General features: G+C 39.4%; 2 non-coding genes across 2 annotated transcripts; one reads left to right on the top strand and one right to left on the bottom strand.

Moving 5' to 3' along the window:
- Positions 1 to 5,674: 5,674 nt before the first annotated feature.
- LOC130937530 (small nucleolar RNA R71) lies at positions 5,675 to 5,782 on the bottom strand. The gene has a single exon (XR_009068745.1). It is a non-coding gene; the product is annotated as a small nucleolar RNA R71 (small nucleolar RNA).
- A 22,104-nt stretch (positions 5,783 to 27,886) lies between these two features.
- Positions 27,887 to 27,994, top strand: LOC130938377 (small nucleolar RNA R71). Its single transcript, XR_009069545.1, has one exon. It is a non-coding gene; the product is annotated as a small nucleolar RNA R71 (small nucleolar RNA).
- Positions 27,995 to 72,089: the final 44,095 nt, after the last annotated feature.

The following is a 72,089-nucleotide window of genomic DNA, read 5'->3' as shown; positions in this document are numbered from 1 at the left end:
TCTTCTCTCTTTTTTCTTTCTCTCTTCGCCTTCTCTCACTCTCCTCTCTCTTTTCTCCTCTTCTCACCAAAGAGAGAGAGAGAAGAGAGAGAGGATGAGATAGAGAAAGAGAGAGAGAAAAAAGAGAGAGATGAAGAGAGAGAGGATGGGCAAAAGAGAGAGAGGAATAGAGAGAAGGAACGGGAAGAAAAAGGCAAAGAGAGAGGAAGGGGAGAAAGAGGGATAGAAGGAGAGAGAGATAGAGAGGGAGAGAAGGGAGAGAGAGAGAAGAGGGGAGAGAGAAGGAGAGAAAGGGAGAGGAGACAGAGCATGAAGAGAGAGCAGGAGAGAAAGATAGAGAGAGAAGGGAGAGAGAATGAAAAGGGAGGGGGAGAAAGAATGGAAGGAGAGAGAGAGAAAGAAAGCCAAAGAGAGCGGAGGGGAAAAAGAGAGGAAAGAGAGAGAGAGAGAGAGAGAGAGAGAGAGAGAGGGAGGGGGAGAGAGAGAGGAATAGGGGAACGAAAGAAAAGGAGAGAGAGAAAAGGGAGAGAAAGAGAGAGGGGGAGATAGAAGAGAGAGGGAGAGAATGAGAGAGAGGGGGAGAGAGAATGTAAAAACTATTTTTTTTATATGTTAAAACTAGTTTTAGCATTTAAACCAGTTTAAACTAGTTTTTTTAATTAAAACTGATTTTATTTTTATGAACTAGTTTAAACTAGTGCATTGTATTGTAAACTGGTTTAAAATTAGTTTCTTATATGACAAAGCAGTTTGGTTCAGTTTCTAAACAATTGAAAATGGTTTAGTGAAGTTTCAATTTAGTTTATGAAAAAACTGAACCATGCACACCCCTACCTGTAATTCATTAGTTCAGAAATTCTGCTTTAGGTATATGCATTTGGCACTATCTGTGGAGATCCTAAGTTGTTGGCACCATGGATGATTGAATACATTCAATTGTTCACTTGGTAACACCTTACAAGGAAAAACAAGACGGTGACGATGGACACGAGACTGACTTTACTCCCAATCCCAATGAAAGAGAATGTCAAGATCAAACCCCTTGGGTTTGGTCATCGAGAAGGTCAAAACACCGGAGGTCAGTACTTTGTTGGCTTAGGGGAGGATTATGTCCATGCTATATAAGAAATGTGCCATCGTGAGCAAGAGTTAGAACACCATCTTGTAGAACGATAGTAATCAAGACAATCTTGATCTTGAAGTCGTATGACAAGAGACTGGCATGATAGTTGCGACAAAAAGACCCCAAACCAAGGACATAGGCGACATCAGGAGGATGATCGTCATCAGTCTCACTCTCCTTAGAGAAATATAAGGGATTCTCCCCAACGTGAGGGAGGACATTGTGTTCCAGGAAGAAGGTCATGAACAAAATCTCGACCAGCCAGTCTAAAAGGAGAAGAACTCCGCAAAGGAGTAAAAGTCTTAAAAGGCATAGCGATACTCTAGAACATGTTATCATGGGACAGACTTCATTTTCTTCTCACGTCCTATAAGTCTGATTGCCAAAAAGCTTTGACAAACCAACAAATTTGAAGTATGAAAGAATATCAGATCCTTAAGAGTACATAGATACATTTTAAGCAAGAATGATCGAATCTAGAAGGAGTATGAGATGTTATCTGATGTAAAGCTTTTTCGGTAACATTGTCGGGACCAATAATGACTTGGTTTAATTTCATACCGTTTGAATTCATTTTTCTTTTACCGATATCAAGTTAAAAATTCCTGCACATTTCACCACTAGAAGAACTCAAGACAAGCATCCAATTTTGTTGCTTCATGTAGAACAAAAAGTTGGTGAGAGTATCCAAGATTACTTGGATTGTTTTAACAAAGCATTGTACACACAAACACCGAAAGTCGTGTTCTTGTGTCTTATTGTAGGATTGTTGGAAGGTGATTGTTGATGAGCGGATAATTTATACGCTTTTTGGCATTATTTTTTTGGTAGTTTTTAGTAGGATCTAGCTACTTTTAGGGATGTTTTTATTAGTTTTTATGCAAAATTCACATTTTTAGACTTTACTATGAATTTGTGTGTTTTTTTGTGATTTCAGGTATTTTCGGGCTGAAATTGAGGGACCTAAGCAAAAAATCTGATAGGAGGCTGAAAAAGGACTACAGATGTTGTTGGATTCTGACCTCCTTGCACTCGAAATGGATTTTCTATAGCTATAAAACTCCAAATGGCGCGCTCTTAATTGCGTTGGAAAGTAGAAATCCAGGGATTTCCAGTAATATATAATAGTTTATACTTTATTCGAGTTTATATGATGCAAACTGGCGTTCAACGCCAGTTCCATGCTGCATTCTGGAGTAAAACGCCAGAAACACATCACAATCCAAAGTTAAACGCCAAAAATATGTTACAACTTGGCGTTTAACTCCAAGAGAAGCCTCTGCACGTGTAAAGCTCAAGCTCAACCCAAGCACACACAAAGTGGGCCCCGAAAGTGGATTTCTACATCAATTATTTATCTCTGTAACCCTAGTAGCTAGTTTAGTATAAATAGAACTTTTTACTATTGTACTAGGGATCTTTGATAAGTTTTATGGTATCTTAGACTTTTGTGGAGGCTGACCATTCGGCCATGCCTGAACCATTATCACTTATGTATTTTCAACGGTGGAGTTTCTACACACCATAGATTAAGGTGTGGAGCTCTGCTGTTCCTCGAGTATTAATGCAAAGTACTATTGTTCTTCTATTCAATTCACGCTTATTCTTATTCTAAGATATCCATTCGCACCCAAGAACCTGATGAATGTGATGATTATGTGACGCTCATCACCATTCTCACTTATGAACGTGTACCTGACAACCACTTTCGTTCTACATGCAAATAAGCTCGAATGAATATCTCTTGAATTCCTTAATGAGAATCTTCGTGGTATAAGCTAGAATCAATTGGCAGCATTCTTGAGAATCCGGAAAGTCTAAACCTTGTCTGTGGTATTTCGAGTAGGATTCAGGGATTGAATGACTGTGACGAGCTTCAAACTCGCGACTGTAGGGCATGGTGACAACACAAAAGGATAGTAAATCCTATTCTTACATGATCGAGAACCGACAGATGATTAGCCGTGCGGTGACAGCGCACCTGGACCATTTTCACTGAGAGGATGGACGGTAGCCTTTGACAACAGTGATCCCCCAACATATAGCTTACCATGAAAAGGAGTAAGAATGATTGGATGAAAGCAGTAGGAAAGCAGAGATTCAGAAGGAACACAGTATCTTCATGCGCTTATCTGAAATTCCCACCAATGAATTACATAAGTATCTCTATCTTTATTTTATGCTTTATTTATCTTTATATTCAAAAACCATTATAACCATTAGAATCCACCTGACTGAGATTTACAAGATGACCATAGCTTGCTTCATACCAACAATCTCCGTGGGATCGACCCTTACTCACGTAAGGTTTATTACTTGGACGACCTAGTGCACTTCCTGGTTAGTTGTGCGAAGTTGTGAAGAATGTGTGTGAACCATAGTATTGTGTACCAAGTTTTTGGAGCCATTGCTTGGAATTGTTCGAGTTGTGAAAAGTATGAGTCACAATTTTGCCTATCGAGTTTTTGGCGGCATTGCTGGGCATTGTTTGAGTTTGGACAACTGACGGTTCATCTTGTTGCTCAGATTAGGTAATTTTCTTTTCAAAAAGTTTTCAAAAATCTTTCAAAAATTTTTTATTTGTTTTCGTTTTTCCAAAATAAAATTTTCAAAAAATCCAAAAAAATTAATAAAATCAAAAAAATAAAAAAAAATTGTGTTTCTTGTTTGAGTCTTGAGTCAATTTTTAAGTTTGGTGTCAATTGCATGTTTTTAAAATTTATGCTTTTTTTTTTGAAAAATTCATGCATTGCATTCTTCATGATCTTCAAGTTGTTCTTCGTAAGTCTCCTTGTTTGATCTTCATATTTTCTTGTTTTGTGTCTTTTGTTGTTTTTCATATGCATTTTTTAATTCATAGTGTCTAAACATGAAAATTTTCTAAGTTTGGTGTCTTGCATGTTTTTCTTTTCTTGAAAATTTTTCCAAAATAAGTTCTTGATGTTCATTATGATCTTCATAATGTTCTTGGTGTTCATCTTGACATTCATAGTGTTCTTGCATGCATCATTGGTTTTGATCCAAAATTTTCATGTTTTAGGTCATATTTGTGTTTTTCTCTCTCCTCATTAAAAATTCAAAAATAAAAAAATATATTTCCCTTATTTCTCTCATAAATTTCGAAATCTTTGGGTTGACTTAGTCAAAAAATTTTAAAATAAGTTATTTCTTGTTAGTCAAGTCAAGATTTCAATTTTAAAAATCCTATCTTTTCAAAATCTTTTTTTTTCAAAAATCAAATCTTTTTTATTTTTCTTCTTATTTTTCAAAAATTTTAAAATTGATTTTCAAAATCTTTTTCTTAATTTTATTTCATAATTTTCGAAAACTTTACTAACAATTAATGTGATTGATTCAAAAATTTGAAGTTTGTTACTTTCTTGTTAAGAAAGGTTCAATCTTTAAATCCTAGAATCATATCTTTTAGTTTCTTGTTAGTCAAGTAATCAATTTTAATTTTAAAAATAAAATCTTTTTCAACCATATCTTTTCAATCATATCTTTTCAAATCATATCTTTTTCAAAATCAATTTCAAAATCTTTTCTAACTCCTTATCTTTTCAAAATTGATTTTCAAATCTTTTTCAACTAACTAATTGACTTTTTGTTTGTTTTACTATTTCCTATCTTTTTCAAAACCACCTAACTACTTTCCTCTCTTTAATTTTCGAAAATCACCTCCCTCTTTTCCAAAAATCTTTTTATTTAACTAATTGTTTTAAATTTTAATTTTATTCCTTTTTATAAATTTGAATTTTAACTTTAATTTAAAATAAAAACAAAAATATCTTTCTTTTATTTTAGTTAATTTTTGAAAACTCCTCTCTCATCTTCTTCTATTTATTTATTTATCTACTAACACTACTTTTCTACTCAAAATTCGAACCATCTTCTCCCCTTTACCTGTGTTTAGATTTTCTTCTTATTTTCTTCTACTCACATAAAGAAATCTCTCTACTGTGGTAAAGAGGATCCCTATTATTATTTTCTGTTCCCTTCTTTTTCATATGAGCAGGAGCATGGACAAGAACATTCTTGTTGAAGCAGATCCTGAACCTGAAAGGACTCTGAAGAAGAAACTAAGAGAAGCTAAAATACAACAATCCAAAGAAAATCTTACAGAAATTTTCGAAAAAGAAGAGGAGATGGCAGCCGAAAATAATAACAACAACAATAATGCAAGGAGGATGCTTGGTGATTATACTACACCTACTTCCAATTTTTATCGAAAAAGCATCTTAATCCCTGCCATTGGAGCAAACAATTTTGAGTTGAAGCCTCAACTAGTTGCTCTAATGCAACAGAACTGCAAGTTTCATGGACTTCCATCAGAAGATCCCTATCATTTTTTAACTGAGTTCTTGCAGATCTGTGATACTGTTAAGACTAATGGAGTAGATCCTGAAGTCTACAGGCTCATGCTTTTCTCTTTTTACTGTAAGAGACAGAGCTAGAACATGGTTGGACTCACAACCTAAAGATAGCCTGGACTCTTGGGATAAGCTGGTCACGGTCTTCTTGGCCAAGTTCTTTCCTCCTCAAAAGCTAAGCAAGCTTAGAGTGGATGTTCAGACTTTCAGGCAAAAAGATGATGAATCCCTCTATGAAGCTTGGGAAAGATACAAGCAGTTGACCAAAAAGTGTCCTTCTGACATGCTTTCAGAGTGGACCATTTTGGATATATTCTATGATGGTCTATCTGAGTTCTCTAAGATGTCACTGGACCATTCTGTAGGTGGATCCATTCAGCTAAAGAAAATGCCTGCAGAAGCTCAAGAACTCATTGACATGGTTGCAAATAACCAATTCATGTACACTTCTGAGAGGAATCCTGTGAGTAATGGGACGCCTCAGAGGAAGGGAGTTCTTGAAATTGATGCTCTGAATGCCATACCGGCCTAGAACAAAATATTGACCCAACAAGTCAATATGATATCTCAGAGTCTGAATGGATTGCAAAATGCATCCAACAGTACTAAAGAAGCATCTTCTGAAGAAGAAGCTTATGATCCTGAGAACCCTGCAATGGCAGAGGTGAATTACATAGGTGAAGCCTATGGAAACACCTATAATCCCTCATGGAGAAATCATCCAAATTTCTCATGGAAGGATCAACAAAAGCCTCAACAATGCTTTAATAATGGTGGAAGAAACAGGTTTAGCAATAGCAAGCCTTTTCCATCATCTTCTCAGCAACAGACAGAGAATTCTGAGCAGAGCCCCTCTAGCTTAGCAAACATAGTCTCTGATCTATCTAAGGCCACTTTAAGTTTCGTGAATGAAACAAGGTCCTCCATTAGAAATTTGGAGGCACAAGTGGGTCAGTTGAGTAAAAAAATCACTGAAACTCCTCCTAGTACTCTCCCAAGCAATACAGAAGAGAATCTAAAAAGAGAGTGCAAGGCCATTAATATAATCAAAATGGCCGAATCTAAATAGGAAGGGGAGGACATGAATCCCAATGAGGAAGACCTCATGGGACGTCCTCCAGACAGAAAGGAGATCCCTATTGAGGACCTAAAGGAATCTGAGGCTCATATAGAGACCATAGAGATTCCATTAAACTTCCTTCTGCCATTCATGAGCTCTGAGAACTATTCTTCCTCTGAAGAGGATAAAAATGTAACTGAAGAGCAAGTTGCTCAATATCTAGGAGCCATGATGAAGCTGAATGCCAAGTTGTTTGGTAATGAGACTTGGGAAGATAAACCTCCCTTGCTCATTAGTGAACTAAATACATTGGTTCAGAAAACTTTACCTCAAAAGAAACAAGATCCTGGTAAATTCTTAATACCCTGTACCATAGGCACCATGACCTTTGAGAAGGCTCTGTGTGACCTGGGGTCAGGTATAAATCTTATGCCACTCTCTGTAATAGAAAAAGTGGGGATCTTTGAGGTACAAGCTGCAAGAATCTCATTAGAGATGGCATACAAGTCAATAAAACAAGCTTATGAATTGGTAGAGGACGTGTTAGTGAAGGTTAAAGGCCGTTACATCCCTACTGATTTCATAATCCTAGACACTGGGAAGGATGAGGATGAATGCATCATCCTTGGAAGACCCTTCCTAGCCACAGCAGGAGCTGTGATTGATGTTGACAGAGGAGAGCTAATCCTTCAATGGAATGGGGACTATGATAAACCACTATTTTATAGTTTATATTGTGTTTAATTGTGTGGTTTTGTCATGATTCATACCCATTTATTCATCAATTTAGCATGCATTTAGATTTCCTTCCTGAATTTATCACATGTTTGAAAATTGTTTCCTAGAGGCTTTAATTATTTAATTTTAATTCTCCTTTATTCCATTCGATGCCGTAATTTGTGTGTCAAGTGTCTCAGGCTTTATAGGGCATGAATGAGACGGAGATTGGAGAGGAAGCTAGCAAAAATGGAAGGAACACAAGAATTGAAGGAGATAACCAGCGAAAAGTGACGCAGTCGCATGGCTCACGCGACCGCGCGAAGGAGCATAAATTGCAGTGACGCGGCCGCATGGCTTGCGCGGCCGCGCGGACTGGAAAGCATAAGCGACGCGGTAGCGTGGATGACGCGAACGCGTGAAGAGGAAAAGCGCCAGCGACGCGTCCGCGTGGACGACGCGATCGCGTGACATGCGCGATCTGCATAGAATCTAAAACCAGCGACTTTGGACCCTATTTCGGCCCAGTTTTCGGCCCGGAACAGCAGACTAGAGTCAGAGAATATGCAGAAACAGCGGAGACACATTCATTGGGTAGTTTTTAGATCTAGTTTTTCACTCTCTTAGGTTTTTCTCTCTAGTTTTTAGAATTTTAATTTTCAATTGGTCTTAGCATTGGAACATTGAGAAGAGTCATTTCCTCATCAAGACTTCATCATTCTAGTTTGTTCTCTTAACTTGGTTTTATTCTTTCATGTTCTTTGTTATGTTCAATTTTGTCATTCAGATATTTTTATGATTAATTAATGCAAGGATTATTTCTTTTTAATTTAATTTCCATTCCAATAATCATGTCTTCTTTTAATTCCCTTTCATATGCCATGGATTTTTTATTTACAATGAGTGAGTAGTTTCATTACTTGATGGGGAGTTGATTAAAAGGAACTCTTGAGTTGGAAGGATTGGAGGAAAAATTTGTAATTGGGTTGAATGTTGGATTGCTATCCTGTCACCGACGCCAATCCCTTTGAACTAAGTGGGTTGCAACTTGTGAACAGATCTGGCATTTCCACTTGTTTGACTTTCTCTTACCTAGTAAGGGATAACCAAACGGAACAACTATTAATTATAAATTAATCTTACAATCACACCATCAATGATAGAGATTCTAACCAATCAATTCCCAATCAAGGCCTTTTATTTTTATTATTTAAAATTCCTCAATTTAATTCCCAATTTACTTAGCTCAACTCTTTTTGGAATATCTGATTAATAAAACAGCACACTTTTCTGCAACTCGTTGGGAGACGACCTGGGACTTAAAACTCCCAGTAATTTTAATTTAAACTTTTAGTGACATATTTCTAAATTGATAGGCAGATTTTCGGTGAGTTAAGTACTATACTTGTAACGCAACCATTTTAATAAATTTTTAATTCACCAGCTTCTGCACTCCATCAATTTTTGGCGTCGTTGCCGGGGAGTTGCAATAGAGTGCTTATTTTATTAATTAGAATTTATTTATTTGCATTTTATTTAATTTTGCTACTATGAGCTGCGTGTTTCTTCCGTCAAATGACACGTTCACTTCCTGATCCACGCTTGCTAATATTCGATCCTGAAATTGAAAGAACAATTTCACGAATAAGGCGAGAACAGCGTAGGTTAGTCCGCTCTGAGGGCGGATCTGAAAGTGAATCTGAGGAAGAAACCAGCCCCCGTTCTACTGATTCGGTTGTTTTACGTGCAGAAAACATGGCAGCTAGAAGAATTACCATTCAGGAGGAAGGAGCTCCTGATTTTACACTGCAACCGTTTCAAGCGCATCATCCAGCGGTAGCTACGGATTTTGAAATAAAGACCGCACTACTAAATTTGATGCCGAAGTTTCATGGCCTACCTGCTCAAGAGCCTATCAAGCACTTGAGAGATTTCCAGGCAGCCTGTTCTACTGTCAGGCATGATGGCGCTGATGAAACTTCAATTCTGCTAAAAGCTTTTTCGTTCTCTCTTGAGGGAAAAGCAAGAGAGTTGTACTACACTCAACCTCTAGCAAACGTATCCAACTGGGATACACTCAGAAAGGAGTTCCTGGAGAAATTCTTCCCATCTGAAGTTACTGATAAACTGAGGAAGGATATCTCTACAATTGTTCAGGATGACAGTAAGACTCTCTTTGAATACTGGGAGCGCTTCAATAATCTTCTAGAAGCATGCCCCCACCACATGATTGACAAGATCGTGCTACTCAGCTATGTCACACAAGGTATGAGGCCCCAAGATAAGACCACATTGGAAAGTGCCAGCAATGGGTTTATGAAGAAATACAAGATCACTGATGAAGCTTGGCAATTGATCAGTGATTTAGCTGAATCTACTCGGAACCACAGACAGAAGCAAGGCCGTTTAAGGGCCGTTGCAGAAGTATCTTCTGGCATATAGACTGCTGCTCTAAATTGAAGCATCTGTGAAATGACCAACCTGTTGAAGCAAATGCAGTTAAATCAACAAGCTCAGCAAACTCAACCACAGCAAAACCAACAATTAGTGCCACAAAGAATTTGCGGAATTTGTGCTGATTACAGCCATTACATTGATGAATGCCCGCAGCTCCAACAAGAAGACAACATGGTGGCATCCACTCACAACTTCTATGACCGCCCCAACCAAGGGTACAATCAAAATGGAAATAATAACCATGGATGGTAGGACAATTCAAACCAGAATTGGAGGGACAACAATAATAGGGGAGGCAGAGATAATCAGAGAAATCAGAGGTGGAATAATTACAACAACAGGCAGCAAAATCAACCTTACCGAGCACCTCACCTGAGGCAAAACCAAGGACCACCGAACAATCAGCAGCAACCCTCTCAAATTACTCATTCTTCTGTATCTTCTAATGAAGAATTGTTACAAGCTTTTGAGAAAAGACAACTGGCCATGGAAAATACCATCGTGAACAGTATTAACGCCAGTCTGAATGGTTTCACCTCTACTCTGCAAGCTTTTATGACACAACTTGGTTCAGCATAAAATTCCAGTAACCAACCTTCAAGCACCACTGGAATCCCCTCTCAACTATTACCCAATCCAAAGGGAGGCATTAATGCCATCACCCTGAGGTCCGGAACCACACTGCAGGAGAGGAATCAAGAGGAACCAAGCTCACCAGAATACGCCTCAGCTGAAGAGGTGGTAGAAATCGAAGATGTTGAAGAGGAAGAGGATATACAGGACACAATTGAAGAAGAAATAGCTCAACCATAGGAAGAAGCACAAAAAGGTGCAGGCACCACAGAAAACACTACTCCCATTCCATTCCCACAACTTGCAAGGAAGCCTAGGAAGCAACTGGAACCTGATCCTAAAATGGTAGAAATATTCAAAAAGGTTGAGGTAACTGTTTCCCTTTTTGATGTTATTCAGCAAGTACCTAAATATGCAAAGTTTCTAAAAGACTTATGTATCCATAAAGACAAAATTAATGAATTAGAAACTATTCCTTTAGGTAGTTCTATATCTGCTTTAATGGGAGGATTACCTGAAAAATGTAGTGACCCAGGTCCTTGCATAGTTAGTTGTACTATTGGTGGTGTAGTAATTTATGATTGCATGTGTGATTTAGGAGCATGTGTCAGTATAATGCCTTTGTCTATATATGATGTTTTAAGGCTCCCTCCATTAAAAAGGTCGGCAGCTCGTTTTGTGTTAGCAGATAAAAGCATTATTACAATGGCTGGAGTTGCTGAAGATGTTTTGGTGAATATTAAAGGGCTCACAATTCCCATTGATTTTTATATCTTGGAGATGCCCCATAATGATTCAGATAAGCCATCATCAATCCTACTTGGAAGACCATTCATGAAGACATCAAAATTCAAATTGGATGCTTTTTCAGGAACATACTCCTTTGAAATAGATGGCCGCATAGTAATCTTCAATCTGAATGGAATCATTGACAACCCCCCAGAAGATCATTCCATCTTCCAGTGTGATGTCATAGACGAAAGTGTGGCTGAAGTTCAAAAGGAAGAGTTTGAAGAGAGGCATACGGGACAAGGTCCAAGTGTGGGAACCCTCTTAACTGACAATGAGGACACTTCGCCATCTTCACAAGCCCCAGATAACCCAGAGCCTGCCCATGATCAAAAGTTAGAATTGAAACCTCTCCCTCCATATCTCAAATATGCTTACCTTGAGGATGAGGAGAAGTTTTCGGTTATTATTGCAAGAGAACTGACTTCTCAACAAGAAGAACAGCTACTTGATGTGTTGAGGAAGCATAAGAAGGCAATTGGGTGGAGTTTGGCAGACATAATGGGAATCAACCCTCAAGTATGCGAGCATAGAATATTTTTAGAAGAGGGAGCAAGACCTGTCCGTCAACCACAAAGAAGATTGAATCCTACCATCTTGGAAGTTGTAAAAAAGGAAGTGACCAGACTATTGGAGGCCGGTATCATATATCCCATTTCAGACAGTGAATGGGTAAGCCCAGTACAAGTGGTGCCCAAGAAGTCCGGAGTCACTACCGTGAAAAATGAGCATGGAGAGCTCATAGCAACTAGAGTTCAGAATGCAGCTCATCATGTTCATATCGATCTATTATGTGCCTTTGCATCTAGCATTGGGTAGACCTCATATAATAACTGTCATACCTCTACCCTATGAGAGTCTGCATTGATTACAGGCGTCTCAACCAAGCTACTCGTAAGGATCACTATTAACTTCCATTTATTGATCAAATGCTGGATCGCCTGTCAGGTAAATCGCATTATTGCTTTTTAGATGGTTACACAGGTTATTTCCAGATTCATATAGCTCCTAAGGATCAGGAAAAGACTACTTTTACATGTCCTTTTGGGACCTATGCTTATAAAAGAATGCCCTTTGGCTTGTGCAATGCACCAGCTACTTTCTAAAGGTGCATGATGAGTCTTTTCTCTAATCTTATTGAGGACTGTATGGAAGTTTTTATGGATGATTTTAGCATTTATGGCGATTCTTTCAACCTTTGCTTAGATGGATTATCTAGAGTATTAGATAGATGTATTAATACAAACCTTGTATTGAATTTCGAAAAATGCCACTTTATGGTAAAGCAAGGGATTGTATTGGGACATGTGGTATCTAATAATGGCATTTCTGTAGACCCAATAAGGATGAATGTTATTTCTAGTTTACCTTACCCCTCTTCTGTGAGGGAAGTCCGTTCGTTCCTTGGCCATGCAGGTTTCTACAGGAGATTTATTAAGGACTTTAGTAAGGTGGCACTTCCCTTATCCAGATTACTACAAAAGGATATTGAGTTCGAGTTCAGTGAGGACTGCAAACAAGCATTTGATAAGCTAAAGACTGCTCTAACTCAAGCTCCAATTGTGAGAGGACCCGATTGGAGCCAGCCATTTGAAATCATGTGCGATGCTTCCAACCATGCAGTAGGAGCAACGCTGGCTCAGCGTGAAGGTAAGGATCCTTTTGTTATTGCCTATGCGTCTAAGACTTTAGACACTGCCCAGTCCAATTATACTACTACTGAGAAAGAGCTACTTGCTATTGTTTTTGCTCTGGATAAATTTCGGGCTTATTTACTTGGTACTAGAGTAGTAGTGTATTCGGACCATGCAGCTCTAAAGTATCTATTGGTTAAAAAGGAATCCAAACCAAGACTTATACGTTGGATACTGCTGTTACAAGAATTTGATTTAGAAATCAAGGATAGGAGTGGTAATCAAAATTTAGTAGCAGACTACTTGAGTTGCCTTGAACATATTAAGGATGATTCTACTCCTATAGATGATAATTTTCCTTTTGACAACTTACAAGCAGTATCTGAGGTAGTCCCTTGGTATGCACCTGTTGCTAATTATTTAGTTAGCCGCACATTTCCTCCACATTTTTCTAAACATCAAAGAGACAAGCTGAAAAGCGAGTCTAAATATTATATATGGGATGACCCATATTTATGGAGATGTGGCGCTGACCAGATAATTAGACGTTGTGTACCTCAATCAGAATTCCAGTCTATTTTAGAGGCCTGCCACTCATCTGAGAGTGGAGGACATTTTGGCCCCCAACGAACAGCTAGAAAGATCTTAGACTGTGGATTCTGGTGGCATACTCTTTTTAGAGATGCTGCTGAGTTTTGTAAATCTTGTCACCCATGCCAGAAATTTGGTAACATATCCAAGAGGGATGAGATGCCTCAACAATATATGCTTTTTTGTGAAATTTTTGATGTTTGGGGCATTGACTTCATGGGTCCATTTCCAAATTCTAGTGGATATTTTTATATATTGTTAGCTGTAGATTATGTTTCCAAATGGGTGGAAGCAATTCCTACCCGCACTGATGATGCTAACACTGTTGTTTCCTTTGTGAGAAACCATATTATATGCCGCTTTGGATCACCACGAGCAATCGTGAGCGATCAAGGCACCCATTTTTGTAACAGGAGACTAACAGGATTGATGAAGAAGCATGGGATAATCCATAAAGTTGCAACAGCTTACCATCCCCAAACTAATGGGCAAGCCGAGGTGTCAAACAGAGAAATTAAACGTATCTTGCAAAAGATAGTAAAGCCTCACAGAAAAGACTGGAGCACCAGACTACAAGATGCACTGTAGGCATATAGAACAGCATACAAAACACCCATTGGGATGAGCCCCTTCCGCTTAGTTTATGGAAAAGCTTATCATCTCCCAGTTGAAATCGAACACAGAGCCTTCTAGGCAGTTAAAGAGTGCAACATGGGGATTGAGACTGCTGGAGCTGAAAGAAAGTTGCAACTGCAGGAACTGGAGAACCTTCGCTTAGAAGCTTATGAGAACTCTAGAATCTACAAGGAAAAGATGAAAGCTGTGCATGATCAAAACATCAAGAAGAGAGAGTTCCAACCTGGAGATTTTGTTCTCCTTTACAAATCTCGACTGAGGCTCAAGCCCGGTAAGTTGAGATCCAAATGGGAAGGTCCATACAGAATAGAGAAGGCTGAACCGTACGGAGTTTATCACCTAAGCCATCCTTCAAGTTCTGAACTTATTAAAGTTAATGGACACCGCCTGAAGCTATACTATGGTGAAAAGGTGCAGAAAAGCAAGGAGCTTGAGATCTTCCGCCTGGAAGATCCCCACATAGCAACAGACTGAGCTAGTGGAGCGTCCAACTTACGGACGTTAAAGTAAAGTGCTTGGTGGGAGACAACCCACCGCGGTATGATCGTTCTGTTCTTCACTTTTATTTTTTTCTTCTTCAAATAACTCTTCTCTTTATTAGTGCTTTCGTGCTCTTTCAATTACATGTCTTTATCTTTCTTAAAAAAAAAAAATTTTCGCCGCGCGACGCGATCGCACAAGCGACGCGTCCGCGTGGCAGGAGGAGTACAGAATAATAAAACTGAACAGAAAGTTACGCAGGAGCAGCGCTGGAGTCGTGCCCAAGGCACAATTTACTCCACTCGACCGCGTCTCCAACGCGACCGCGTCTCCAACGCGACCGCGTCGCGTGGAAATCATGGCCTCCCACGCGACCGCGTGCTCCACGCGGCCGCGTGCCCTGCATTTTCGACGTAAAAGGGTGCACAATGCTATATTGTGCGAGAGTGGTGCTGGATTGGTGCTGGAAGCACAGTCCTTGTCGCGCGACCGCGTCGCCGACGTGGCCGCGTCAATTAATTTCTGATGCACACTCACGCGATCGCATGACCCACGCGATCGCGTCCCCTTAATTTGGCAATTGACTTATATTGAACTGAGAGTTGTGCTGGAGCGAGGCTGCACTCGCGCCAGCAGCGCCACACAGGTCACGCGACCGCGTGACTGACGCGATCGCCTCGTTTTACCTGACGCGCACCCACGCGAACGCGTGCCTTCCGCAGCCGCGTCGCATGCGCTGCACAGCTCAACCCAATAAGCCAAATTATCTTATCTTTCTCTCCTCCAAACCCTACTTTTTCTTTTCCCCCCTTCTTTCTTCTCTTTCCCTTCCCCTTCTACCTCACCTTTCACTTTCTCTCTCTCACCACCATTAACAAAGTTTTACCTTCTTCTTCCTTCTTCTCTTTTCAATCATTCTTATTATATTATGTATATATATTATTATTTTCTTTTTCTTTTCTTTTTCTTTTCAAATCTTTATTTTTTTTCCTTCTTCTTCTTTTACATGGTGTTAGAAACCTTTTGAGTCATCATTCCTCATTATATGCTTGTGGATTATTGCAAATTGTTTGACAATTATTTTTCTCCTATTTAAGGGATTGCTTGCATGTTCAATTTCATACTTTTTATATCTTGTTTACCATGCATGCCATGTGTTTGTGAAAAAGCCCATATAGCATTATGCACTTTTCTACATTACTTTACTCTACTCTGCAATGCTTGCTTTTCACAAATTCCCTTTCAAATTTTATTAATTAAATTTCATTGTCAATACAAACGTGATAGTTAGTTTGTTACGAATGGTAACCTAACTTGGACATTGAATGTTTGATACATGCTACTCATGCCTTTGTCTGCATGCCAATAAACCTCTTGCATTCCATTGTCCTACATGCACTTGCTATATTTCCATTGATGAGCTTTCCACATGTAATCCGGACCATGTGTTAATTCTATTTATCTTTATTGTGCATTGACTATCACTTACACTACCCTCTTCCTTGCTCTCTCTCTTTGAATTTAATTTTCTTTCTCTTCCCTTCTTTCAGGATGGCCACCAAGAAAGGAAAAGAGGAAGCTACTTCCAAACCACCAGCAAGAAGAGGAACTAAAAGAGCATTAGTGGCAGAGCCTTCTTCAACCGCAGTCAAGCCCTCAACAAAGAGAGTTAAGAGGATAATAAAGGTTGACGACAAAGAGAAAGCCCTTCCAGCAAAGGACACTGCGCGATTTCCCAATCGCTATTGTGAGCAGATGTTCCCTATCCTAGCAGAAAGGAGCTATAACAATGAATACCTTCTCATCCTCCCGCCCAATATTGCCACCTTTGTTGAGCCACAAATTGAGCGCAGACAATGGGATTTCCTACGGAGACAGCCATGGCAGGTCAATCTTTCTTGGGTAGTTGAGTTCTACTCCAACTTCTACATACCGACCCTGCAGTCTGTTTATGTCCGGCAGAAGCATGTCCCCATTACAGAAGAGGCCATTCAGCAAGTTCTGAGTCTTCCCCCTATTCCAGCAGGAATGGACGCTTTTCAAGAAGCCACCCTTTAGCGCCAGCGATACCAATTTGACTGGGACTCTGTTCTCAGAGTCATTGCTTTACCTGGCAGTCGTTGGATCTACGGATACCACCGCAACCGCCCTAAGGGAATCTTGGCTTTAGCACTTACATTGGAGGCTCGCGTATGGGCACAAATCATGTCCCATTACGTCTTTCCGAGCACTCATGAGTCCTCCTTTACTGCGGACATGGCTGTTCTACTATGGTGCATCCTTACAGACCAACCTCTGAATCTCTCAAGACACATCCGGCATGCTATGGAGCATGAACAAATCGCGGGCAACTTACCTTTCCCCGCCTTGGTCTCAAATCTTATCTCAGCAGCCGGAGTCTCCTGCAGAGCTGGGGATACCAAAGCCATGCTTCCACGGGATGATCAATATGTCCCTAACGAGAAATACCTCAGACTTTCAGCAGCCACTACAAGCCAGCCTCCTGAGCCGGTTGAAGATATTCCTTCTTCAACACCACAAGCATCTACCACTGAGAAATTGCTCCAGCAGATACTTGAAAAGTTGGATCGGCATGAACAGAAAGCAAAGATGAGACAGCGCCGTAACGAGCGCCGATTCAAACGCCTCAAGGAGCTACTCAAGGGACGCTTCAGCGACTCAGACACCCTGGACTCCACTTCTTTTACCAGCACCGGGAGCCATGATGATCCCGATTGTGGAGATACTTCCACCAGCCCACCCCTGTTCCTGACATATGGCACCGAGGACGGTGCAAAGCCTTAATTGTGGGGAGGTCGGTCAGTACCTGACTTCCGGAGGTAAATTCTCTTCTCTGACCCCAATAATTAGAATATTTTAGTTAGATTTTTCTTTCTTTTATAGAATAGAATAAATTGCATAGGTTAGGATAGTTGCATGCATGTTCTACTTGATTGAAAAGACAATAAGTTTCTTTCAAAAATCTATCTTTCGAATAAAATTTCACTAATTTTTCAAAATTTTTATGATAAATCTGCTTGAATTGTATTTGGAACATGATGTTTGAGCTAAAGAACACACAACCTGTGAAAGATTTGAGCCTTTATGCATGGTTACATTATTTAACCATAATTATGTTATTCTTGTGTGTTTACTTCTCTATGATTGTAATCTATATTTTGTTTTATCTTATATGTCCAATATTTATTATATCTACATGCTTGCACATGATTGAGGCCATTATTTGTTTAAAATCACTTATCTAAATCAAGCCTACCCTTTTCAATTACCCTTGTTAACCACTTTGAGCCTTTAAAACCCCATTTGTTCTATATTTTACCACATTACTAACCTTAAGCTGAAAAATAATTGCATATCCCAAATTGAATCTTTGGTTAGCTTAAGATAGAATTGTGTGTGCTAGTTAAGTATGGGAAATTGTGGGAACAAAAGTTATTAAGGGAATGTGTCATGAAAATTTAAAGGAAATTTGGATACCCACTCATGTGAAAATATAAGAATGAAAAATCTATGTGCATTGATAAGCTTTATTTATTCAAAAAAAAAATCAATCAATAAATAAGGGGACAAAATTACCCCAATGTTAAATTCAGGATCCAAAGATCAATGCACATATGATAGAATTAAAATACAAGGTTGAAACATGAGTATGGGTTGAAAAAGGGAATTATGGGTAGCTAGGCATGAATTTAAAAGTATATAGAATATATATATATTAGGTGAGAGCTTAGGTTAATTAAAGATTCAAGTTATAAAGCTCACTTAGCCATATGTATATCCTTACCTGCACCTTGGCCCCATTACAACCCTGGAAAGACCTCATGATGTTTGCATTGGTATATTAACTGTTGTTGATTGGTTAGGAGAAAAACAAAAGTTAGAAAGCATGATTAGAGAAGAATAGAGTGATCACCCTATACACTAGAGATTAGAGCATACATACTTTATCAGTGAGGGTTCAATGCTTGAATTTTCATGTTTCCGGCCTTCATAAGCTATCTTCTTGCACTTTTATCGGTTTTATTATATGATGATAGAATTAGTGGAATTTGATTTGTAATTGTTTTGAAGAGCTTATTTACTTTTGATCAAGTGAACAATAATCATATAGTTGCATTTATTTATATATGTAGGAATGCATTGCATTTCATGAGTTTCTGCATGTTCATACATATTTCCTTGTCTCCTTCAATTTAGCATGAGGACATGCTAATGTTTAAGTGTGGGGAGGTTGATAAACCACTATTTTATAGTTTATATTGTGTTTAATTGTGTGGTTTTGTCATGATTCTTACCCACTTATTCATCAATTTAGCATGCATTTAGATTTCCTTCCTGAATTTATCACATGTTTGAAAATTGCTTCCTAGAGATTTAATAATTTAATTTTAATTCTCCTTTATTCCATTCGATGCCGTAATCTGTGTGTCAAGTGTCTCAGGCTTTATAGGGCATGAATGAGACGGAGATTGGAGAGGAAGCTAGCAAAAATGGAAGGAACACAAGAATTGAAGGAGATAACCAGCGGAAAGTGACGCGGTCGCATGGCTCACGCGACTGCGCGAAGGAGCATAAATCGCATTGACGCGGCCGCACGGCTTGCGCGGCTGCGCGGACTGGAAAGCATAAGCGACGCGGTAGCGTGGACGACGCGAACGCGTGAAGAGGAAAAGCGCCAACGACGCGTCCGCGTGGACGATGCGATCGCGTGACATGCGCGATCTGCATAGAATCTGAAACCAGTGACTTTGGACCCTATTTCGGCCCAGTTTTCGGCCCGGAACAGCAGACTAGAGTCCGAGAATATGCAGAAACAACGGAGACACATTCATTGGGTAGTTTTTAGATCTAGTTTTTCACTCTCTTAGGTTTTTCTCTCTAGTTTTTAGAATTTTAATTTTCAATTGGTCTTAGCATTGGAACATTGAGAAGAGTCATTTCCTCATCAAGACTTCATCATTCTAGTTTGTTCTCTTAACTTGGTTTTATTCTTCCATGTTCTTTGTTATGTTCAATTTTGTCATTCAGATATTTTTATGATTAATTAATGCAAGGATTATTTCTTTTTAATTTAATTTCCATTCCAATAATCATGTCTTCTTTTAATTCCCTTTCATATGCCATGGATTTTTTATTTACAATGAGTGAGTAGTTTCATTACTTGATGGGGAGTTGATTAAAAAGAACTCTTGAGTTGGAAGGATTGGAGGAAAAATTTGTAATTGGGTTGAATGTTGGATTGCTATCCTGTCACCGACGCCAATCCCTTTGAACTAAGTGGGTTGCAACTTGTGAACAGATCTGGTATTTCCACTTGTTTGACTTTCTCTTACCTAGTAAGGGATAACCAAACGGAACAACTATTAATTATAAATTAATCTTACAATCACACCATCAATGATATAGATTCTAACCAATCAATTCCCAATCAAGGCCTTTTATTTTTATTATTTAAAATTCCTCAATTTAATTCCCAATTTACTTAGCTCAACTCTTTTTGGAATATCTGATTAATAAAATAGCACACTTTTCTGCAACTCGTTGGGAGACGACCTGGGACTTAAAACTCCCAGTAATTTTAATTTAAACTTTGAGTGACATATTTCTAAATTGATAGGCAGATTTTCGGTGAGTTAAGAACTATACTTGCAACACAACCATTTTAATAAATTTTTAATTCACCAGCTTCTGCACTCCATCAGACTACCTTGTGTTTAAAGCTTAAGGATCTTCCTCTGCAACCATGGAGAGGAAGCATGAAAAGCTTCTCTCAATACAGAGTCAAACAAAGCCCCCACAATCAAACTCTAAGTTTGGTATTAGGAGGCCACAACCAAACTCTAAGTTTGGTGTTGAGAAGCCCCCACATTCAAACTCTAAGTTTGGTGTTGGGAGGCCCTCATCATGCTCTGAACATCTGTGAAGCTCCATGAGAGCTCACTGTCAAGCTATTGACATTAAAGAAGCGCTTATTGGGAGGCAACCCAATTTTTATTTATCTATATTTTTATTGTTCTTTTATGTTTTATTAGGTTTATGATCATGTGCAGTCACAAAACAATTGCAAAAATTTAAAAATAGAATCAAAAACAGCAGAAGAAAAAGCACACCCTGGAGGAAGAGTGATGAGCGGATAATTTATACACTTTTTGGGGGTAATTTCATATAGTTTTTAGTATATTTTAGTTAGTTTTTAGTATATTTTTATTATTTTTTAGGCAAAATTCATATTTCTGGACTTTACTATGAGTTTGTTTGTTTTTCTGTGATTTCAGGTATCTTCTGACTGAAATTGAGGGAGCTGAGAAAAAATCTGATTCAGGCTGAAAAAGGACTACTGATGCTGTTAGATTCTGACCTCCTTGCACTCAGAATGGATTTTTTGGAGCTAAAGAAGTCCAATTGGCGCGATCTCAATTGGGTTAGAAAGTAGACATCCAGGGCTTTCCAGCAATATATAATAGTCTAAACTTTGCGTGAAGATAAATGACGTAAACTGGCATTTAACGCCAGTTCTATGTTGTATTATGGCGTTCAGCGCCAGAAACAGGTTGCAAGTTGGAGTTAAACGCCAGAAACAGGTTACAACCTGGCGTTTAACTCTAGAAACAGCCCAGGCACGTGAGAAGCTCAAGTCTCAGCCTCAGCACACACCAAGTAGGCCCCAGAAGTGAATTTATGCACCATCTATCTTAGTTTACTCATTTTCTATAAACCTAGGTTACCAATTTAGTATTTAAACAACTTTTAGAGACTTATTTTAGAGCTCATGACATTTTAGATCTAAACTCTGTCCTTTTTGACGGCATGAGTCTCTAAACTCCATTGTTGGGGGTGAGGAGCTCTGCAGCGTCTCAATGAATTAATGCAATTATTTCTGTTTTCTATTCAAACACGCTTGTTCCTATCTAAGATGTTCATTCGCACTTCAATATGAAGAAGGTGATGATCCGTGACACTCATCACCATTCTCAACCCATGAACGTGTGCCTGACAACCACCTCTGTTCTACATTAGATTGAATGAGTATCTCTTAGATTCCTTAATCAGAATTTTCGTGGTATAAGCTAGAATCCGTTGGCAGCATCCTTAAGAATCTGGAAAGTTTAAACTTTGTCTGTGGTATTCTGGTAGCGCGAAATTGTGAACAATACTTTTCACAACTCTCATAATCCCTGGTCATGAACTCCAAAAACTTGGTGGTTCAATTCCATGGCATTACACAACTTCGCACAACTAACCAGCAAGTGCACTGGGTCGTCCAAGTAATACCTTACGTGAGTAAGGGTCGATCCCACGGAGATTGTTAGCATTGAAGCAAGCTATGGTCATCTTGTAAATCTTAGTCAGGCAAACTCAAATATATATGATGATGAACGAAAATAATATAAAAGATAAAGATAGTGATACTTATGCATATCATCGGTGTAAGAGCTTCAGACAAGTGTATGAAGATGCCTTCCCTTCCGTCTCTCTGCTTTCCTACTGCCTTCATCCAATCCTTCTTACTCCTTTCCATGGCAAGCTCGTGTAGGGTTTCACTGTTGTCAGCAGCTACCTCCCATCCTCGCAGTGAAAGCTAATGCACGCACTCTGTCACAGTACTGCCAATCACCGGTTTGGTTCCCTCCCCTACCGGAATAGAATCCCTCTTTTGCGTCTGTCACTAACGTCCAATAGGTTACAGGTTTGAAGCACGTCACAGTCATTCAATCATTGAATCCTACTCAGAATACCACAGACAAGGTTAGACCTTCCGGATTCTCTTGAATACTGCCATCAAGTCCTGCCTATACCACGAAGACTCTGATCTCACGGAATGGTTGGCTCGTTTGTCAGGCGAGCACTCGGTTGTCAGGCGATCAACCATGCATCGTGCAATCGGGAATCCAAGAGATATTCACTAAGCCTTGGATGCTTGTAGAACAAGAATGGTTGTCAGTCACCTTGTTCATGAGTGAGAATGGTGATGGGCGTCAATCATCACCTTCATCATGTTGAAGAACAAGTGATATCTTGGGTAAAGAACAAGCGGAATTGAATGGAAGAACAATAGTAATTGCATTAATACTCGAGGTACAGCAGAGCTCCACACCTTAATCTATGGTGTGTAGAAACTCCACCGTTGAAAATACATAAGAACAAGGTCTAGGCATGGCCGAATGGCCAGCCTCCCCAAAGAGGGTTCAATCATCAAAACATGATCGAAAAGTCTTTAATACAATAGTAAAAGGTCCTATATATAGAGAACTAGTAGCCTAGGGTGTACAGAGATGAGTAAATGACATAAAAATCCACTTCCGGGCCCACTTGGTGTGTGCTTGGGCTGAGCAAATGAAGCATTTTCGTGTAGAGACTCTCCTTGGAGTTAAACGCCAGCTTTAGTGCCAGTTTGGGCGTTTAACTCCCAATTAGGTGCCAGTTCCGGCGTTTAACGCTGGAATTTCTTGAGGTGACTTTGAACGCCGGTTTGGGCCATCAAATCTTGGGCAAAGTATGGACTATTATATATTGCTGGAAAGCCCAGGATGTCTACTTTCCAACGCCGTTGAGAGCGCGCCAATTGGGTTTCTTTAGCTCCAGAAAATCCACTTCGAGTGCAGGGAGGTCAGAATCCAACAGCATCTGCAGTCCTTTTGAGTCTCTGGATCAGATTTTTGCTCAGATCCCTCAATTTCAGCCAGAAAATACCTGAAATCATAGAAAAACACACAAACTCATAGTAAAGTCCAGAAAAGTGAATTTTAATTAAAAACTAATAAAAATATACTAAAAACTAACTAAAAGATACTAAAAACATACTAAAAACAATGCCAAAAAGCATACAAATTATCCGCTCATCACAACACCAAACTTAAATTGTTGCTTGTCCCCAAGCAACTGAAGATTAAATAAGATAAAAAGAAGAGAATATGCAATGAACTCCAAAAACATCTATGAAGATCAGTATTAATTAGATGAGCGGGGCTTTCAGCTCTTTGTCTCTGAATAGTTTTGGCATCTCACTCTATCCCTTGTAATTCAGAATGATTGGCTTCCTTAGGAACTTAGAATCCAGATAGTGTTAATGATTCTCCTAGTAAAGTATGATGATTCTTGAACATAGCTATTTATTGAGTCTTGGCTGTGGCCCAAAGCACTCTGTCTTCCAGTATTACCACCGGATACATACATGCCACAGACACATAATTGGGTGAACCTTTTCAGATTGTGACTCAGCTTTGCTAAAGTCCCCAATTAGAGGTGTCCAGGGTTCTTAAGCACACTCTTATTTGCCTTGGATCACAACTCTTATTCTTTCTTTTTCTTTCTCTTTTTTTTTTCGAAATTTTTTTTTTTCGAAAATTTTTTTTTTCCTTTTTTTTTTTTTTTTGCTTCAAGAATCATTCTTATGATTTTTCAGATCCTCCTTAACATGTCTCCTTTTTCATCATTCTTTCAAGAGCCAACATTCATGAATCACAAATTCAAAAGACATATGCACTGTTCAAGCATACATTCAGAGAACAAAAGTGTTGCCACCACATCAAATTAATTAAACTATTATAAAATTCAGAATTCATGCAATTCTTTCCTTTTCAATTAAGCACGTTTTTATTAAAGAAAGGTGATGGATTCATAGGACATTCATAACTTTAAGGCATAGACACTAAGACACTAATGATCACAAGACACAAACATGGATAACATAAGCATAAAAATTGAAAAACAGAAGAATAAAGAACAAGGAAATCAAGGAACGGGTCCACCTTAGTGATGGCGGCTCTTTCTTGCTCTTGAAGATCCTATGGAGTGCTTGAGCTCCTCAATGTCTCTTCCTTGTCTTTGTTGCTCCTCCCTCATGATTCTTTGGTCTTCTCTAATTTCATGGAGGAGAATGGAGTGTTCTTGATGCTCCACCCTTAGTTGTCCCATGTTGGAACTCAACTCTCCTAGGGAGGTGTTTAGTTGCTCCCAATAATTTTGTGGAGGAAAGTGCATCCCTTGAGGAATCTCAGGGATCTCTTGATGAGAGGGGTCTCTTGTGTACTCCATCCTTTTCTTGGTGATGGGCTTGTCCTCATCAATGGGGGTATCTCCTTCTATGTCAACTCCAACTGAATAACAGAGGTGACAGATGAGATGAGGAAAGGCTAACCTTGCCAAAGTGGAGGTCTTGTCCGCCACCTTATAGAGTTCTTGGGCTATAACCTCTTGAACCTCTATTTCTTCTCCAATCATGATGCTATGGATCATGATGGCCCGGTCTATGGTAACTTCGGACCGGTTGCTAGTGGGAATGATTGAGCGTTGTATGAACTCTAACCATCCTCTAGCCACGGGCTTGAGGTCATGCCTTCTTAATTGAACCGGCTTTCCTCTTGAATCTTGCTTCCATTGTGCGCCCTCTTCACATATGGTTGTGAGGACTTGGTCCAACCTTTGATCAAAGTTGACCCTTCTAGTGTAAGGATGCTCATCTCCTTGCATCAGAGGCAAGTTGAACGCCACCCTCACACTCTCCGGACTAAAATCCAAGTATTTCCCCCGAACCATAGTGAGATAATCCTTTGGATTCGGGTTCACACTTTGGTCATGGTTCTTGGTGATCCATGCATTGGCATAGAACTCTTGAACCATCAAGATTTCGACTTGTTGAATGGGGTTGGTGAGTACTTCCCAACCTCTTCTTCGGATCTCATGGCGGATCTCCGGATATTCACCCTTTTTGAGTGAAAAGGGGACCTCGGGGATCACCTTCTTCAAGGCCACAACTTCATAGAAGTGGTCTTGATGCACCCTTGAGAGGAATCTATCCATCTCCCATGACTCGGAGGTGGAAGCTTTTGCCTTCCCTTTCCTCTTTCTAGAGGTTTCTCTGACCTTGGATGCCATAAATGGTTATGGAAAAACGAAAAAGCAACGCTTTTACCACACCAAACTTAAAATGTTTGCTCGTCCTCGAGCAAAAGAAGAAAGAAGAGAGTAGAAGAAGAAGAAATGAGGAAGAGGGAGAAGGTGGTGTGTTCGGTCAAGAAGGGAAAGAAGGGGTGTTTAGGTTGTGTGAAAATGAAGGGTTGAAGAAGGGTATATATAGGAGAGAGGGGGGTTAATGGTTCGGCCATTATGGGTGGGTTTGGGAGGGAAAGTGGTTTGAATTTGAAGGGTGAGGTTGGTGGGGATTTATGAAGGATGGATGTGAGTGGTGAAGAGAAAGATGGGATTTGATAGGTGAAGGGTTTTTGGGAAAGAGGTATTGAGGTGATTGGTGAATGGGGGAAGAAGAGAGAGAGTGATGGTGGGGTCCTGTGGGGTCCACAGATCCTGTGGTGTCAAGGAAAAGTCATCCCTGCACCAAATGTTGCTCAAAATCACGTTTTGAGCTATTTCTGGCGTTAAACGCCGGGCTGGTGCCCATTCCTGGTGTTTAATGCCAGGTTGTTGCCCTTTACTGGCGTTTAACGCCAGTCTGGTGCCCTTTTCTGGCGTTAGACGCCCAGAATGGTGCCAGACTGGGCGTTAAACGCCCAACAGCTAGCATTACTGGCGTTTGAACGCCAGCTTCTTCTCCTCCAGGGTGTGCTATTTTTCTTTCTGTTTTTCATTCTGTTTTTGCTTTTTTCATTGTTTTTGTGACTTCTTATGATCATCAACCTACAAAAAAGATAAAATAACAAAAGAAAATAGTTAACTATAAAACATTGGGTTGCCTCCCAACAAGCGCTTCTTTAATGTCATTAGCTTGACAGAGGACTCTCATGGAGCCTCAGAAATACTCAGAACCGTGTTGGAACCTCCCAACACCAAACTTAGAGTTTGAATGTGGGGGTTCAACACCAAACTTAGAGTTTGGTTGTGGCCTCCCAACACCAAACTTAGAGTTTGACTGTGGGGGCTCTGCTTGGTTCTGTTTTGAGAGAAGCTCTTCATGCTTCCTCTCCATGATGATAGAGGGATGTCCTTGGGCCTTAAACACCAAGGATTCTTCATTCACTTGAATGATCAACTCTCCTCTATCAACATCAATCACAGCCTTTGCTGTGGCTAGGAAGGGTCTGCCAAGGATGATGGGTTCATCCATGCACTTCCCAGTCTCCAGGACTATGAAATCAGTAGGGATGTAATGGTCTTCAATCTTCACCAAAACATTCTCTACAAGTCCATGAGCTTGTTTTCTTGAATTGTTTGCCATCTCTAATGAGATTCTTGCAGCTTGCACCTCAAAGATCCCTAATTTCTCCATTACAGAGAGGGGCATGAGGTTTACACTTGACCCTAAGTCACACAAGGCCTTCTTGAAGGTCATGGTGCCTATGGTACAAGGTATAGAAAACTTCCCAGGATCCTGCCTCTTTTGAGGCAGTTTCTGCCTAGACAAGTCATCCAGTTCTTTGGTGAGCAAGGGAGGTTCATCCTCCCAAGTCTCATTTCCAAATAACTTGTCATTTAGTTTCATGATTGCTCCAAGGTATTTAGCAACTTGCTCTTCAGTGACATACTCATCCTCTTCAGAGGAAGAATACTCATCAGAGCTCATGAAAGGCAGAAGTAAGTCCAATGGAATCTCTATGGTCTCAATCTGAGCCTCAGATTCCCATTGTTCCTCATTGAGGAACTCAGAGGAGATTGGTACACGCCCACTGAGGTCTTCCTCAGTGGCGTCCTCCTCCTCTCTTTCCTCTCCATATTCGGCCATGTCTATGGCTTTGCACTCTCCTTTTGGATTTTCTTCTGTATTACTTGAGAGAGTACTAGGAGGGAGTTCAGTAATTTTCTTGCTCAGCTGTCCCACTTGTCCTTCCAAATTTCTAATGGAGGACCTTGTTTCATTCATGAAACTTTGAGTGGTTTTGATTAGATCAGAGACCATTGTTGCTAAGTCAGAAGTACTCTGCTTAGAACTCTCTGTCTGTTGCTGAGAAGATGATGGAAAAGGCTTGCCATTGCTAAACCTGTTTCTTCCACCATTATTGTTATTGAAACCTTGTTGAGGTCTCTCTTGATTCTTCCATGAGAAATTTGGGTGATTTCTCCATGAAGAATTATAGGTGTTTCCATAGGGTTCTCCTAGGTAATTCACCTCTTCCATTGAAGGGTTCTCAGGATCATAAGCTTCTTCCTCAGATGGAGCTTCCTTAGTACTGCCAGGTGCATTTTGCATTCCGGACAGACTTTGAGAAATTAGATTGACTTGTTGGGTCAATATCTTGTTCTGAGCCAATATGGCATTCAGAGTGTCAATCTCAAGAACTCCTTTCTTCTGACTAGTCCCATTGTTCACAGGATTTCTTTCAGAAGTGTACATGAATTGGTTATTTGCAACCATTTCAATTAGTTCTTGAGCTTCTGCAGGCGTCTTCTTCAGATGAAGAGATCCTCCAGTAGAGCTATCCAAAGACATCTTGGATAGTTCAGAGAGACCATCATAGAAAATACCTATGATGCTCCATTCAGAAAGCATGTCTGAGGGACATCTTCTGATTAATTGTTTGTATCTTTCCCAAGCTTCATAGAGGGATTCTCCATCCTTCTGTCTGAAGGTTTGGACTTCCACTCTAAGCTTACTCCATCTTTGTGGTGGAAAGAACTTTGCCAAGAAGGCATTGACTAGCTTTTCCCAAGAGTCCAGGCTTTCTTTAGGTTGAGAGTCCAACCATATTCTAGCTCTGTCTCTTACAGCAAAAGGGAATAGCATCAGTCTATAGACCTCAGGGTCTACCCCATTAGTCTTGACTGTGTCACAGATTTGCAAGAATTCAGCTAAGAACTGATGAGGATCTTCCATTGGAAGTCCATGGAACTTGCAATTCTGTTGCATTAGAGAAACTAATTGAGGTTTAAGCTCAAAGTTGTTTGCTCCAATGGCAGGGATAGAGATGCTTTTCCCATAGAAGTCGGGAGTAGGTGCAGTGAAGTCACCCAGCACCTTCCTTGCATTGTTGGCATTGTTGTTATTTTCGGCTGCCATGTGTTTTTCTTCTTTGAAGAATTCGGTCAGGTCCTCTAAAGAGAGTTGTGTTTTGGCTTCTCTTAGCTTTCTCTTCAAGGTCCTTTCAGGTTCAGGGTCAGCTTCAACAAGAATGCCTTTGTCTTTGTTCCTGCTCATATGAAAGAGAAGAGAACAAGAAAATATGGAATCCTCTATGTCACAGTATAGAGATTCCTTGAGGTGTCAGAGGAAAAGAAAGGTAGAAAACAGAAGTAGAAAATTCGAACTTGTCCAAGAAGATGGAGTTCGAATTTTGCATTAAGGGATAGTGTTAGTCCATAAATAGAAGGATGTGGGAAGGAGGGAAGAGAATTTTCGAAAATTAAATTAAAAAGTTTGAAAACATTTTGAAAAACTGTTTGATAATTTTCGAAAATTCAAAGTGGAAAAGAATCAAGTGATTTTTGAAAAGATTTTGAAATTAGAAATTAAAGGATTTGATTGAAAACTATTTTGAAGAAGATGTGGTTAAGAAGATATGATTGGTTTTAAAAAGATGTAATTGAAAAGATATGATTTGAAAACAATTTTAAAAGATATGATTTGAAAACAATTTGAAAAGATATGATTTTAAAAATTAATGACTTGCCTAACAAGAAAAGATATGATTCAAGCATAAAACCTTCCTTAACAGAAAAGGCAAAAAATGTTCAATCAAATCATTAATTGTTAGTAAGTATCTTTGAAAAAGGAAAGAAATTGATTTTGAAAACATTTGATTGAAAAGATATGATTTGAAAAAGATTTGATTTTGAAAAACTTTAAAAACTTGAAAAAAAAATTGATTTGAAAACAAAATCTTCCCCCTAGCACCATCCTGGCGTTAAACGCCCAGAATGGTATACATTCTGGCGTTTAACGCCCAAAATGCTACCTTTTTGGGCGTTAAACGCCCAACCAGGTACCCTGGCTGGCGTTTAAACGCCAGTCTGCCTTCTTCACTGGGCATTTTTGAATGCTCCGCTTTTTCTGTATAATTCCTCTGCAGTATGTTCTGAATCTTCAATTCTTTGTATTATTGACTTGAAAAGACACAAATTAAAAATATTTTTGGATTTTCAATAATCAAAATGCAACAAGAATCAAATAACAATGCATGCAAGACACCAAACTTAGCAGTCTGTGTACTACTGACACTATATGAGACACATAAATACTCAAGCCAAAAGAATTCAAAGATCAAAACAAAGAAATATATGCATGGATTCGAAAAATGTAACAAAAGCATGCATTTGACACCAAACTTAAGATGAGACTCTAGACTCAAGCGAGAAACATCAAATATTTTTGGGTTTTTTATGATTTTGTAAATTTTTTTTTTGTGTTTTTCGAAAATTAAGTGGGAAAAGGTATCAAAATTCTTAATGAGAATTCCAGGAATCAGTGCAATGCTAGTCTAAGACTCCGGTCCAGGAATTAGACATGGCTTCACAGCCAGCCAAGCTTTCAAAGAAAGCTTCGGTCCAAAACACTAGACATGACCAAAGGTCAGCCAAGCCTTAGCAGATCACTGCTCCAAAAGCAAAATTGATGAAAATCAACAAGCTCTTGTGGTGATAAGTTGAAACCTCGGTCCAATCAGATTAGACATGGCTTCTCAGCCAGCCAAATTTCAACAAATCATCATGAAACTCTAGAATTCATCTTCAAGAATTTCGAAAAAAATAAATACCTAATCTAAGCAACAAGATGAACCGTCAGTTGTCCAAACTAGAACAATCCCAGGCATTGTTACCAAAAGCTTGCTCAAAACTTGAACAATCCCCGCAACGGCGCCAAAAACTTGGTAGCGCGAAATTGTGAACAATACTTTTCACAACTCTCATAATCCCTGGTCATGAACTCCAAAACTTGGTGGTTCAATTCCATGGCATTACACAACTTCGCACAACTAACCAGCAAGTGCACTGGGTCGTCCAAGTAATACCTTACGTGAGTAAGGGTCGATCCCACGGAGATTGTTAGCATTGAAGCAAGCTATGGTCATCTTGTAAATCTTAGTCAGGCAAACTCAAATATATATGATGAACGAAAATAATATAAAAGATAAAGATAGTGATACTTATGCATATCATCGGTGTAAGAGCTTCAGACAAGTGTATGAAGATGCCTTCCCTTCCGTCTCTCTGCTTTCCTACTGCCTTCATCCAATCCTTCTTACTCCTTTCCATGGCAAGCTCGTGTAGGGTTTCACTGTTGTCAGCAGCTACCTCCCATCCTCGCAGTGAAAGCTAATGCACGCACTCTGTCACAGTACTGCCAATCACCGGTTTGGTTCCCTCCCCTACCGGAATAGAATCCCTCTTTTGCGTCTGTCACTAACGCCCAGTAGGTTACAGGTTTGAAGCACGTCACAGTCATTCAATCATTGAATCCTACTCAGAATACCACAGACAAGGTTAGACCTTCCGGATTCTCTTGAATGCTGCCATCAAGTCCTGCCTATACCACGAAGACTCTGATCTCACGGAATGGTTGGCTCGTTTGTCAGGCGAGCACTCGGTTGTCAGGCGATCACCATGCATCGTGCAATCGGGAATCCAAGAGATATTCACTAAGCCTTGGATGCTTGTAGAACAAGAATGGTTGTCAGTCACCTTGTTCATGAGTGAGAATGGTGATGGGCGTCAATCATCACCTTCATCATGTTGAAGAACAAGTGATATCTTGGGTAAAGAACAAGCGGAATTGAATGGAAGAACAATAGTAATTGCATTAATACTCGAGGTACAGCAGAGCTCCACACCTTAATCTATGGTGTGTAGAAACTCCACCGTTGAAAATACATAAGAACAAGGTCTAGGCATGGCCGAATGGCCAGCCTCCCCAAAGAGGGTTCAATCATCAAAACATGATCGAAAAGTCTTTAATACAATAGTAAAAAGTCCTATATATAGAGAACTAGTAGCCTAGGGTGTACAGAGATGAGTAAATGACATAAAAATCCACTTCCGGGCCCACTTGGTGTGTGCTTGGGCTGAGCAAATGAAGCATTTTCGTGTAGAGACTCTCCTTGGAGTTAAACGCCAGCTTTAGTGCCAGTTTGGGCGTTTAACTCCCAATTAGGTGCCAGTTCCGGCGTTTAACGCTGGAATTTCTTGAGGTGACTTTGAACGCCGGTTTGGGCCATCAAATCTTGGGCAAAGTATAGACTATTATATATTGCTGGAAAGCCCAGGATGTCTGCTTTCCAACGCCGTTGAGAGCGCGCCAATTGGGTTTCTGTAGCTCCAGAAAATCCACTTCGAGTGCAGGGAGGTCAGAATCCAACAGCATCTGCAGTCCTTTTGAGTCTCTGGATCAGATTTTTGCTCAGATCCCTCAATTTCAGCCAGAAAATACCTGAAATCACAGAAAAACACACAAACTCATAGTAAAGTCCAGAAAAGTGAATTTTAATTAAAAACTAATAAAAATATACTAAAAACTAACTAAAAGATACTAAAAACATACTAAAAACAATGCCAAAAAGCATACAAATTATCCGCTCATCATATTCCGAGTAGGATTCAAGAATTGGATGACTGTGACGAGCTTCAAACTCACGACTGTTGGGCATAGTGACAGACGCAAAAGGATCAATGGATCCTATTCCGACATGATCGAGAACCAACAGATGATTAGCCGTGCTGTGACAGAGCATTTGGACCATTTTCACTGAGAGGATGGGAAGTAGCCATTGATAACGGTGACGCCCTACATACAGCTTGCCGTGGAAAGAGCCTTGCATGTTTGAAAGTGAGAAAGCATTATATTACAGGAATTCAGAAGACAAAGCATCTCCAAAACTCGAACATATTCTCCATCATTGAGTAACAATTACTTATTTTATGCCCTTTCACTTTTTTCAATTGAAACTAGAGAACCCTATTGGTATCCTGACTGAGAATAATAAGATAACAATAGCTTGCTTCAAGCCAACAATCTCCGTGGGATTCGACCCTTACTCACGTAAGGTTTACTTGGACGACCCAGTGCACTTGCTGGTTAGTTGTGCGGAATTACATAGTGTGAGTGTAATTTTTGTGCACCAAGTTTTTGGTGCCGTCGCCGGGGATTGTTTGAGTTTGAACAACTGACGGTGATTCTTATTACTTAGATTAGGAAAAATTTGTCTTTTTGGTTTAGAGTCACTAAGATTGCATCTTCTATTATTTCTTTTAAAACTTTTTCAAAAATATTATTTTTCTTTAATTGAATTTTCGTTTTTTTATGAGTTTAGTGTCATGTTCTAAGTTTGGTGTCAATTGCATGCTTTTCTTTGTCTCTCAATTTTTTGAATTGCGTGTTCTTATTTTTCCTTGATCTTTATATTGTTCTTGTCAATTTTTCTTGTTTGATCTTTGGTTTGTCTTGTTTTGTGTCTTTTCTTGTTTTTCTTGTGCTTTTTCAAATTTTTAGTTTTCAAAAAATTTTTTATTTATTAATTACCTTTTTAAAACACGTTAAATTTATAGCTCAGTTGGCTAGAACAGTGGCTTATGTTCTTGGCAATTGGGTATCTTCTTTTTAAAATTTTTTCAAAAATAATTTTTTTTTGATTGAGTCTTGTGCCAAACTTTAAGTTTGGTGTTCTCTTGTTAATTTTCTTTAATTTTCAAAAATTTAATTTGGTTTTCAAAAAAATTTTAAGTTTGGTGTTCTTTCTTTTGTTCTTGTTGTTCTTGTGAATCTTCAAAGTGTTCTTGAGTCTTCTTTATGTTTTGATCTTAAAATTTTTAAGTTTGGTGTTCCTTGGTATTTTTCCTCCAAAATTTTCGAAAGCAAGGAACATTAGATCTAAAAATTTTAAGTCTTGTGTCTTTTGTGTGTTTTTCTCTTTCATCATAAAATTCAAAAATAAAAAAATTTCTTTTCTAACTATTTTTAAGCAAATTTTTCAAAATTTTCTATAAAAATTCAGATTTCAATTTCAAAAATTTTCAAAATCTTATCCTTTTAAGATTTTTTAAAAAAAAAATCACATTTTTTTCAAAAATATCCTAACCACTTTTTCTCTCCTCATTTTTTTTGAAAAATTTTAAAATATTTTTTAAATTTTATTTTTATTTTTTATTTTAGTTTTTATTTTATTTTATTTTATTATTTCAAAAATTATTTTTTATACTAAAATAAATAAAATAAATCCACATCATCTCCCTTTCTCCATCATGGACCTAAGTGGAAATGAACAGTCCAGAAGGACTCTGGGGTCATATGCTAACCCCATTACTGCTTCATATGGGAGTAGTATCTGTGTACCCTCCATCGGAGTCAGTAGTTTTGAGTTGAATCCTCAGCTCATTATCATGGTGCAGCAAAGTTAACAGTATTCCGGTCTTCCACAAGAAGAACCTACAGAGTTTCTAGCACAGTTTTTACAAATTGCTGACACAGTTTCTACAGATTGTTACTGTTTCCATTTGCTGTAAAAGACCAAGCTAAGAGGTGGTTAAATAACCAACCTAAGGCTAGCATAAGGACATGGAAACAGCTATCAGAAAAATTCTTAAATCAATATTTCCCTCCAAAACGGATGACACAGCTAAGGCTGAGCATTCAAGGCTTTAAACAAGGAGATAATGAATCTCTTTATGATGCATGGGAGAGATACAGAGAGATACTAAAAAAATGCCCCTCTGAAATGTTTTCAGAGTGGGTGCAGTTAGACATCTTCTATTATGGGCTTATAGAGAAAGCTCAGATTTCTTTAGACCACTCAGCTGGTGGATCTATACACATGAGAAAGACAATTGAATAAGCTCAAGAACTCATTGATACAGTTGCGAGAAATCAGCATCTGTACCTAAGCAGTGAACCTTCCATGAAAGAAGAGGCTAAAACAGTAACTGCTGAACTAAGTCTTGCAGAACAAGTTACTGAATTCAATAAGCAATTAGATTTTCTAACAAAACAGCTAGCCGAATTCAAGGAGATACTACAAGAGACAAGAATGGCTAATATGAATATGGAAGTGCAGCTAAAGCAAACAGAACAGCAGTTATCAAAATAAATAACAGAAGAGTGCCAAGCAGTTCAATTAAGAAGTGGGAAAACATTAAATACCTCACTTCAAGGCAGCAGGAAGCTAAGAAATGAACAAACTGCTACCCAAAATCTCTCTGAGGACAGTCAGAGCCCAGAGAGGAATAATTTTGGCGCTCAAATGCCAGAAAAAGGGTGGAGAGCTGGCGTTGAACGCCTAACCCATGCTCAGTCCTGGCGTTCAACGCTAGAAACAGGCAAGGAATTGGCGTTGAATGCCTAAAGGAAACACAGTTCTGGTGTTCAGACGCCAGAAATAGGTAAGGAGTTGGCGTCTAACGCCACTCTAGCTTCCACCCCTGGCATTCAAACGCCAGTGGGGGATCAAACACATACAAGTGCTGATAGCAACCCCTCTAAAAAGGCTTCTCAAACCACATCTGTAGGTAGTAAACCTGCAGTAACTAAGGTTGAGGAATACAAAGTCAAAATGCCTTATCCTCAGAAACTCCGTCAAGCGAAACAGGATAAACAATTTGCCCGCTTTGCAGACTATCTCAGGACTCTTAAAATAAAGATTCCGTTTGCAGAGGAACTTGAGCAAATACCCTCTTATGCTAAGTTCATGAAAGAGATCTTAAGTCATAAGAAGGATTGGAGGAAAACTGAAAAAGTTTACCTCACTGAAGAATGCAGTGCAGTCATTCTAAAAAGCTTACCTGAGAAGCTTAAAGATCCCAAAAGCTTTATGATACCATGCACACTAGAGGGTACTTGTACCAAGCAAGCTCTATGTGACCTAGGGGCAAGTATCAACCTAATACCTGCATCTACTATCAGAAAGCTTGGTTTGACTGAAGAAGTCAAACCGACCCGGATATGTCTCCAACTTGCTGATGGCTCCATTAAATACCCATCAGGCGTGATTGAAGACATAATTGTCAAGGTTGGGCCATTTGCCTTTCCCACTGACTTTGTGGTGCTGGAAATGGAGGAGCACAAGAGTGCAACTCTCATTCTAGGAAGACCTTTCCTAGCAACTGGACGAACCCTCATTGACATCCTAAAAGGGGAAGTGATACTGAGAGTCAATGAGGATGAGTTTAAGTTGAATGTTGTCAAAGCTATGCAGCATCCAGACACCCCAAACGACTGCATGAGCATTGATATTGTTGACTCTCTGGTAAAAGAGGTCAATATGACTGAGAGTCTCGAATCAGAGCTAGAGGATATCTTTAAAGATGCTCAGCCTGATCTGGAGAAACCAGAGAAAATAATAGAACCTCTGAAAATCCCTCAGGAAGAGGAGAAACCTCCTAAACCCGAGCTCAAACCATTACCACCATCCCTGAAATATGCATTTCTGGGAGAAGGTGATACCTTTCTTGTAATCATAAGTTCTACCTTAGAGCCACAGGAAAAGGAAGCATTAATTCAAGTGCTAAGGACCCACAAGATAGCTCTTGGGTGGTCCATCAATGATCTTAAGGGCATTAGCTCAGCCAGATGCATGTACAAGATCCTATTGGAGGGTGACGCTTGGCCAGTCGTTCAACCACAGAGGCGGCTAAATCCAGCCATGAAGGAGGTGGTGCAGAAGGAGGTCACTAAATTACAAGAGGCTGGGATTATTTATCCTATTTCTGATAGCCCCTGAGTAAGCCCTGTCCAAGTCGTCCCTAAGAAGGATGGTATGACAGTGGTTCATAATAAAAAAAATGAACTGGTTCCTACAAGAACAGTCACAGGGTGACGTATGTGTATTGATTATAGAAGACTCAATACAGCCACCAGAAGGAATCATTTTCTTTTACCATTCATAGACCAGATGCTAGAAAGACTGGCAGGTCATGAATACTACTACTTTCTGGATGGATATTCAGGTTATAATCAAATTGCAGTAGATCCCCAGGATCAAGAGAAAACAGCATTCACATGTCCATCCGGAGTATTTACATATAGAAGCATGCCATTTGGCCTGTGCAATGCACCTGCAACCTTTCAAAGGTGCATGCTCTCTATTTTCTCTGATATGGTGGAAAAATTTCTGGAAGTCTTCATGGATGACTTTTCAGTATTTGGAGACTCATTCAGCTCCTGTCTTGACCATCTAGCACTTGTTCTAAAGAGGTGCCAAGAGACTAACCTGGTTTTAAACTGGGAAAAATGTCACTTTATGGTGACTGAAGGAATTGTCCTTGGGCACAAAATTTCGAACAAGGGAATAGAGGTGGATCAAGCTAAGGTAGAGGTAATTGAAAAATTACCACCACCTGCCAATGTTAAGGCAATCAGAAGCTTTCTGGGGCATGTAGGATTCTATAAGAGGTTTAAAAAAAATTTTTCAAAAATCACCAAACCTCTGAGTAATCTACTAGCTGCTGATATGCCATTTATCTTTGATAAGGAGTGTCTGTAGGCATTTGAGACTCTGAAAGTTAAGCTGGTCACAACACCAGTCATCTCTGCACCAGACTGGACATTACCATTTGAACTGATGTGTGATGCCAGTGACCATGCCATTGGTGTAGTGTTGGGACAAAGGCATGACAAGCTTCTACACGTCATTTACTATGCCAGTCGTGTTTTAAATGACGCACAGAAGAACTACACAACCACAGAAAAAGAGTTACTTGCAGTGGTTTACGCCATTGACAAGTTCAGATTTTATTTAGTAGGATCAAAAGTGATTGTGTACACTGACCATGCTGCTCTTAAATATCTACTCACAAAGTAGGATTCAAAACCCAGACTCATCAGATAGGTGTTGCTTCTGCAGGAGTTTGATATAGAAATAAGAGACAGAAAAGGGACAGAGAACTAAGTAGCAGATCACCTGTCCCGAATAGAACCAGTAGAAGGGCGTCCCTCCCACTTATTGAGATCTTTGAAAACTTTTCGGATGAGCACCTCTTTGCCATCCAGGAAGTGCCATGGTTCGCAGATATTGCAAACTACAAGGCAGTGAGATTCATACCCAAAGAGTACAGTAGGCAGCAATCAAAGAAATTGATTACAAATGCAAAGTACTATCTTTGGGATGAACCATATCTCTTCAAGAGATGTGCAGACGGAGTAATCTATAGATGTGTGCCTAAAGAAGAAGCACAGAAGATCCTCTGGCACTACCATGGATCACAGTTTGGAGGACATTTTAGAAGTGAGCGAACAGCCACAAGAGTCCTCCAATGTGGCTTCTACTGGCCTACTCTCTATAAAGACTCCCGAGTGTTTGTACTTAATTATGACAGTTGCCAAAGATCTGGCAATCTGCCTCACAGTTATGCCATGCCTCAACAAGGGATTTGGAGATTAAGTTATTTGATGTATGGGGTATTGACTTCATGGGGCCTTTCCCGCCATCATACTCAAACACTTATATTCTAGTGGCAGTGGATTATGTATCCAAATGGGTGGAAGCTATTGCAACACCCACTAATGATACTAAGACAGTGCTGAAATTCCTCCAGAAATATATCTTCAGCAGATTTGGTATCCCTAGAGTACTAATTAGTGATGGGGGCACTCATTTCAGTAATAAACAGCTTTACTCTGCTTTGGTTTGATATGGAGTTAGCCACAGGGTAGCTACTCCATATCATCCACAGACAAATGGGCAAGCTGAAGTCTCTAATAGAGAACTTAAAAGAATGCTGGAACAGACTGTGATTAACTGTAGAAGGGATTGGGCAAGAAGCTTGGATGATGCTCTGTGGGCATACAAAACAGCATTTAAGACTCCTATAGGAACTTCTCCAAACCAGCTTGTGTATGGAAAAGCCTGTCACTTGCCAGTGGAACTAGAACATAAGGCCTATTGGGCAACTAGATTCCTAAACCTTGATGCCAAGTTAGTTGGAGAAAAATGATTGCTCCAGTTAAATGAGCTAGAGTAATTCAGACTCAATGCTTTCGAAATGCAAAAATTTACAAATAGAAAGCAAAAAGATGGCATGACAAGAAGATGTCATCCAGAGTCTTTGAGCCACGGCAGAAAGTTCTGCTGTTTAATTCTAGGCTCACATTCGGCCTCCCTCCTTTCACCCACCATTCAAAATTAGCTCTCCTTCTATCCCTCTCATTTCCTTTCTTTTGCTTGAGGACAAGCAAACCTCTAAGTTTGGTGTGTTTATCCGTGATCACTAAGCCATACCCACTAAGATTATGGCTCCTAAGGGAAAGCAAACCACTCCAAGAGGCAAGAAAGAGAATATTCCAAAACCACTTTGGAATCAAGGGAAGTTCTTAACCAAAGAACATTCAGACCATTACTACAAAATAATGGGTCTAAGATCAGTGATCCCAAAAGTTAAATTCGATCTGAAAGAAGATGAATATCTGGAGATCCAAGAGCAAATTCGAAACAGGAGCTGGGAAATCCTAGCTAATCCTGAAACAAAGGTGGGAAGAAACATGGTTCAGGAATTCTATTCTAATCTCTGGCAAACAGACAGGCAGAGAATATCTGGAACTGCCCTCTATGACTATCGGACTTGGTCAAAGGAAAGATTGTTCACATCCACCCTGACAAAATCAGGGAGATCTTTAAGCTATCTCAGTTGAAAGATGACCCAGACTCCTTTATTAGGAGAATGATGAGAACAAATAAGGGCTTGGACAAGATTCTAGAGGACATATGCCTCCCTGGAACCAAGTGGACAACCAGCACAAAGGGTGTCCCAAATCAACTCAAGAGAGATGATCTCAAACCAGTCGCCAGAGGCTGGCTGGACTTCATTGGGCATTCTATACTGCCCACTAGCAACCGCTCTGAAGTCACCATTAAAAGAGCAGTAATGATCCATTGCATTATGTTGGGAAAAGAAGTGGAAGTTCATCAGCTGATTTCGTGTGAACTTTACATAATTGCAAACAAGAACTCCAAAGATGCCAAATTGGCTTATCCAAGCTTAATTTCTATGCTATGTAAAGATGCTGGGGTGAAGATGGGAGTAACTGAGTATATCTCAGTTGAGAGACCAATCACCAAAAAGTCAATGGAGGGACAACAGGTGCAGGACGACCCCATCAAGAGGAGAGCACAGGAGTTCCTCCCGAAAATCCCTCAAATTGAATACTGGGAGTGCCTTGAAGCATCTGTCACCAATTTCAAAGAAGCTATGGAGCAACTAAAGGAAGAACAGCAAAATCAAAATAGCATGCTTTGCAAACTGCTTAAGGATCAAGAAGAACATGGGCGTGAACTGAGGAAACTAAAGCGTCAGAAGCTGTCTCTTGAAGGGCCAAGCACCCCACAGATTAAAGAAGCATCCACCTCCCAAAATAAAGGTTGTTGAGTCCTAGTCTTAGTTTTAACTCTGTGATAATTGTTTTTATTAGGAATTTACCCTAGAAGTTATATATGAAGTAGTAGTAATTAGTATCTCTATTGTGATTTTATCTCCAATTAAGCTATAATTTATTTTTCTCATCATCATCAAACATGAATAAAATAGTAGATTTTTAGAATAAAAAGGCAATATTTTTTCGAGTTCTTAATAAGGAAAATTCTAATTATTTATATGTGGTGCCAATACTTTTTGTCTTCTGAATGAATGCTTGAACAGTGCATATTTTTTATATTGAATTTTATGAATGTTAAAATTGTTGGCTCCTGAAAGAATGATGAACAAGAGAAATATTATTGCTGATCTGAAAAATCATGAAATTGATTCTTGAAGCAAGAAAAAGCAGTGAAAAAAAAGCAAAAGAGGTAGTAAAAGCCAATAGCCCTTTAAACCAAAAGGCAAGGGTGAAAAGGATCCAAGGCTTTGAGCATCAATGGATAGGAGGGCCCAAGGAAATAAATCCAGGCGTAAGCGGCTAAATCAAGCTGTCCCTAACCATGTGCGTGTGGCATGTAGGTCCAAGTGAAAAACTTGAGACTGAGTGGTTAAAGTCGTGATCCAAGGCAAAAGAGTGTGCTTAAGAACTCTGGACACCTCTAATTGGGGTCTTTAGCAAAGCTAAGTCACAATCTGAAAAGGTTCACCCAGTTATGTGTCTGTGGCATTTATGTATCAGGTGGTAATACTGGAAAACAAAGTGCTTAGGGCCACGGCCAAGACTCATCAAGTAGTTGTGTTCAAGAATCAACATACTAAACTAGGAGAATCAATAATACTATCTGAATTCTGAGTTCCTATGGATGCCAATCATTCTGAATTTCAAAGGATAAAGTGAGATGCCAAAACTGTTTGGAAGCAAAAAGCTACTAGCCCCGCTCATCTAATTAGAATCTGAGCTTCACTTAAATCTCTGAGATACTATTGCTTCTTGATTTCTTTTTATCCTATTTTATTTATCTAGTTGCTTGGGGATAAGCAACAGTTCAACAGTTCCAGTTTGCTTCTGGCTGAAATTGAGGGAGCTGAGCAAAAATCTGATTCAGGCTGAAAAAGGACTGCTGATGTTGTTGGATTCTGACCTCCCTGCACTCGGAATGGATTTTTTGGAGCTACAAGAGTCTAATTGGCACGCTCTCAATTGGGTTGGAAAGTAGAAATCCAGGGTTTTTTATCAATATATAATAGTCTATACTTTGCGCGAAGATAAATGACATAAACTGGTGTTTAACGCCAGTTCCATCTTGTATTCTGGCGTTTAGCGCCAGAAACAGGTTGCAAGTTAGAGTTAAATGCCAGAAACAGGTTACAACCTGGCGTTTAACTCCAGAAACAGCCCAGGCACGTGAGAAGCTGAAGTCTCAGCCCCAACACACACCAAGTAGGCCCCATAAGTGGATTTCTACACCATCTATCTTAGTTTACTCATTTTTTGTAAACCTAGGTTACCAGTTTAGTATTTAAAGAACTTTTAGAGACTTATTTTAGAGCTCATGACATTTTAGATCTGAACTCTATACTTTTTGATGGCATGAGTCTCTAAACTCCATTGTTGGGGGTGAGGAGCTCTGCAGCGTCTCAATGAATTAATGCAATTATTTCTGTTTTCTATTCAAACACGCTTGTTCCTGTCTAAGATGTTCATTCGCACTTCAATATGAAGAAGGTGATGATCCGTGACACTCATCACCATTCTCAACCCATGAACGTGTGCCTGACAACCACCTCCATTCTACATTAGATTGAATGAGTATATCTTAGATTCCTTAATCAGAATCTTCGTGGTATAAGCTAGAATCCATTGGCAGCATCCTTGAAAATCCGGAAGGTCTAAACCTTGTATGTGGTATTCCGAGTAGGATTCAAGGATTGGATGACTGCGACAAGCGTCAAACTCGCGAGTGTTGGGCGTAGTGAGAGACGCAAAAGGATCAATAGATCCTATTCCGACATGATCTAGAACCAACAGATGATTAGCCATGCTATGACAGAGCATTTGGACCATTTTCACTGAGAGGATGGGAAGTAGCCATTGACAACGATGACATCCTATATACAGCTTGCCATGGAAGGAGCCTTGCATGTTTGAAAGTGAGAAAGCATTATGTTACAGGAATTCAGAAGACAAAGCATCTCCAAAACTCCAACATATTCTCCATTATTGAGTAACAATTACTTATTTTATGCCCTTTCACTTTTTTCAATTGAAACTAAAGAACCCTATTGGTATCCTGACTGAGAATAATAAGATAACCATACCTTGCTTCAAGCCAACAATCTTCGTGGGATTCGACCCTTACTCACGTAAGGTATTACTTGGATGACCCAGTGCACTTGCTGGTTAGTTGTGCAAAATTACATAGTGTGAGTGTAATTTTCGTGCACCAAAGAGCTGTCTGGCATTTAAACGCCAGAAACAAGCATCTGTCTGGCGTTTAACACCAGAAACAAGCATCAGGCTGGCGTTAAATGCCAGAAATAGGCCACATATGGGCGTTTAACACAAGCTGCAGTTTGGCGTTAAACGCCAGAATTGCATACAGAGGGCATTTTACATGCCTAAAAGATGCAGGGATGAGAAATCCTTGACACCTCAAAATCTGTGGACTCCACAGGATCACCTCAGGATCTGTGGACCCCATAGGATCCCCACCTACCCCACTTCTCTCTTCTTTACACAATCCAATACCACTATACCCTTCACCAATCACATCCATCCACTCTTCCCCATAAACCATACCTACCTTCAAATTCAAAATCTCTTTCCCACCCAAACCCACCCTAAATGACCGAACCCAAACCCCTCTCCCTCCACTATATAAACCCCTCTATCCTTCTTCATTTTCACACAACACTACCCTCTCTTCTCCCCCTTGGCGAAACCCACACCTCTCTCCCTCTCCTCCATATCTTCTTCTTCTTCTTCTTCTATTCTTTCTTCTTTTGCTCGAGGGCGAGCAACATTCTAAGTTTGGTGTGGTAAAAACATAGCTTTTTGTTTTTTCATAACCATTGATGGCACCTAAGGCCAGAGAAACCTCAAGAAAGAGAAAAGGGAAGGCAATTGCTTCCACCTCTGAGTTATGGAAGTTGGAGAGATTCATCTCAAAAGCCCATCAAGACCACTTCTATGAAGTTGTGGCCAAGAAAAAGGTGATCCCTGAGGTCTCTTTTAAGCTCAAAAAGGGCGAATATCCGGAGATCCGACAAGAGATTAAAAGAAGAGGATGGGAAGTTCTCTCCAATCCCATTCAACAAGTCAGAATCTTAACGGTTTAAGAGTTCTATGCAAACGCATGGATCACTAAGAACCATGATCAAAGCATGAACCCAAACCCAAAGAACTGGCTTACTATGGTTCGAGGGAAATGCTTAGATTTCAGTCCGGAGAACGTAAGGTTGGCGTTCAACTTGCCTATGATGCAAGAAGACGCATGCCCCTACACTAGAAGGGTCAACTTTGATAAAAGGTTAGACCAATTCCTCATGGACATATGTGTGGAAGGAGTTCAATGGAAAAGAGACTCAAAAGGCAAGCCGGTTCAATTGAGAATACTGGACCTTAAGCCTGTGGCTAGAGGATGGTTGGAGTTCATCCAACGCTCCATCATCCCCACTAGCAACCGATCCGAAGTAACTGTGGATTGGGCCATCATGATCCATAGCATCATGATTGGAGAGGAAGTAAAAGTTCATGAAGTCATCTCTCTAGAACTCTACAAAGTAGCCAAAACACCCTCCACCTTGGCAAGGCTAGCTTTTCCTCATCTCATTTGCCATCTATGCAACTTAGCTAGAGTTGTCATAGAAGGAGACATCCTCATTGAAGAGGACAAGCCCATCACTAAGAAGAGGATGGAGCAAACAAGAGAGCCCATTCATGGATCCCAAGAGACGTATGAGGAAGCTCATCATCAAGAAATCCCTAAGATGCCTCAAGGGATGCATTTTCCTCCAAACAACTATTGGGAACAACTCAACACTTCTCTAGAAGGATTGAGTCATAACATAAACCAATTAAGGGTGGAACACCAAGAGCACTCCATCATTCTCAATGAGATTAGAGAAGATCAAAGAGCTATGAGGGAGGAGCAACAAAGGCAAGGAAGAGACATAGAGGAGCTCAAGAACACCATTGGTCCTTCAAGAAGAAGCCGCCACCCTCACTAAGGTGGACTCATTCCTTAACTTCCTTGTTCTTATCTCTCTATTTTTTAATTTTATGCTATATGTTTGTCTATGTTTTGAGTCTTTACTACATGATCGTTAGTATTTAGTAACTATGTCTTAAGGCTATGAATAATTCCATGAATCCTTCACTTTTCTTAAATGAAAAATGTTTTTAATACAAAAGAACAAGAAGTACACGAGTTTCGAATTCATCCTTAAAATTAGTTTAATTATATTGATGTGGTGACAATACTTTTTATTTTCTGAATGAATGCTTGAACAGTGCATATTTTTTATCTTGTTGTTTATGAATGTTAAAATTGTTGGCTCTTGAAAGAATGATAAAAAAGAGAAATGTTATTGATGATCTGAAAAATCATAAAATTGATTCCTGAAGCAAGAAAAAGCAGTGAATAACAAAGCTTGCAAAAAAAAAAGAAAGAAAGAGAAAAAAGCAAGCAGAAAAAGCCAATAGCCCTTAAAACCAAAAGGCAAGGGTAGAAAGGATCCAAGGCTTTGAGCATCAATGGATAGGAGGACCCAAGAAAATAAAATCCAGGCCTAAGCGACTAAATCAAGCTGTCCCTAACCATGTGCTTGTGTCTTGAAGGTCCAAGTGAAAAGCTTGAGACTGAGTGGTTAAAGTCGTGATCCAAAGCAAAAAGAGTGTGTTTAAGAGCTCTGGACACCTCTAACTGGGGACTTTAGCAAAGCTGAGTCACAATCTGAAAAGGTTCACCCAGTCATGTCTGTGGCATTTATGTATCCGGTGGTAATACTGGAAAACAAAGTGCTTAGGGCCACGGCCAAGACTCATAAAAGTAGCTGTGTTCAAGAATCAACATACTTAACTAGGAGAATCAATAACACTACCTGAACTCTGAGTTCCTATGGATGCCAATCATTCTAAACTTTAAGGATAAAGTGAGATGCCAAAACTGTTCAGAAGCAAAAAGCTACAAGTCCCGCTCATCTAATTAGAACTAATATTCACTGATATTTTGAGATTTATAGTATATTCTCTTCTTTTTATCCTATTTGTTTTTCAGTTGCTTGAGGACAAGCAACAGTTTAAGTTTGGTGTTGTGATGAGCGGATAATTTATACGCTTTTTGGCATTGTGTTTAGGTAGTTTTTAGTAGGATCTAGCTACTTTTAGGGATGTTTTTATTAGTTTTTATGCAAAATTCACATTTCTGGACTTTACTATGAGTTTTTGTGTTTCTTTATGATTTCAGGTATTTTCTGGTTGAAATTGAGGGACCTGAGCAAAAAATCTAATAGGAGGCTGAAAAAGGACTACAGATGTTGTTGGATTCTGACCTCCCTGCACTCAAAATAAATTTTCTAGAGCTACAGAACTCCAAATGGCGCGCTCTCAATTGTTTTAGAAAGTAGACATCCAGGGCTTTTCAGCAATATATAATAGTTCATACTTTATTCGAGTTTAGATGACGCAAATTGGCGTTCAACCTCAGTTCCATGTTGCATTTTGGAGTAAAACGCCAGAAACACGTCACAAACCAGAGTTAAATGCCAAAAACACATTATAACTTGGCGTTTAACTCTAAGAGAAGCCTCTTCACGTGTAAAGCTCAAGCTCAGCCCAAGCACATACCAAGTGGGCCCCGGAAGTGAATTTCTACATCAATTACTTATCTCTGTAACCCTAGTTGCTAGTTTAGTATAAATAGAACTTTTTACTATTGTACTAGGGATCTTTGATTAGTTTTATGCTATCTTAGACTTTTGTGGAGGCTGGCCATTCGGCCATGCTTGAACCATTATCACTTATGTATTTTCAACGGTGGAGTTTCTACAAACCATAGATTAAGGTGTGGAGCTCTGCTGTTCCTCGAGTATTAATGCAAAGTACTATTATTCTTCTATTCAATTCACGCTTATTCTTATTCTAAGATATCCATTCGCACCCAAGAACCTGATGAATGTGATGATTATGTGATGCTCATCACCGTTCTCACTTATGAACGTGTGCCTGACAACCACTTTTGTTCTACATGCAAATAAGCTCGAATGAATATCTCTTGAATTCCTTAATCAGAATCTTCGTGGTATAAGCTAGAATCCATTGGCAGCATTCTTGAGAATTCAGAAAGTCTAAACCTTGTCTGTGGTATTCCGAGTAGGATTCAGGGATTGAATGACTGTGACGACCTTCAAACTCGCGACTGTAGGGCGTGGTGACAACGCAAAAGGATAGTAAATCATATTCTTACATGATCGAGAACCGACAGATGATTAGTCGTGCGGTGACAGCGCACCTGGACCATTTTTACTGAGAGGACGGATGGTAGCCATTGACAACGGTGATCCCCCAACATACAGCTTGCCATGGAAAGGAGTAAGAATGATTGGATGAAAGCAGTAGGAAAGTAGAGATTTAGAAGGAACACAGTATCTTCATGCGCTTATCTGAAATTCCCAACAATGAATTACATAAGTATCTCTATCTTTATTTTATGCTTTATTTATCTTTATATTCGAAAACCATTATAACCATTAGAATACGCCTGACTGAGATTTACAAGATGACCATAGCTTGCATCATACCAACAATCTCTGTGGGATCAACCTTTACTCACGTAAGGTTTATTACTTGGACGACCTAGTGCACTTGCTGGTTAGTTATGTGAAGTTGTGAAGAATGTGTATGAACCATAGTATTGTGCACCAAGTTTTTGGAGCTATTGCTAGGAATTGTTCGAGTTGTGAAAAGTATGAGTCACAATTTTGCCTATCAATTGTAGGCGACACTTGACTTCTAAAAATATAAAATCTATGGAGAAAATTTATCAAATCGCCTTGGAATATATGCGGGATGAAGATGTTTCAAAGGAGGTGTCCATTAAAAGGAAAAACTTGGGTCCGTCATTTAATAAGGTCGGAAGCTTGGGGCAATTGTCCACCCCAAAGTCAACGACACCACGAGTTGGAAAGTTATAACTTACATCCCTTTGGTAGCTTCTTTAACTGAAGTTTATCAACAAGTATCATAAAGGGACATTTTTCCTAAGGCGAGATAGATCCGACTTAGGGCTTCTTTGAGTAAGTCACAATATTGTGATATCACGAGTCTTATGGTCCCCGAACTAAAGATTCTATAGATATGAATATGCCTTCGATCAAGTAGTTCGAGATGGAAAGTTGCCCGAGTTTGTTCAATATGTAAGGCCACCAAGAAGGAATAATGATGATGATGATCGGGAGACCAGAAATCCTAGAAATACTAGACCTACATGGCCCCAAGATAATACTACCGAGGTTGTAGTGAACATGGTTGTAGGAAAGAATGATCTGGAAAAATCTAGCAAAATCCCAACTATGAAATTTACCACGGAAGATTTTTAATATGCCACATTTGATGATGATACAATTGGTGATCACAGCAAAATTGGAAAATAGCATTGTTAAGAGAATCTTAACTAACAATGGATCAGACTCGAATTTACTTTTTTGGAATGCTTATGACCCCCTAGGTTTGAAGGATCAGCACTTGAAGCCACATCTTCCTAGGTTTGTTGGTTTAGGAAATCATTTTATCAAGCCGGACGAGACAATAGACCTTTTCTTCACAGTAGAGGGAAGTGCTAATGTTCGTGTTGTACATGCTACTGAATTTGTGGTTCTTAAGGACTCCACAATATATAATATGATCCTTGGAAGGAAAACTATCAACAACCTCTGCGCTTTCATTTCAACACAATTTTTTAGTAATGAAATTTAACAGTTGAAGGTTGGGTAGCCACTATTCGGGGAGACTAGATAGCTACCATCAATTGCAATAAAGCAAGTTTAACCTTGAAATATAAGGCCAAGAATTTCACTGGAATTTTCCTACTAGATTTGGATTCTCGAGTCCAAGAGAAACTGAGTCAAGAACCCAATGAAAATTTAAAAAAATTTCAAATTCGGGATATTGCTGACAAACGTACTATGATCAATAGGGATTTGTCTTTTCCCTTAAAGTCAGAACTATAGAACTTCTTGAGAGGTAATGTAGATCTATTCGCTTGGAAATCTTTTGATATGCTATGTATAGATCCCACATTTATATCCCATCAATTTGCTATTGACCTAGAATTTAAGTTGGTTAGGCAACAACATTTATAAGAGAATTGGCTTATTCAATGTAGTTATCAAATATTATAATAGTGAAAAAATTCAATGATAAATGACGAATGTGTTGATTGTATGGATTTAAATAAAGCATGCCCAAAGAATTATTTCTCATTACCTAACATTGATAACATAATTGATTCTGCCATGGAATATCGGATACTAAGTTTCTTGGATGTTTATAGTGGTTATAACCAAATACTAATGTATCCACCTGATGAAGATAAAACTGCTTTCATTACCCTAGAAGGGATATATTGTTATACTGTAATACCAGTTGGTTTGAAAAATACACAGACCACTTATCAAAGATTGATGACCAAAGTGTTTAAGAAACAGATCGAAAGAAATATGGAGGTCCACATTGATGACATGTTGATAAAGACAAGGGAAGATTCCAACTTGATCACTAATTTGCAAGAGATTTTTTATTGCCTTTGACTTCACCAGATGAGGCTAACCTAACAAAATGCACTTTCAGAGTTTGATGACTCAAAACAGTATGGGAGCTAATCCTAAAAAATGCTAGGCTATATTAGATATGTCAAGTTCTCAAATCCTCAAAGATGTTCAGACGCTCATAGGTTGATTAGCCACATTGTCAAGAATTTTGGGAGCTTCTACCGAAAAGGTGAAGCCATTTTTAAATTTAATGAGAAAAAGTGTGGATTTTGTTTGGACAGAGGAATGTAAAATAGCTTTTCAACATTTTAAAAACTTGTTATCGTCTTTTCCTATCCTAGCGAAACTAGTACCTAGAAAACCCCTATATCTTTATTTATCAATAATTGAGGAAACTGTCACTTTTGCTTTGGTTTTAGAGGATAAAAATAAACATCAATGACCTATCTATTTCATTAGTAAAATCCTTCAAAGACTTAAAATTAAATATTCAAAGTTAGAAATATTAGCTTTTCATTACTTACATCAGCACATTCGGTACGTCAATACTTTCAAAGCTATTTAATCATTATATGAATCGACCAACCAATTAAAAATATATTGGAAAAGTCAGACTTGGCAGGTTGGATGGTAAGCTTGTCGATTGAGTTGTCTCAGTTTGAAATTCATTATAAACCTCGCTCTGCTACTAAGACTCAAGCGATGGTGGATTTTTTGGCTGAAAGAACCCACCCAGTTCCCGAAGTAATGGGATGGAAAGTTTATATGAATGGGCCTTTGAATGTTAAAAATGGAGTCATCAGTCTTATTCTAACTAAGAGAATACATGGTGATTGAAGCCAATATAAAATTTGACTTCCCTATCTCAAACAATCAAGCTAAGTTTGAAGTTCTACTTGCATGTTCGGCTTTAGCTCGTGAAATCAGAGCAACAGATATCACAATTTTTAGTGATTCCCATATTGTGACTTCACAAGTTAATAGAGACTATTAGGTTAAAGATATTTTGTTGTGGTTGTACTTGAAAAAGGTACAAGAAGAGGCACAACATTTTGATTCTTTTTGTATTTAGGATGTACCTAGAAAACATAACACAAGAGCATATGTGTTATTTATGTTAGTAGTACCAAACCTGAAAACAACACACATAAATGCAAATGATGCATACCTGTCATATGGCTAATGAGCTCATCTGTCGGTTATACGCCCAAACCCGATATGTCCGGTAGCTAACCTTGGATAGTCCCTACGTGTGCGCATCACCAATATCAAATAAAATTCAGATTCATATATCAAATGCATTGGGAGAACCATCAGGAAATGCTAAGTGTCTGACCACATCTTGCGATGGAAGGTCAACAGAAACTCAAATCTCAACTTGGAGCAAGTGGAGTTGACCCACAGCATCTACCCAGGTAAATTCGAAAATGAGATAAAGTTTTAAAATCACATATAATTCTCAACTAGGAGCAAGTGGGGGCGAACCATTGCATCTATCCCAGGAGACTCAAACCAAACCTAGAGCAAATGGATCAATGCCACTGCATCTACCCAGGCAGGTATATATATATATATATATATATCAATCAGAATCATTATCGATATCAATTTCATTATCACTTTCCATTCTCAATCTCATTATCAATCTCATTATCAATCTCATACTTTAATATTTAAACTCGCTTATCATCATCTTTCATCACCATAGTTAGTTATCATTCATCATCACAATCATCCTCACATTATTCCACATTTGTTCATTTTCCTCTAATTCACTAACTCAGCTCTTTAAGTTTTGTTCTTAACTGTTTGATGAATCCATATTTGACAATAAATTTTTGAATGAATTGAGTGAATTTCATCATATAAACCCACATTTATTTACCTAAATAGCATACTTTTGTGTTTTCTCTCTAAATTATGTCTAATTGTGAAAACATGCTATTTTGTGCCTATTTTAATCCATTTTATTCCACTTTCATTCCATTTGATGTCTTGATGATTTTGATGAGTGATTTCAGGTGTAATAGGTTCGAATGGCTTGATAAGAGTGGAAGAGAAGCATGCAATTAGAAGAAAACATGAAGAAAACAAAGGAGAAGCACACATCCAAGTGTGCGTACGCACAACACTCTGTGCATACGCATAAGATGGAAATCAGCAAGTGTGTGTACGCACAAGTCCCTGCGCGTGACTTTAATAAAAAGTCACATGGCTTGCGATTTTGAGGGTTTTTTGGCCCACTACTGAAGATGCTGAAGCATATAAAGAAGGGCTAACAACCATACAACACATCCATACACTACACAATACACTTAGTCATAGTTTTAGGTAGTTTTTAGGTTAGTTTAGCTTAGGTTTTCTCTCAAATTTCTTAGGATGTAATTAGGGTTTATCTACAAGTTTTCATTTTCCAATTTTCATCTTGCATCCTAGCTTGTTTCTATTGTAAGTATTTCTTAATTTTCTCTTGAATTACACTACTTGTTCTACACTTTCCTATAGTTTTAATTCACTTTATCATTACATATACACTTTTGAAATTTTGAGTTTTAGTTAATGAATTTGATGTTTAGTGGTTTTTATATGTTTGTTTGAGCTACTCTTGTTAATTTTGATCATTGGTTGTTCATAGTTTCAAGTAGTTTTACAATTTTTCCATGTTTGTGAATATGCCTACCATGTGTTTGATGAAATGCCAATTTTGATTATGGAGTAAATTTTCACTCCTTGACTTGGGGAAATGAGTATATGGAATACTAGAGTCATAATGTCCGACATTTAGTGATAATTCTTGGGTTGTTAGTTGTTATTGTTTCCACTAACATTAGCTTTTTACTAAGGTAATTAGTAAGTTAGCTAGGATTTGTGGATTAATGACAATTATGCTCACTTGACTTACTCTTTAATGTTAAGGGTTGACTAGGTAAGATTAATCCATTATAATTATCATAGTTGTGGTTATGACAAGGAAGGAATTTCGTAACTCATCCCAAGTCAAGGTTCCATTTATGTTTTGAACCACTCTTCACTCATTATAAAGCACTACTTGTCCATATTACATAGATAATTCTTTTATTCCTTTATTAGTTTATGAATTACAATTTTGAGTGTTCTTTTATTTCTTAATTGCATGCTTCATTATTTAAAACCCCCTTGATTTTCACAACCAAAATTGTGCGCTTATTATCACTAGTTCCTAGGGAGAACAACCCGAGGTTTAATTACTCTCGGATATTTTTATTTGAATTTAAACTTTGATCGATGGGATTTAATTGCCGATTTGGAATATACTTGCAACGGAAATTATTTTAAGTGGAAAAACCCAAACCGGTGCAATCCCCACTTCATCATTGCTGTATCCTTAATTCCACTAGCTCTAGACTTGTACCAGGGTTTAAAAAATTTAGAAGGCTCGAGGAATGGTTGAGAGTTTAAAAATTTACTTTTTAGAAAACAGGGTGGTCGCGCAAGCATGCACATGCTCGCGTACACAGAAGTGTAAATTTCAAAACTCGCATTCGCGTAAACCCTAAACTCTTGCATACGCAGGACTTGCGTCGCATATGCATGAGCGTAAACGTAACAAAATCGCGTACGCAGATTAGTTCCGCGTATGCATTACATATCAGAAAATTTCTGATATGTTGCAGAAACCAGTTTTTTAGCCCAAAGTTCAAACCTACATAACATTTTCTAGAAAATTCATTTTTCAACCATTTTTTAACCGTTGAAAAGATCGATAAATGAATTTTCATAAAAATCTAATTTTGAAATGTTTCCAATTTCGAGGACCGAGTTACGGCCTGCCGAATTTGGCCAAAAATAAGTTTTTAACTAAAAATAGGATTTGTCATCTTTCCAAGGTTCATAATCCAAAACAATTTTTTTTTTTCAACTCAACAAAACAAATCCGAACCACTTCAATCCACTCATTCACAATCAACCAAAATTAGGCCTACTCAAAGTCATTGTTAGTCATCACCATACCTCGATCATACTCAATCATTATGCTCTTCCTCAATATCGAGATCATCATCAAACCTCCATCAAAACCAATTGTTACTAATCACATCTTAATTCAAGCCAAAACTTCGAACTTACTCTCTTATTCCCAAATCCTTGAATTTATACTTAATTTACTATTTTAAAGTCTTTAGCTAGTTAATCAAATCTCTCTTTGTTATTATTCAGAATCAAATGGGTAAAATCAAAATTCAACCAAATCATAAAAATCTCATTCTCTTTAAAATTCTTAAAAGTATTCAAGACTTATCTCTTTTGATAATTAAGTTAAACCAAATTCATTTTCGAAATCATAACCAAAACTCCTTCAAATTCTTAGAAAATTTTCAGCATCACCTCCCTTAAAAACTGGAGTTTGCCACCATCACGAGTCCCCTCTTTTCAACCTTAACTCAACAAAACCAACATTTTAAGTGAACGTTTCCAAATCCATCATTTAAGACCAATCATTATCGATTTAAATAAAAGAAAACTAAAATTCACTAATTCAATCCATTTCATCAGAAATCAAGAAATCGACCAATTCAATAACAAACACAACATGTCAATCTCAGTAGAAAATCATTACAGCACAGGCATTCATCCATTTGCATTAATTTACTAAACTTATCAGGTATTCAAAGCCCAAAACACTTTCTTATTAAAACAAACCCCTACCTCGAGGAACTAAGTCTGCAGCGATTTTTAACTCAATAAATCTCTATTTTCCTCAGCTCGCAACAGCAGCGGCTGCATCCACAAACATCAATAGAGACAGCTTAAATCGCAACATGCAACCTCGATAACTCAATCCTAAAACATCAATGTCAGGAAATCTTTAATAACATGTAATAGAATACTAACGGCGAGGGTGCTGAAACAAATATACTTATTGTAAAAATAGAACGATGCAGTAGTCACTCCAAACTTACCTAACAACAGCTCCGACAATGGCCAGAAGCTCTAGTGGCTCAGCAACAACCTAAATTTTGACATGCAATCCCAGTAAATTAACCCTAATGACATCCATACTTCAAAATCCTCAACCACAAATAACCAGAGTAATCATAGCAAGAGTTTTAGAGCGAGGGTAACTTACTTTGATGAAGAAGAACAATAGAAGGGAGCAATAGCTCTGATGGAAACCTCCAGCAAAAACAACACCATTTTTTGATGATAGAAGCAGCTTCTTCGGTTCCCATCCATGACCAGCCTCGACGATGGTGGAAGTTGGCAGTGACGACGACGGTTTAGACAAGGACGACGATGGCGACATAGACCTCCACGAAGACTGCGACAGAACAGAATGCAGCGGCAACGACCAGACGTGTGGCTCCTCTCTCCTTGGCTGAGCTCCCTCGCGCGTCTTCTTCCTCTCTCTCCTGGCAACCATGGCGACGATGGCAAGCTCGGTGGTGGCGGCGGTGGCAACACGCGACGACAGTGGCTTCTTCTCCTCCCTCACGCGCTCTCTCTCTTCTCCATTCCGTGGCTCTGGTTCGCGGCTCTACCTCTCTTTCAATGGTGACACGACGGCACGGCGGCAGTGATTCCCACCGGCTCCATCCTCCCTCTTCCCCGCTCCTATTCGTCTCCCGTTGTAACTCTCTTTCCCTTTTTCTTTCTCCCTTTTCTTTCTTTCTATCTTTTCTTTCTTTCTTTCTAAAGGGGGCAGCTAGGGTTTCTTTGGGTAGTAAGGAGAAATTGTGTGTGTTTTAGGATTAAGATTTGTGTATGGAATCGGAGATTTTGGGTTAATTAGAGTTTGGTAAATTTTAAATCAAATTAGGTTATATTATATTAATTTTAAAATCTAATTTAATCCCTCAAAATCACTTTAAAAATATTATTTAATTATCAATTTGCTAATTGACTTTTAGTTACGTATTTTAATTTAAAATTAGGGATAATATAATTAATTTTCTTTGCTTATAAAAGTCAAAGTATTAAATTTTAAAATATCAATTATTTAAACTAAATCGTATAAAATTCTTATTCTTTACAACTACTAAACTTTATAATTTAAATATAAAAAATTATTCACTAATTATGAAATAAGTAAAATTTTTATTTTAATTCATCAAAATTTGATTTAATTATTTTTAATATAATATTTTTTGAAAGTAAAATCTCTAATAAATAAATAAATTTAAAATCGGCTCATAATAAGATTTTTTAAAAGTTTTGAGTCTTACAAGTTTGGATAAAAATCAGGGTTTGAGAAAATTAGGATAATAGTAAAATTTGGAAATTTTTAATAAAACCAAATTAAATACAAACTAATTATCTTTGAAATGCCATTTACTAATCAACTAGTAAATTATTTTCAAATAAATACTAATTCAATAAAAATTAAAAATAATTAAATAATTTTTTTTTAAAATATAGTTCAAAATCTAAATATTCAAAATATAGTATATAAATTTTTTATTATTTTTCAATTACTAGAACTTTAAATTATAATTAAGAAATTATCCGATTTATATGTAAAAATTTCTGAAAATATAATCTTGATTAAATATAATAAATCGTAAAATAACTTATTATTTAATTTTCGAAAATGCGAGGTCTTACATAAATTGCGAGTTACATTCCATTTTAAATGAGTCATGTGCTGAATATGGTGCATACGTACATATGTTCAGTGTACACATGAATGATGCGTACATATCTATGCAACTTTGCGAATTCTTTATTTTTTCATGAAATCTTCACTTTTTCAAGCTTTTCATCATTCTTGCCTTCTAAATCTCAAATAACTTAAATAAATATATCAAGATATCGAATGAAATAAAAGTTAAATTATTTTGATAATTCTTAAAGTCTAAAAAATATGTTTCAAGTAATTAAGCACAATTAAAAGAAAATTCATAAAAACATACATTTTTTAAAGAATGAATACAAAGTAAATTGATAATTTCACTCTTTTCAATCCCAAAAATATCATAAATTATAGATTTATTAGTCATGCCTTGGGATATTTTGATGGTGATGTACCATTCTTGTGTAGTGTTAGTTTATATTTAGTGTTTTAGGAGTTTTTATTTTTTTAGTAGAGATGGAGTGTTAGTTAGAAATATAAGGATTGTGGTGATGATTATATTATGTGCTGTGTTGCATGCACTAGCGGCATGTTTATACCTTATGGTGGAGGCTTTAGAACCTAATTATTGAAAAATAAAATCAGTTGTATAGAATTTAAGATTTAAAATTAAAATTTTAATACTATAATCTTTGTATGACAAAAGTTTTAAAACATTAATTTTATTTATGAATAAATATTTTAGTATTTTAAATGGACAAAAATTAACAATTTACTCACCTTTTATAAATGCAAAGCTAGTTCATTTATTTCATAGATTTATAATATTTAATTTACTCTTGAACATAATGGGCAAGAGCAGGCATGCTTTAAAGTCTTGTTCTCTCTAGAAATCTATATATGTATATGAGAGGAGATTCCGGTATCTTTCCCCAGGGTATAGTAGAGAAGGACTTGAAGGTGGTTTACACATGATTTGGACGTAAAATGTCGAATGGAGCTTCCAAATAAAGTATGTGACAATCGACCTCGTATTTTACTAACAGGTACGGCATCCTCTGCTTGGTGAGACAGATGCTAGGGTAACGTACACAAATTTGTTCCATGTAATATTGTGCCTTTTAATTTCCATGTGTCAACAAGATTTATTACTTATTAGTTCTTTCGTTTTCGGTTTTTTTTTTCTAAATTATTATTAGTTATTATTTATTATTACTATACTTTTAGGTAGCGTTTGTTTGTAGAGACACGACAGAACAGGACACTGAGACAAAGACAATAGGACAGAGACATTAAAAATTATGTTTTGTGTATCGTGTTTGGATACGATGGATAGAACAAAAATCTATTTGATATATAATAAGGTATATATATGCTTAATACAAAAAAAAGTATATATATATATATATATATATATATATATATATATACTTCTGTTTCGGCCCAACCCAACAAGAATTGGGAGTCCATCCGACGGACCCATGACCCGACGGGTTATCGACCTGTTCGAACTATCAGATGACACAACACTCTTCACCAATGTCCGGACAGCTGGCGGAAGCTTCCAGACAAATGGGTCCAAGTGAAAGGGTCCACCCGAGGACAAGGGCTAAAGGGGAGGGACCTATCCCTCTCCCCAAGGTATGTCACATTCTAACCTTAATTAGCCGTCTTTTTCTATGGATACTTACTTTAGTATCAAAGTGTCCTTGTAGGTGGCCCTACTGCAGATCGGCCGACATAGCCCACTAGCCTTCCATTCCGTAGATCTCGCACTCAGGATCGATCCCCATCCTTCTTAAAACGACTGATAACATTCGAACATGCAAACAAGTCTACAAAATACTTATATCAAAACCCAAAAATTGATAGTTCAGAACAACATCACTCCAACAAAATACAACTAGTTCATAATTACAACGGAAATGCATTAGCCCAATAACAAAAAGAGAATTGATTACAAACACAAATTTAAAAACAATTACTTCCTCGGAAGGTCGACAATCTTGCCATCTTGGATTGTCTTGAATGCACCAACAGTAGAAGTGTCATAGTCAGGGACAAGTAGCAAAACCTGGGCCTTGATCGCCTACTTTGTAGCAACTATGGCTTCTGGGCATCCTTGAACATATCCCTGTTCTCCTTCTTCATGCTGGTGGCCTCCAAGCGAGCATGATCTTATGACTTTATGGGCTCGGCCAGATCTTTTTCAATCTCCTTCACCTTGTTCTCTGCTGAAATGACCTGACCCTGTGCCTCGTTAAGTTACTTGCCGAGAGCAAGATCCCAATCAACCAAATGCTGGATCTCCTCGCCAGCTTCCTTCAATTTTTTCTCGCTCTCCTCAAGCCGAACCCTCGAGATTTCTCTCCCAGCCTTTAAATTGGAGATGTCTCTTTGGGTAGCCCTATGGTTTCCCTCCAGCAACTAGCATTGAACCAAGACCGGCTCCACCTTCCTTGGGATAACAGCAACTTGAAGAAGGCTTCGATACGTCCACCTCGCTTGAGCAATCAGGTCCTTTTCTTGGAAGAAGTCTTCAGTACCCAGCTATAGCTAAGAATCTATAAAGAAGCCCATGTCAAAGTCCTTCTCCATCGCGGAGAGCACCCGATTACGGCTAGAGCTGGGTTTTCTCTTTCTTGGGTTGAGGATTAAGATCAATTGGGGCTCCTCAATGTGAGCACCCATAGATTGACTGATTCCCGTCGCTTGGCCTTGGTTGGCTTCACCACTAATATTAACTCCGAAAGGAGACTGAGATTGAACCTCCGGTGCATCGGGCAAAGTTATCATCACCGCCAGTAGGGAAAAGATGGTTCATCAAATGGATTAGAGAAGTTTTTCCACCGGTCATCTGGTGGACGAAATTGTGATACGTACTGTTCATACCCTGGATCGAGGTGTCCGATCCAGGATGTTCTATAGACAAAGCGACCGACCTCTTCAGGTCAGGACAATCCGACCTCTTCTCAAAGAGCTCGGCCAAGTCACAGGAAAGCCCAAACAAAGGGCCCAAATAGAGGAACACGCCCCAAAATCCTAAGGCGGCCCAAGCCTACAGAGAGAAGGGCGGTTCCCTTAAAGATAAGATGACCTCACTTAAAGATAAGATAAGATAACTAACTTATCTTATCCACAGGAGGCCACATCTCACCATTATAAATACACTGGAGCACCCAGGTATAACTCATACTCTGATTCTACTCAATACCTGCTTAATACCCTTGCTAACTTAAGCATCGGAGTCTCTTGCAGGTACCCCCACCCTCCGGGGACGAAGAATCAGCACCACCACCAAGTCCAACAAGTCGGACACACCAGCTCCGGCCGATACCCACCTGCCGGACACATCGGTTCCGACCAACACAGACGATCTCATCCAAGATCGACCTACAGTTTCAGGTAACCCTCGGAACATTGGCGCCGTTGCCGGGGAACCTGGAAGTCATCCCATTGACATGGCAGATGACCATGACAATGACCACGATTCAGGTTTGGAAGACAGAACACCGCATAAAAACGTGGACACAATACTCAAAGATACTCCAGAAACCAATGGAGACAAAAATTCATCAAATCCAGGAGTAATAGAAGCACTTCAAAATCGATTGGAGCAACTCGAGAAATAAGCCCAACATCAACGTGAAAAGGAAGAAGATCTACGCCGGGAGATAAGGCGGCGCAGAGAACTAGAAGATAAGCTTGTAAAACTCGAAGCCGATCTCAAAACTAAGGCTACTCGATCATCCGCAGAGGATAGCTCTCAGAAAGATCAAGATCCATTCACCAGAGAAATTATGAAGACCAAAATTCCAAAAGATTTCAAGCTTCCGGATATGACTCTATATGACGGCACCTCAGACCCCAACCATCATCTTAGCAACTTCAGAAGTAGAATGTACCTCACAGATGCCTCAGATGCAGTTCGCTGCAAAGCCTTTCCAACAACTCTCACCAAGACAGCCATTAAATGGTTTGACAACCTACCTCCAAAATCCATCTCGAGTTTCGACGACCTGGCCAAGAAGTTCCTGGCCCGATTCTCCATACAAAAGGACAAAGCCAAACACGCACCTAGCCTACTAGGGATCAAGCAAGGAGATCGGGAGAGCCTTCGCAACTACATGGAAAGATTCAACAAAACATGCATGGACATACAAAGTCTACCAACAGAAGCTTCCCATTATGGGCCTTATAAATGGCCTATGAGAAGGACCATTTAGCCAATCTATATCAAAGAGATACCCTACATCCTTAGACGAAGTACAAGAACGGGCACAGAAATACATCAACATGGAGGAAAATTCTCGACTTGGCAAAACCTCAAGGTTCGGTTCTGCCTACCGAGATAAAGAATCCAAGAAAAAGGAAGATTGCTCCAGAGAGAAAATAAAAAAATATCATAATTATACTCCTCTTAGGGTATCCTTGGTAGATGTTTACAAAGAAGTCTGCCATACAGAGAAAATCCCTCCAGCTCGGCCACTTAAAGGCAAAAGAGGAGGAGGAAATCGGAATGAATACTGTAAGTATCACCGACTTCGAGGGCATTCCACCAACGAATGCTTCGACTTGAAAAACGTCATAGAAAAACTAATAAGAGAAGGAAAGCTAGATCGGTTTTTGGCCAATCGGGATGACGAACCAAGAAAAAGAAGAAGGGATGAGGATGTTGGACGACCTGAACGATCACCTCGCACACCGGAAAGACACGTTCACGTAATACACGGCGGATTTGCTGGAGGAGGAATCTCCAAATCATCCCGAAAGCGACACCTCAAAGAAGTATACAACGTCGAAGGAAAAAAGGAAGCCCCAGACATCCCAGCAATCACGTTTACCAAGGAAGACGCATCCAGAATCATCTCGGGACACGACGACCCCATGGTCATTACGATCATACTGGCAAACGCCAACCTTCACCGTACATTAATTGACCAGGGAAGCTCTGCCGACATCTTATTCAAAACTGCCTTCGACAAACTCGGTCTAGAAGAAAAAGAGCTAAGAGCATACCCGAACAGCCTGTTCGGACTAGGAGATGCCCCAATTCAACCGCTGGGATATGTATCGCTGCATACAACCTTTGGAAAGGGGAACCAATCCAGAACACTCAAGATAGACTACATCGTGGTCGACGTAAGCTCAGCCTACAATGCCCTAATAGGTCGGACAACGTTAAATCAACTCAGCGTAATAGTTTCAACTCCACACCTATGTATGAAATTCCCAACTGCGGAAGGGATAGCTACGATAAAGGCAGATCAAAAGATGGCACGTCGCTGTTATAACGAAAGCCTAAACCTCCGAGGTGAAGGAGGAGAGTTCCACATAATCGAGCTCGGTGGAGTTCAGAGGCGAGAAGAATTCCGACCACAACCCGAAGGAGAAGTAGAAAGAGTCCAGATCGGAGACACCTCGGATAAAACAACTAATATTGGCACGATCCTGAAAGGAGACAAAGAAATCACTAATATGGTTCCTACGAGATAATGTTGATTTCTTCGCATGGAAAGCTGCCGACATGCCAGGTATTGATCCCGAACTAATGAGCCACAAATTGGCAGTCTATCCGGGATCCCGGCCGGTACAACAAAGACGAAGAAAACTTGGACCAGAACGAGCTCAAGCTGTAGAAGAACAAGTACAAGCGCTACTTGAGGCCGGGTTCATAAGGGAAGTCAAATATCCACTATGGCTAGCAAACATCATCTTGGTGAAAAAGTCAAATGGGAAGTGGCGAATGTGCACCGACTACACCGACCTCAACAAAGCCTGCCTAAAAGACCCCTACCCACTCCCAAGCATCGACGCTCTAGTGGATGCTTCATCAGGATATAAGTATCTCACATTCATGGACGCATATTCAGGGTACAACCAAATCCCCATGTATCCACCAGATCAAGAAAAAACCTCGTTCCTAACACCGAAAGCAAACTACTGTTACATCGTAATGCCTTTTGGTCTCAAGAACGCAGGAGCTACTTATCAAAGGCTAATGAATAAAGTTTTTTCAGATCACATCGGAAAAAACATGGAAGTTTATGTAGATGATATGTTGATAAAGACACAAAACGAAGATACATTGTTATCGGACCTGACTCAAGTGTTTTACACTATCAGGAAACACAACATGCGGCTCAATCCCGCAAAATGCACCTTCGCAGTAGAAGCCGGCAAATTCTTGGGCTTCATGCTCACACAAAGGGGGATTGAAGCAAATCCAGACAAGTGTCGAGCCATACTCAACATGAAGAGCCCAACCTGTGTCAAAGAAGTACAACAACTCAATGGGAGGTTGGCCGCTCTATCCCGATTCTTAGCAGGAGCTGCGATAAGGTCTCTTCCCTTCTATGCTACTTTAAGAAAGGGAAAACAGTTCGAATGGACGACAGAATGTGAGCAAGCCTTCCTAGACTTCAAGGAGTTCTTAGGACGGCCACCTATCCTATCTCGGCCACGAGAAGGAGAACCGCTCATATTATATCTCGCAGTAGGGAGCCGGGCAATAGCCTCAGCACTAGTCAAAGAAGACGAGCATGGGCAAAAACCCGTCTACTTCATTAGCAAAGCACTACAGGGATCCGAGCTGAACTACCAGAAAATAGAAAAGTTTGCCTACGCTCTGATCCTCACATCCCGACAGCTTCGCCCATATTTCCAAGCGCATACCATTAAAGTTTAAACCAACCAACCTATAAAAGGGATATTGCAGAAAACAGATCTAGCAGGAAGAATCCTACAATTTGCAATCGAGTTGTCCGAATTCGACCTCCAATACGAGGCACGTACAACAATTAAATCGCAACACCTGGCCGACTTCATCGCAGAATTTACAGACATCCCGGAAATCCCCATAGAATGGAACATATACGTAGACGGATCTTCGAATAAAACAAGAAGTGGTGCGGGTGTGATAATCGAAAGCAACCAAGGAACTCAACTTGAGCTCTCCCTTAAATTCGGATTCCCGGCCTCAAACAACTAGGCAGAATACGAAGCACTATTAGCTGGTCTGAAGCTGGCTAGGGAGGTTGGAGCTCGGAAACTCAACATCTACAGTGACTCACAAGTCATCACCTCATAAAAAACAGGAAACTACCAAGCCAAAGATCCGACCATGAAAAAAATATTTGGATAAAACCAAAGAACATCTCGAACAACTCGGGGCATATAGGATCCACCACATACCTCGTGAGCAAAATGCCTGAGCTGACACCCTTCCAAAATTAGCCAGCACCAAACCAGGGGGCAACAACAGAAGCCTCATCCAGGAGGTACTACAGAACCCGTCAATAGCGGAACAAGAAAGAAGCCTAGCCATAATAGGTCGGGATCAAGGATGGATGACCCCCATAATAAACTACCTCAAAACAAAAGAACTCCCTACAGATGAAAAGGAGGCAAAGAGGCTGAAAAGGAAGGCACAATACTACACTATCATAAACAACACGCTGTACAAAAGAGGGATATCAACACCTTTACTAAAATGCGTACCAACTTCCAACACAAAGGAAGTCTTGGAGGAAGTACACAGCGGCATTTGTGGTAATCATCTCGGAGCGCAAGCTCTCACCAAAAAGATACTCCGAGCGGGATTCTATTGGCCAACTCTACAAAAGGAGGCTACAGAATTTGTAAGGACATGTCCACCATGCCAGAAGCATGCCAACTTTCACATTACCCCACCAGAAAAGCTCATCAGCGTGACCTCACCCTGGCCATTTGCGAAATGGGGACTCGACCTTCTCGGACCCTTCCCACAGGGATCGGGACAAGTAAAATTCCTCATAGTAGGAATAGACTATTTCACAAAATGGATCGAGGCAGAACCCCTGGCCAACGCCACTGCTCAAAGAAGTCGAAAATTCCTATATAGGAACATTATTACGAGGTTCGGGGTACCATACTCCATCACCACGGACAACGGTACCCAATTTACAGAGGCAGGCTTCAGAAAATTGGTGGCCGACTTGAACATAAAATACCAGTTCACCTCCGTCGAATATCCCCAAGCCAATGGAGAAGCCGAATCGGCCAACAAAGTCATATTGGCCGGACTAAAGCGGAGGCTACAAGAAGCAAAAGGAGCTTGGGCCGAGGAACTTCCACAAGTCCTATGGGCATATCGAACAACCCCCCATTCTACTACAAACGAATCACCATTCCGACTGGCATACGGAGCGGAGGCAATGATTCCAATAGAAATCGAATAAGGATCTCCCCGAGTAGTCCACTACAATGAACGAGCAATCTCCCAACTTCAGAGAGAAGAGCTCGACTTGTTACCCGAAATCCAAGAAAGAGCTCGGATCAGGGAAGAAGCTCTAAAACGACGAATGGCCTCCAGATATAATCTAAAGGTAGTGCCGAGAAGTTTTGCAGAGAATGATCTCATCCTAATCAGAAATGACATTGGAACAACTCGACCCGGAGAAGGAAAGCTGGCAGTAAACTGGAAAGGACCCTATCGAGTCATTAAAGTACTGGGGAAGGGCTACTACAGACTGTCCGAGCTTGATGGACGAGAGCTTCATCGATCATGGCACGCCTGCAACCTAAGAAGGTACTACAGTTAGAAAAGGTAAAGGATCTCACTAAATGGATGCGCTCTTTTTCCTGAAAAGGTTTTTTAATGAGGCACCATGTAGAGACCTAGATCATACCCGACTTAAAGGGACAAGGAAAATCCCACATGTATATATTTGCATTTTTTCTTTGAATAAAGTTTACTTCGATATTCTACAAAATTCCAAGACGCATTAATCTGAAGTATTCATCATTCGATTATATAGCAACAGGTCGGCAGAAAGTGAAAAACAAATTCACTACGCGACCACGATAAAGACAATCGTCCGATAAAGGTGAAAACGCGATTCACCCAAAAGACGATCTAAAGACGCCAACCATTTTCTACAAATCGGCAAAGATGAACACAGAATAATGTAAGAAGTTATCGAAAGCAATCCAAAAAAAGAACCTGACGAGGTCTTACGGATAGCTAATATAATAACTTAAAAGACTGGCCGACGTTCAGAAGTCGGACCAAGTCAACCCAAGTTATAAGTAAACCCTGGAAAGAGGTCTGGCCAACCCTATTAAAGAGGATTACTTTAACTTAGAAGGGCCTGACATAACAAAGTCAGCCCCAAACTAAAAAGTTATATAAGTAGTCCCTGAAAGAGATCTGACAAAGATCTAAGAAAGAGGACTACAAAAAATAACTTAAAGGAGACCGATATAACCAAGTCGGACTCCTACCATTAAAAAAGTTATACAAGTAGTCCCTGAAAGAGATCTGGTAAAGATCCAAGAAAGAGGATTACGCTATAACTTAAAGGAGACCGACATAACGAAGTCGGACTCCTGCTACTGAAAAGTTATACAAATAGTCCCTGAAAGAGATCTGACAAAGATCCAAGAAAGAGGACTACAAAAAATAACTTAAAGGAGACCGATATAACCAAGTCGGACTCCTACCATTTAAAAAGCTATACAAGTAGTCCCTGAAAGAGATCTGATAAAGATCCAAGAAAGAGGATTACGCTATAACTTAAAGGAGACCGACATAACGAAGTCGGACTTCTGCTACTAAAAAGTTATACAAATAACCCCTGAAAGAGATCTGATAAAAGATCCAAGAAAGAGGATTACAGATATAACTCAGAAGAGACCGACCTAAACGAAGTCAGACTCCTATAAATCCCTGAAAGAGACCTGACGAAAGGTCCACGAAAAAGGATTATAGAAATAAAGGGAATCAACGCAAAGAAATTAGTAGGAGAAACACCAAAAATACCTACAAAAACGAGAAAACAAGTCGGATCCACACAATTACAGAGAATTCAAGCTACAAACGATAAGCACGAGGCAATCCAAAAAAGGTCAAACTGCAAAGTCCAACATTCTCAGAAAACAAAAGAAAATATCAAAAACCTTGATATGATCTACAAAGTTTTAAAGCCTCGGAGGCCATCAAAAAAGGATAACGAGCTACTTTTGTTTTTCAAAAGATTGCTAGACGAAGCAACCAGAAAACGTCAGCAAATAAATTAAAAATTTTAAGAGCCCACAAGCCGGGCCAACTAACATGAGAATCCAGAAAAAAGATCAACGAACATCAGGAGCATCCTTGGCAGTATCAGGACAAGTAGAAGGAGGACGAGTCTGAATAGGCACGGCATCTATAGTTCCATCCTCCCGGTTCAGAACTTGGCAATCCGAATCAGGTGCAACCAGAGGAGCAGAAGAAGTCGACACTTTGGCAGAGGACACAGGAGGAGGATCAGCATCATCATCACCCTCGTCATCAGAGACAATCTTGCCATCTCTGACAACATTGTCTAAACTGAAAAGGGTGAGATCGGCCTCGGGAGTAATGACCCGAACTTGCTCCTTCAAGTTCTCATAAGCAGCAGTCACGCTGCCGACAAGATGACCTTGGAGCTCAGAATAATCCTGCCGAGCACTGTCCAACTTTCCCCTTAGACGCATCACCTCCCGATAAGTTGTAACATAACTATCTTTATGCATCAAGGCTGTGTCCTCGGCCAATCTTAAAGAAACTGCCAATGAAAGGGAACTCGCCTTCTCATTCTCTAGATCCTTCTCTAACTTGGTTACCTTTAATTCGAGCTCCTTCTTCAGCCCCCTCATCCGGTCAAACTCTTGCTTTGCCTCCTCCATAAATGCCTTGGTGGCCTGAAGAGGGAGACTTTGAGCAGTCCGGTGTATAGCGGCCGCCATAAACACCATCTGCACGTGATTTCGGGCAATAAATTCCAAATGGTGGAGGATGGACACATCGTCCACCGAGAGGGTACCATAGGGCCCAATCTGTTGATCTATGAACTCGATGGCATTGAAGTCAGAGGCATTAAGGTCGAAAGGCTCAACCGTCTTTTGCTTCTTACTTGGAGGGGTAGCAGATGGAACGGCAGAGGTAGGGCGAGGATCCACCAAGCGGACCCGAGGTGTCGGAATCACTTTCTTCACCAAGGGGGAACTCGGCACTGATGGCTTCTCGCGCACTTGAGAGGACCCCTCCCCAGCCACCTTGGCGGCAATATTCCTAGCAGCAGTCGCCTTCTGCGCCCTCTTAAAAGCTCTCATAGATTCATTATTCTTCATTGCCTCTGCAAATAAAACAAGAAGTCAAGCTACAAATCGAACAAGTCGGAAATACAGCTACAAGTAAACATAAACAGATAGCAAAGAAAACATAAGATACCCAGTTCAGTTTGAAGAAGAGAAGGATTGGTTAGAAATTTCTTTGTATCAAGATGGGGAGGCTAACCCCAGCGCTCTTCCAAAATAGTCACAAAGGCCCGCTCAGCCTCATCCAACATGTCCCAAGAATACCTGGAGACCCTCACATCTTTTTGCCACTCCAGGAGAAAGGCAGGCTCATCATTTTCGTCCAGAAAAAAGGGCCGAGCTCCTTCAACAGCTCGGACCTTAAAAAAGTAGTTTTTAAAATCACGGAATGACTCGTCAAACATGGAAAAGACCTTCTTTCCTTGGGTAGAGCGAAAGGAGACCCAAGCTGCCTTCTTTTTTACCACTCTGGGCTTAGTCAAGACAAACAGATAGAAAAAGAGAGATTGAGAAGCAGGGATACCAAAACCATTGCACAACAATTGAAATATCTTTATAAAACCCCAGGAATTAGGGTGAAGTTGAGAGGGGGCAATATTACAAGACCATAACAAGTCGATTTCAAATTGAGTAAAAGGAAGGGTAATACCCAGCTGACCAAAGAAAAAGTCATAAGCATAAAAGAAAGGGCAACCATCAACAACCTGAGTTGAAAAACAGACTCTCTCGTCAGAGGAAGGAGGGACAAGTTCATAGTTCTTCTCATCACCAGAATTGCTACAGACACTATGAAACTGCCTAAGCTGAGTACAAAATTCAGAATCAGCCAGCGAGACACACAGGAGAACCATGGAGTCCACCCAATCGGCCATACCCGCAGGAACCTGGGAAGGCATCTCTACAACGTTATTTCGGGAAGACATGAGGCCAACTAAATCCTACAAAAAGAAAAGAAGAGTGGATTACTTAAAAACATCTCGGACATGGGTCAAAACATCTTGACGGGCGGATAAACCAAAAAAAGGAAAAAACCCCAAGACTCAAGATAAAAAGTCTTGGAGCATCTCTTGGAGGCAGTAAACAAGAAGGGTCTTCAAAATCATTTCTACAAACTACATCTCGGCACTCATCAGAATAAAGTCCAGAAAAGAAAGCAAAGGAAGCAAAAGACGCAAAAAATCCACCCTTCTACAGTTTATCAGGAAAAGCATTGCTCTTACAGTTTACCAACACTACTGCTACAGTTCACCAGAACACCAAAAAGGCCAATGAAAAAATAGCAAAGGCACAAACTTTGCAAAATCAAGCAAAAATCATCATCCAAAGCACAAACAGAAACAGCGGCAACATGCAAAAGAAAAAGATTCAAGCAAACAAAAGATTCGCACCGAAAAAGAGAAAAAACCATAGTATGCAACAAGTCAAGCACGATAAAAACAGAAAGATCCAAACTTTCTCCAAAAGGAAGATCAAAAGGAAAACTCCATCGCAAAATCAGAAATAAACGAGGAAACACGAAATGGGACTAACCTGGAGAATAGAAGAAAAACCTCGAAGAAAGCTGAAGAGCAGAAGCAACAAAGCCACCCCTTCGAAGTGAAAGAATGCAAAGACAGAAGAAGAAAATGTGGAATCAGCCCTTTCCGAAAACGCAGTAGCAGAACAGACGTCACAAAGAAGAAATTACAAACTCTGGGCAAGAAACAGAAAATGAGAGAGAAAAGGGAGGAGTTACAGAGAAAAAGTGAAGAAGAGAAACCGTTTTTTGATTAAGAGATTCAAAATAAAAGCCAAGAGAGAATGGGGCAATTAATGCCAATTAAATGCGGATATTAAAACTACTTGCGTTCCCAAAAAAGCGCTAATACAAAAAGCGCGCGCTTTTAGAGGAAAACGTTCTACATTAAAAAAAAAGGACTCTACAGAGAAAGGAATCGACAAAATGCTTGAGTTCGACTTCACTGAAGAAAGGACCGAAGTCAAAAGACTCGGCCTCGAAAAAAGAAGACCGAGCTCAAGCAGGGGCACTACCCTGGATCGAGGTGCCCGATCCGGGATGTTCTACAGACAAAGCGACCGACCTCTTCAGGTCAGGACAATCCGACCTCTTCTCAAAGAGTTCGGCCAAGTCACAGGAAAGCCCAAACAAAGGCCCCAAATAGAGGAACACGCCCCAAAATCCTAAGGCGGCCCAAGCCTACAGAGAGAAGGGCGGTTCCCTTAAAGATAAGATGACCTCACTTAAAGATAAGATAAGATAACTAACTTATCTTATCCACAGGAGGCCACATCTCACCATTATAAATACATTGGAGCACCCAGGTATAACTCATACTCTGATTCTACTCAATACCTGCTTAATACCCTTGCTAACTTAAGCATCGGAGTCTCTTGCAGGTACCCCCCACCCTCCGGGGACGAAGAATCAGCACCACCACCAAGTCCAACAAGTCGGACACACCAGCTCCGGCCGATACCCACCTGCCGGACACGTCGGTTCCGACCAACACAGACGATCTCATCCAAGATTGACCTACAGTTTCAGGTAACCCTCGGAACACGTACTCTTTGTTGTTGTATGGAATTAAATCCCTGATATTGGCTCCAAAAACTTGGTGCTCAATATCATGGTGTCTAAAATTTAATTCACAACTTCGCACAACTAACCAGCAAGTGCACTTGGTCATCCAAGTAATACCTTACGTGAGTAAGGGTCGATCCCACGGAGATTGTTAGTATGAAGCAAGCTCTGGTCACCTTGTAAATCTCAGTCAGGTGGATAATAATTGGTTATGGGAAATATAAAGAGATACTTGCTTAAATAAAATAAGATAGAAATACTTATGTAAATTAATGGTGGGAATTTCAGATAAGCGTATGGAGATGCTTGTCCTTGTTGAATCTCTGCTTTCCTACTGCTTTCATCCAATCCTTCTTACTCCTTTCCATGGCAAGCTGTATGTAGGGCATCACTGTTGTCAATGGATACATCCCATCCTCTCAGTGAAAATGGTCCAAATGCTCTGTCACAGCACGGCTAATCATCTGTCGGTTCTCAATCAGGTTGGAATAAAATCCCGTGATTCCTTTGCGTCTGTCACTAACGCCCAGCCTTCAGAAGTTTGAAGCTCGTCACAGTCATTCAATCCCGGAATCCTACTCGGAATACCACAGACAAGGTTAGACTTTCCGGATTCCCATGAATGCTGCCATCAATTCTAGCTTATACCACGAAGATTCTGATTAAGGAATCCAAGAGATATGCGCCCGATCTAAGGTAGAACAGAAGTGGTTGTCAGTCACGCGCGTTCATAGGTGAGAATGATGATGATTGTCACAGATCATCACATTCATCATGTTGAAGTGCAACGAATATCTTAGAACAGGAATAAAGAGAATTGAATAGAAAATAGTAGTAATTGCATTGAAACTTGAGGTACAGCAGAGCTCCACACCCTTAATCTATGGTGTGTAGAAACTCCACCGTTGAAAATACATAAGTGAAAGGTTCAGGCATGGCCGAATGGCCAGCCCCAAAACGTGATCACAGGATCCAAAATACAATCCAGGATCCAGGATATCTAATAAACTAGTAAAAAGTTCTATTTATACTAAACTAGCTACTAGGGTTTACAGTGGTAAGTAATTGATGCATAATTTCACTTCCAGGGCCCACTTGGTGTATGTTTGGGCTGAGCTTGATCTATCCACGAGCTGAGGCTTCTTTTGGAGTTGAACGCCATGTTGTAACGTGTTTTGGGCGTTCAACTCCGGTTTGTGACGTGTTTCTGGCGTTTGACTCCAGATAGCAACATGGAACTGGCGTTGAGCGCCAGTTTACGTCGTCTAATCACGAATAAAGTATGGACTATTATATATTTCTGGAAAGATCTGGATGTCTACTTTTCAACGCCATTGAGAGCGCGCCATTTGGAGTTTTGTAGCTCCAGAAAATCTATTTCGAGTGCAGGGAGGTCAGATTCCAACAGCATTAGCAGTCCTTTGTCAGCCTCCTATCAGAGTTTTGCTCAGGTCCCTCAATTTCAGCCAGAAAATACCTGAAATCACAGAAAAACACACAAACTCATAGTATAGTCCAGAAATGTGAATTTAGCATAAAACCTAATGAAAACATCCCTAAAAGTAACTAGAACCTATTAAAAACTACCTAAAAACAATGCCAAAAAGCGTATAAATTATCCGCTCATCACCATCCTAACTACAAAAAGAAAACAAATTATGAAATCAACAACAGACCGACAATACATGAATCGAAAGACCGAAATGATAACAATAAGAAGTAAGAAACATGAATTCATCCACAAACTCTCGACCAACTTCTCGGTCACTGGTATGCGAAATTGACATTGCACAACTTCACCGGCAAGTGCACCGAGTCGTCCAAGTGATACCTCACGTGAGTGAGGGTCGATCCCACGAGGATTGTTGAATCGAGTGTAAAACCCGGTTAATTAACGCATAATTAACCCGCAAATTAAAATTTATTCTAGAAAATTAAAAATGTGAATTTTATGGTTTAATATGATAGAGAAAATTAAAACGGTAATTTCGACACTAATTTTAAAGAAATTGGCCCAAGATTGGGCCGATCGGACCGAATAGAGCAAACCAGGCCCGTATTGGGCCCAAGGCCCAACCCATTTAGCCAAGACACATCAAATGAACCAGGCTTTCCTCTCTCCTTCAGCAAAACACGCTGAAGCATTTGGAGAAAAGGGGAAGAACACTCCATGAACCTAACCCTTGGTGTAACTTCAATCCTTGATAACTTTTGATCTGGAGCTCCGATCACCGCACCGTTTATGGACATGCGACCGTGGCGCCAAGCTCTACAAAGCCCACAACCTTGTTTCTGAGGTAAGCCGCATTTTTTGTCCAGTTTTCCAACCCTTTGTATTCGAAATTCTTGAGTAAAAGTGTTGAGATTTTGAGCTCTTTGATATTATAAGATCTAATTAGCTTGAAGAGAAGGCTCAATCTCACCCCTTTGATTCATGGGTATGGTAAGATCCTTAACCCTAAGTGAAACACTTAAGATTTTGTGATTAGTGATTGAGTTGGTATGTGTAGGTGTATGTTTTGTGTATTAGGATATGTATGTAGGAATGTTGGAGCTTGATTGAGGTCTTGGAAAGCTTGGAGTGAGCTTTTGGTGCTGAAAAATCTATTTGAAAGGTGTTGGGATCTTGAAGGTTTGAGAAAAAGTGAAATTGGAAGTGTTTTGAGTTGAGCGGGGAATCGGCCAAGGTTTAGTTTCAGTTTCCTGTATCTAAAATATAATGTAATGTGAAAACTTAGGCTAGTGACCCTAGGATAGGAATTGAATTGTTGATGTGTGGAATGGTTGAGATGGATTGTGTTATTATGTATGTGGTTACTGACTTTGGAGGTTTTGATGAGATTTTGTATGCAAGACATGTATGCGTTGGTGTATGTTTGATAATTTGTGAGATGGAGTTATTGTTGGTACCACATTGATGGTGAAATTGATGATGAAATTGTCATGAAAAATTGATGTGTGTTTTGTATGTTGTTTAAATTTGAGATATTGAATGTTGTTGAAATTAGAATATTGAATGTGTGTTGAGATTGAATTATTGAGTTGTGATTGATAAAATAGAGAATTGATGTGTTGTGAAATGAAAAAGGAAGCTGGAATGTGGTTAAGGCTGAATTGGTAAGGTTTTGTTTGGTTTTAAAAGGATTGGGAAGTGAATGTTTGAAAATTGAGGCTTGTTGGTTTTTGTTGAAAACTTTGATTTTGGCCCAGCTTTAGCAGAGCATAACTTAGTCTCCGGACCCCGATTTGTATCAAAATTGTTTAAAATAAAATTGAGTCCGATATGTTTATGTTGTTCGAAGAATGGAGGAAAAATATTTTAAAATGAGGAAGTTATAGTCGATCAAAGTTTGGTGCGTAAATTGGAACAAATGGGACTTAATAGCTTTTTGTATTACTGCATAACATGCGTACACATGCATC

The sequence above is a fragment of the Arachis stenosperma genome, chromosome 6 (assembly GCF_014773155.1).
Source record: "Arachis stenosperma cultivar V10309 chromosome 6, arast.V10309.gnm1.PFL2, whole genome shotgun sequence".
Classification (NCBI taxonomy): domain Eukaryota; kingdom Viridiplantae; phylum Streptophyta; class Magnoliopsida; order Fabales; family Fabaceae; genus Arachis; species Arachis stenosperma.
Note: the sequence above shows the minus strand (reverse complement) of the source record. Positions and strands in the feature narration are given on the sequence as shown.